At 43.6% G+C, this 72,089-nt stretch overlaps 2 gene segments (V, D, J or C); both read left to right on the plus strand.

Annotated features, from left to right (window-relative positions):
- The first annotated feature begins 2,108 nt into the window (after positions 1 to 2,108).
- LOC113249917 (immunoglobulin heavy variable 3-23-like) lies at positions 2,109 to 32,928 on the plus strand. The segment is given in 3 exon segments: positions 2,109 to 2,216; positions 2,320 to 2,646; positions 32,882 to 32,928. Coding segments are annotated over 3 exon segments (420 nt in total).
- A 2,301-nt stretch (positions 32,929 to 35,229) lies between these two features.
- LOC113250275 (immunoglobulin heavy variable 3-23-like) lies at positions 35,230 to 55,188 on the plus strand. The segment is given in 4 exon segments: positions 35,230 to 35,338; positions 35,440 to 35,766; positions 49,976 to 50,205; positions 55,111 to 55,188. Coding segments are annotated over 4 exon segments (681 nt in total).
- Positions 55,189 to 72,089: the final 16,901 nt, after the last annotated feature.

Raw genomic sequence — 72,089 nt, forward strand, 5'->3', positions numbered from 1 at the left:
ACAGGAATGTTCCAGATCAAGCATGCAGGAAGGAAGAGTGAGGGAATTATTCCTCCCTCTGCATCTCATTCTCTTCAGAACCTTAATGGATTGGATGATGCCCACTTACACAGAGACCATGGATGCAAATACCAGTCTATTCTGGAAACAGCATTACAGGCACCCACAGAAACAATGTTTAATCTGGGCAGCCATGGCCCAGTCACGCTGACACAGGGTTAACCATCACTCATCAACCTTGGTAAACCTGGGCATCCATATGCATCTGTGTAAATCACACTCATTGTGAATATAAAGAAAAGAACATGGTCACAACTTCACCTTCTATGATACACATCTCCTGCATGTAACCAAGAACACAAAATCCCTTTACCACAGTAAAGAAAAACATTGATAATCATATATTACTAGCAGGGGACTTCAACACTTCACTCCCAGCAATGGACAGATATCTACGAAGATCAAAAAAGAAACAAGAGGTTTGGATAACACATCGGACCAGATGGACCTCACACACATATACACAGCATTCCATCCTAACACAGCAGAATACTCATTGTTCGTGAGTGCTCACGGACATTATTCCAGAATAGATCACATCCTGGGTCACAAATCAGGTCTCAACAGATACCAAGAGATTCCGATCATTACCTGCATATTTTCAGACCACGAGGCTTTGAAAGTGGAAATCACTGTGAAATCATTCACAAGAGGAAATTTGGAAGTGAAAGAGCACCCTACTAAATAATGAATGAGTGAACAAGGACATTAAAGAAGAATTTATAAAATCGTGGAAACTAAGGAAAAGGAAGCGCACCTGTTCAAGACCTATAGGAAACAACAAAGGTGGTCCTCAGGAAGAAGTACACTGCAATACAAACCTCTCTCAAAAATTTAGAAAAACCTCAAATCCACAAGCAAACTTTACACGTAATGGAGCTGGACAAAAAACAGCAAATGAAGTCTAAACCAAGGAGAACAACAGAAATAATAAAGATTAGAGCAGAAATCAATAAGTAGAAACCAGAAGCACAGTAAAGCAGATCACTGAAACTGCTACATTCTCTAAGTTCCATATCTACATCTGCAGTGAGAAGCAAATTTATTATAATATCAGACAATGGAAAAAATTCTTACCCCAACCAACCACTTAAAAAATAAAATTCTGCTATTTCACTCTAAGGAAAGCTGCCAAACACTAAAATACATGATTCTTGCTACAGACAGCAACATGGCTGAATTCTCAAGGATTTATGCAGAGAAAAAAGTCCTACAAATGAAATTACATACACTATAATTGCACATTTATAAACTCCTCAAAATTAAAACTAGTTTAAGTAATAGGAGATATAGCCAAGGTATGTAGGGACAGGGTGAGAAAGGGAAGGAGGAGGAGGAATTCCAGGGACAATACAGGAAAATTTAGTGAGAAGTGGTTTGCTGACTCTGGATAATGCTGATTGTGACTCCAGTGTTTATCACATGACACATTCTGCATGTGTGCAGTGCATCCTGTGTCCAGTACACTCATCAAAGTAATAAACACAGAGATGACCCAGGAGGAACATATAGATATTGACATGTTAGAAAATCCACCTACATGAACCCTGATTCTCTCCTTACTTTAAGTAACTCTAGAGCAGGTAAAATCATCCTGCCCCCACTACTCGAGGGGTTCAACATGTCTCACAAGGTTGCCCTCTCTGTCCTCGGTGTTCAGGGGCAGGAGTTCGTCCTTGGATGCTGGGGCTCATTTTAACCCTGCATGTGTTCCTGGACACCTCACAAACCCTCTAAAATTCTCAGTGTAGGTTTATGATTCATTACGGGACAACATGACACCTATCCTGCAGGATTTGTGTGAGTATGTACAAATGAAGTCGCACAAGGAGGCTACGTACATACGTGAAAAGTTATATAATGAAGAGTCATATTTTTTTTCAAAAGTGGTCAATACCGCCAAAACAAAGAAAATCACATCTGCTCTGGTTATTGACTGCTATGTCAGCATAGATCCCAAGCTGAATATATAGTCAGAGGTCATGCAAATAGGGCCCTCCCTCTGCTGATTAAAACAGCCCAACCCTGACTCTGTAGCTGGGAGAGGAGCTCCAGCTCCAGGGTTCCAGGTGTTCCAATCAGTATCAGGACAGAACACAGAGAGCTCACCATGGAGTTGGTACTCGGCTGGGTTTTCCTTGTTGCTCTTTTAAAAGGTAACTCATGCTGAACAAGAGACATGGAGTGTGTGAGTGGATCTGAGGGAGACAAACAGTGGGTGTGTGACAGTTTCCTGACCAGGATGTCTTGTGTCTGCAGGTGTCCAGTGTGAGGTGCAACTGGTGGAGTCTGGGGGAGACCTGGTGAAGCCTGGGGGGTCCCTGAGACTCTCCTGTGCAGCCTCTGGATTCACCTTCAGTAGCTATGGCATGAGCTGGGTCCGCCAGGCTCCAGGGAAGGGGCTGCAGTGGGTCGCAGGTATTGATGATGATGGAAGTAGCACAAGCTACGCAGACTCCGTGAAGGGCCGATTCACCATCTCCAGAGACAACGGCAAGAACACGCTGTATCTGCAGATGAACAGCCTGAGAGCCGACGACACGGCCGTGTATTACTGTGCCAAGGACACAGTGAGGGGATATCAGTGTGAGCCCAGACACAAACTTCACTGTAGAAGGGGATCTGGACCAGCAGGGGGTGCACACTAGTCACCAGTTCTGTCCTTAAGCCCCAGGAGCAGCTGCAGATGGAGGTTGTGGGCAGGTTTCCTGTCAGGTTCTGGGGCTTCCTCTCCACAGAGCAGTTTCCCCCAGGGACCCCCTCTGCACACATGATCCTGTGCTCAACTCTTCACTCTCTGACTTAGAAAATTTTTCTAATGGCAAAACTGCTATAGTAGAAACCACAAAATACAGACTCACTCACATTGTTTATTCCTGTCCCTAAATACCAATGAATTACAAATATCCTGATGCTCATCAGCTGAACCTTTACAGGAATCCCAGCTGCACTCACTGTGCATCACAGGAGCACCCAGCTCAACGTGCAAACATCCTAGAAGCAGCATTAAGTGCGTGCTGGACATGAGGCTACAGAGGCATCGCCAATGCAAAGCAAGTGCAGAATGTGTCTTGGTGGGGGTCACCGTCATAAACCAAATCACAGCATCAGTGTTAGTGAGAACGTGGGAAAGCAGTAGACACCTTCCTGGTGTTGTGTGGATGTGGGGTCTTCAATCCTCACACACACACACGCACACACACACACAAACACATTCACGCATGAGTATAAAACCTTTATGACATTACCCTAATTTCTCTGCAGCAAAGTTGGTCCTAAGACAGAAATACAAGCATACAGGAAGACTTCAAGAAGCAGGAAAAATGTGAAATAAACAACCTAACATTACACCTGAAGGAGCTGGAGAAAATACAATGACTGGTGCCTAATATCATGAAGAAATGAAATAGTAATAATGATTACAGCAGATAGACGATATAAAAACTAAGAACAGAACAGATAAAAAAACCAAGATCTGGTTCTTTGAGGAAAAAAAAAAACAATAAAATTGAGAAATCTCTGCCTAATTGTATAAAAAAAAAATAGAAAAGACCCACATAAATCATATCAGAAATCAATCTGTTTCTCCAGGAAACAAACAGGGTTTCAGAGGGGAGGGGTTGGGGAAACGGGGTACCCGTGTGATGTGTATCAAGGAGGGCACGTGTTGTGATGAGTACTGGGTATTATACACAACTAGTGAATCATTGAGAACTACATCAGAAACTAATGATGTACTCTAGGTAGCTAACTGAACACTAGTTTTTAAAAAGGAATCACAAGAGATAACGTTGTGGGGCGCCTGAGTGGCGCCGTCGTTAAGCGTCTGCCTTCCGTTCAGGGCGTGATCCCGGCGTTCTGGGATCAAGTCCCACATCAGGCTCCTCCGCTGGGAGCCTGCTTCTTCCTCTCCCACTCCCCCTGCTTGTGTTCCCTCTCTCGCTGGCTGTCTCTCTCTGTCAAATAAATAAATAAAATCTTAAAAAAAAAAAGAGAGAGATAACGTTGTGAGAGAGAAAAAAAAAAAAGCTAGAATTATAGAGGAGCATTCCCCCATCCAAATCCTGAAATTATACTCAAAACTCAGTGTTCCAACTGGGGGTGACTGGAGGGGAGGAAGAGCGGATGGGGTAACTGGATGATGGGCATTAAGGAGGCACTTGATGGAATGAGCACTGGGTGTATATGCAACTGATAAATCGCTAATTCTACGTCTGAAACTAATAATACACTATGTAAACTAAATTGAATTTAAATAAAAATTTCTAAAACCTAAAAAAATAAAATAAAATAAATCCATCTGATAGACTCAAACACTTGGAAATTAAGAACCATCCTGATTGAGAATGTTTGGGTCAACAAGGAAATTCCAGAAGAACCTGAGTAATTTATGGAAACCGATGAGAATGAAAACACATCGGACCAAAACCTATGGGACACTGCAAGGCGGTCCTGACGGGAAAATACAGAGCCATCCAAGCCTCACTTGAGAGAAGGCAAGGATGATGCCCTGCCCTGGAAGGCGGCTGCAGGTCCCCATCAGGAGAGCCAGGATTCCCTTTCCAGCTTTCTCAGAATGGACTTCTCAGAACCAAAACTAGGGTTAGGGTTAGGGCCTATGACCAAGGGAGATCTGATCTGCCGGCTGTGTAGACACAATCCTGGATGCCTGCTTGAGGGCATGGTTTGGGAGGAGTGTCAGGCTCAGGGTTTTCGGCAAGTGGTGTGGTGAAGGGGGGGGGTTGATGGGATTGGCTCACGTGGGCATTTAGATATCTCGTGCTCTGAAATCATTCTGCAGGACCCAAATGGCACACTTTCCTTCTGTGTGGCATGCTGATTCCTCAGGTATGGCTCAGGTTTCCCCATTTCCTGGGCCTTTGGAGATAGGCCACTGGAAAGACCTCTGAGAATACAAGTAGCGTTAGGATTAGGACCTAGGAGCATGGGAGGTCCGATCTACTGGCTTTGTACTTATCATCCTGGGGGCCCGATTTGAGTAGGTGGGTTGTGGTGAATGTCAGGCCCATGGTTTTTGTCCAAGGGTCCCCTGAATGCGGGAGTTCACTGAGATTGACTCAGCGGGACATGGAGATTTCTCCTGCCCTGAATAGCTTCTGGAGTCCCGAAGACACGCTTTCTTTCTGTGTGGCATGCTGAGGCCTCATTTATGCCTCATGTTTCCCCAATTCCTATGTCTTTGGAGCCAGGCTTCTGGGAGTGGACTGCTCAGAACCCAACCTATGATTAGGGTAGGGCCTAGAGGGTGGAAAGTGTGATCGACCGGTGCTGTGGCCCTCCCAGGGGCTGAGTGGAGAGTGGTTCGGGGTGAGTTTCAGTCTGAGTGTTTGGGGTCAGAGGTTCGCTGAAAGTGGGGTCCGCTGGGATTGGCTCAGGTGGGCATTCAGATTTCTCCTGCTCTGACTCCTTTCTGGAGTCCCACGTTGAAAGATTCCTTCTGTGTGGCAGGGTGAGTCCTCTGGTACTGTTTAGGCTTCTGGAAATCGTTGGGGCTTTAGAGCCATGCATGTCAGAATGGACGTCTCAGAACAGAAATTAGGGTTGAGGTAGGGCCTAGGAGCATGGGATTTCCAATCTGCTGGCTGTGTGGTGAATTTACCGGGGGAGGGGGGCATAATTGATGGCAAGGGTTGGAGCGAGTGTCAAGCACTGGGTTTGTGGCTTGGGGGCCAGTGTATGTGGGGAATTGTGGGATTGACTCAAGTAGACATTCAGATTTCTCCTCCTCTGCATCTGTTCTGGAGTCCCATGTGGCATGGTTTCCTTCTCCGTGTCAGCCTGAGTCCTATGGTATTGCTAACTGATGCCCAGTCTCTGGGTTTTAGGGCCAGGACTCTGGGAATAGACATCTCAGAACCCATCTTAGGGGAAAGGTTAGGGCCTAGCACCATGCCTTTGGACTCCAGAAGCTATTCAGAGAGGGAGATATCAACATGTCAAACTGAGTCAATCCCAGCAAACTCCCGCATTCAGGGGATCCTTCGACCAAAACCCTGAGCCTGACATTCACCACAATGCACCAACTCAAATAGGCCCTGGGATCATAAGGACAAAGCTAGTAGATCAGACACCCATGCTCCTAGGCCCTAACCCTAATGCGAGTTGGGTTCTCAGAGGTCGTTCCCAGGAGCCAATTTCCAAACCCCCAAGGTTTGGGGAAAACTGAGCCATATCTGGGGAATCAGCCTGCCACATAGAAGGAAACCATGCCATTTGGGACCTGCAGAAAGAATTTAGAGCAAGAGAAATCTGAATGCCCACCTTAGCCAATCCCAGTGGACCCCCCACCCCGCTTTAGGCAGACCCCTGACCAAAACCACACTCTCCACTCAGCACCCAGGAGGGCAAGAGAGCCAGTCAATCACACTTTCCACCCTCTAGGCCCTAACACTAACCATAGATTGGGCTCTGAGCGGTCTACTCCCAGAAGCCTGGCTCCAAAGACATAGGGATTGGGGAAACCTGAGCCATACCTGAGGCCTCAGCATGCCACACAGAAGAGAGAGTGTCATCTGGGACTCCAGAAACTATTTGGAGCAAGAGTAATCTGATTATCCCACTGAGTCAATCTCAGCGAACTTCCATATTCAGGGGACTCTAGGCCAAAACACTGGGCCTGACATTCTCCACAACCCACCAACTCAAATCAGGCCCCCGGGATGATCACCACAAAGCCTGTAGATTGAAGCTCCCATGATCCTAGGCCCTAACCCAAATGCTAGGTTGGGTTCTCAGAGGTCATTCCCAGTGGCCTGTCTCCAAAAACACAGGGAACGGGGAAACCTGAGCCATACCTGAGGAATCAGCATGCCACACAGAAGGAAACCATGCCATTTGGGATCTACAGAAAGAATTCAGAAAAAGAGAAATCTCAATGCCCACCTGAGCCAATCCCAGAGAGCCCCCCCACTCTCACAGGCACCCTGCCCGCAACTCCTGTGTCTGACATTCAACTGAAACAACATCCTCAACTTAGCCCCCTAGTAGGTCAACATGGCTGGCAGATCACAACACCCATGCCCCTAGGGCGAGCGCTAACACTAGGTTGTGATCTGAGAGGTCCATTCCCAGATGTCTGGCTCCAAAGGCCAGGGAACAGGGACTGCTGAGCAATGCCAAGACACTTAGCCTGCAGCACAGAAGAAACCTGTGCCATTTGGGACTCCAAAAAGGATGTAGAGAAGGAGAAAACTCAGTGACCGTGTGAGCCAATCCCAATGAACCCCCACTTTCAGCAGACTCCTGCCCCAAACCCAGAGACTGACACTCACCCCAACCAACTCTCTCCACTCAGCCCCAGAGAGGGACACAGAGCCAATCGATCACACTTTCCATCCTCCTAGGCCCTGACACTAACCACAGGTGCGTTCTGAGAGGTCCACTCCCAGAGGCCTGGTTCCAAAGACAGGGATTGGGGAAACCTGAGCAATATCTGAGGCCTCAGCATGCCACACAGAAAGAAAGCACACCTCTGGGGCTCCAGAAGCTACTCAGGGACACCTGAGCCAATCCCATCGACCCCCCACTTTCACTGCACCACTTGCCAAAAACCCTGAGCCTGACACTCACCTCAAACCATGCCCTCAATTCAGGCATCCAGGATTGTGTCTATACAACCAGGAGATCAGACCTCCCATGGTCCTCAGCCTGACCCTTACCCCAAGTTTCAGTTCTGAGAAGTCCATTCCCAGAGTCCTGGACCTAAAACCCAGAGACTGGGCATCAGTTAGTAATACCAAAGGACTCAGGTGGACACAGAGAAGGAGACCATAACATATGGGACTCCAGAAAGGATGTCGAGGAGAAATCTGAATGTCTACCTGAGTCAATCCCCACAAACCCCCACATTCACTGGCCCCCAGGCCACATACCCAGTGATTGACATTCACCCTAACCCATGCCATCAACACCCCCACACAGAAAATTCACCACACAGCCAGTGGATAAGAACTCCCATGCTCCTAGGCTCTACCCCTAACCCTACTTTTGCTTCTGAGAGGTCCATTCTGAGAAGGCTGGAAAGGGAATCATGTCTCTCCTGATGGAGACCTGCAGCCTCCCTCCAGGACAGGGCACATCCTTGGCTCACAGGGGATCCATGGAAGATTTCCATCAGGCGATTGACAGGGCTGCCTCTCGAGAAGGCTACCCAGGCATCAGGTTGCTCAAGACAGAGTAGGTGGGTGAGATGGAGGGAAGGCAATACATCGGAGGCCATGGGGCAAGAGTAGAGGCTCAAGACCATGAAGATGACGAAAAGGAGGAGGCAGCAGCATAGGAGCAAGCACGAAAGTGCCATGGGAACAGTGCCCACAGCTACACTGACTGGTTGCCTTCTGTGCCAGGTGTGGCTGACTTCAGTGGGCTCCAGACTAGTCCTAACCACAATCCTAGGAAGTGTGCACCACCACCGCCCTCCTCTCTCCATGTAGCTGCTAAGAAACATGGTCAGAGGCCCCGGGCAGTTTTCATGGGAAACAAGCAGTGGCTCCCCTGCACGTTGTCCCTCTGGTGGATGTCCAGTGCGACCCTCGTGCCTGGCCAGATATTGATGTCTACCTGTATCCACACAACTCAATAGACAGGAGGGTGTCCCTGAATTCCACAGCACCTGATGGGACAGATCCACAGGCACCAACACCCAGTTGGTCACTCAGGACCTCGCCTATGGTCATGAAGCTCACCATGCCCCATTTCTGTTACTTCCAGCAGAAAGCCTCGTTCTGATCCCCCACAATACCATACATCCTGGCTCCTGACCTGGGGTCATGCCATGAACTCACATGGCACCTTTCTTTTAGAGAAAGCTACCCCAGCACCTCCTAGAAAATATTTCTAATGAAGTACGAGACAATCAGGACTATGGTGTGAACAGTGGTACACAGCCTGAATGGTAGTACTTGGTAATTCTAACAAGGGTTGACTCCCCCATCTCACAAAACTTTCCTCTGTCCCCAGGGAACTCATGGTCTGCCCTCAGAAAACCCCCCAGGAAACAAATCTTTAATCTGAATGCTCCCTTCACCTTCCGTTCAAATCTTGTCCAACCACAATGATATGAAACTAGAAATCAGGCTCAAGAAGAAAGTCCTTAAATTTGTATGGAACCAGAAAAGGCCCTGAATTGCCAAGGAACTGTTGAAAAGGAAAAACAAAGCTGGGGCATCACAATGCTGGATTTCAAGCTGTACTACAAAACCATGATCACAAAGACAGCATGATACTGGCACCAAAACAGACACATAGACCAATGGAACAGAATAGAGAACCCAGAAATGGACCCTCGGCTCTTTGGGCAACTAATCTTTGATAAAGCAGAAAAAAATATCCAGTGGAAAAAAGACAGTCTCCTCAATACATGGTGCTGGGAAAATTGGACAGCTACATGCAAAAGAATGAAACTTGACCACTCTCTCACACCATACACAAAGATAAACTCCAAATGGATGAAAGACCTTGATGTGAGACAGGAATCCATCAAAATCCTAGAGGAGAACATAGGCAGCAACCTCTATGACATCGGCCAAACCAATTTTTTCATGACACACCTCCAAAGGCAAGAGAAACAAAAGATAAAATGAACATGTGGGACTTCATCAAGATAAAACCTTCTGCACAGCCAAGGAAACAGTCAGAAAAACTAAGAGGCAGCCCACGGAATGGGAGAATATATTTGCAAATGATGTGACAGATAAAAGACTGGTACCCAAGATCTACAAAGAACTTCTCAAACTCAATACGTGAGAAACAAATAAACAAATCATTAAATCGGCAGAAGATATGAACAGACATTTTTCCAATGAGGACATACAAATGGCGAACAGACACATGAAAAAATGTTCAAAATCATTAGCCATCAGGGAACTTCAAATCAAAACCACACTGAGATACCACCTTACACCAGTTAGAATGGCAAAAATTGACAAGGGAAGAAACAACAATTGCTAGAGAGGATGTGGAGAAAGGGGATCCCTCCTACATTGTTGGTGGGAATGCAGGTTGGTGTAGCCACTCTGGAAACAGTGTGGAGGTCCCTTAAAACGTCAAAAATTGAGCTACCCTCTGACCCAGCCATTGCACTACTGGGTATTTACCCCAAAGATACAGACGTAGTGAAGAGAAGGGCCATATGCACCCCAATGTCCATAGCAGCATTATCCGCAATAGCTAAATCATGGAAGGAATCGAGATGCCCTTCAACAGATGACTGGATTAAGAAGTTGTGGTCCATATATACAATGGAATATTACCCAGCTGTCAGAAAGAACGAGTTCTCAACATTTGATGCAACATGGACGGCACTGGAAGAGATAATGCTAAGTGAAATAAGTCAAGCAGAGAAAGACAATTACCATATGATTTCTCTCATCTATGGAACATAAGAACTAGGAAGATCGGTAGGGGAAGAAAGGGATAAAGAAAGGGGGGGGTAATCAGAAGGGGGAATGAAGCATGAGAGACTATGGACTCTGAGAAACAAACTGAGGGCTTCAGAGGGGAGGGGGTGGGGGAATGGGATAGACTGGTGATGGGTAGTAAGGAGGGCATGTATTGCATGGTGCACTGGGTGTTATATGCAACTAATGAATCATCGAACTTTACATCAGAAACCAGGGATGTAGTGTATGGTGACTAACATAATATAATAAAAAAACATAGGGGGCAGTTAAGATGGCGGAGGAGTAGGGGACCCCTTTTTCAGCCGGTCCCCTGAGTCGAGCTGGATAGGTAACAGACCAGCCTAAATAACCACGGAATCAGCCTGAGATGCAGGAAGATACATCTGGATCTCTACAAATGAACATCTCCAGCGCTGAGTATTGAGGTACCAAGAGGGGAGCCGTAAAACCGTGCAAAGATATCGGAAGATAAACGGAAGGGGGAGGGAGCCGCCGGGTTTGGGCGCCGGGAAGCAGCAGCCACCTGCACGGGGGAGCGGGCGGACTCAGGGAGGGCACCCGCGAGAGAGCGGACTGAGACTGGAGAGCCGTGAACGCGTGCCACCAGGCATCTCCTGGAACACCGGAAACCCCGGTGTGCTGACAGGATCCAGACTGAGACCAGGAGCTCCCGGAGTGCACGTGGGGTGGCTGGCGGCTGGTGGGCCACCTGCACGGGGGAGCGGGCGGACTCGTGGTAGGCACCCGCGAAACAGCAGGCTGAGACCCTGAACCGGGTGCGCACGCCACCAGGCTTCTCACGAAACTCCGGAATCGTGGTGTGCTCACCGGGCATAGACTGAGACCGGGAGACCTGGGAGCGCGCGGGGTGGCCGGTGGCTGGCGGCATTAGAAACACAAAGGACGGAGACGCGCAGGCCCTGGAAGTGAGGGCAGGGACGCCGGGTGGGGCACACATCCCGGGACGCTGCAGGGTTGAGCAGCACCAACAGTAACAGAGTTAAAGTGGCCAGAACATTAGTGGAGAACGGGCCGCAATCCCTCTGTTCTGTGACAGAGGCTGAAATTCGGCCGCTGCTGCTCTGACTCTCAGAAGAGGCACAACAGACCGCCAGGGAAAGACGCCAGAGAACAAAAGCCTGGAAATACCGGCTCAGAGAGTGCCCCTCCCCATCCCCCCTCGCAGGGGACGCGGAGACTTTACCCAAACAGGGTTGCCTGAGTATCTGTGCGGCAGGCCCCTCCCCAGAACACAGAAGGCAGGCTGAAAAATCAAGAAGCCCACAACCTGGGGCGCCTGGGTGGCGCAGTCATTGAGCGCCTGTCTCCGGCTTAGGGCGTGATCCCAGCGTTCCGGAAAGGAGTCCCTCATTGGGCTCGTCCGCTGGGAGCCTGCTTCTTCCTCTCTCACTCCCCTGCTTCTGTTCCCGTTCTTGCTGTCTGTCTCCCTCTCTCAGATAAATAAATAAATAAAATCTTTAAAGAAGAAGCCCACATCTCTAAGATCCCTATAAAACAAGGGGCACGGCCTAGGACCCAGTGAATAATTTGGGCTCTGGACAACCCCGCAACCTCTCCTCATTAGAATGACAAGAAGGAGAAGCCCCCCCACCCCCAGCAAAGAAAAGACAGTGAGTCTGTGGCCTCTGCCACAGAAATAACGGATAGGGATGTAACCAAATTATCAGAAATGGAATTCAGAGTAACAATGGTCAAGATGACGAGTAGACTTGAAAAAAGTATTAAGGAAAATGTTACTGAGAATATAGAATCCCTAAGGGCGGAAATGAGGGCGAATTTGACAGAAATTAAAAATTCTATGAGCCAAATGCAGGCAAAACTAGAGGCTCTGACGGCCAGGGTCACCGAAGCAGAGGAAAGGGTTAGTGAATTGGAGGATGGGTTAATAGAGGAAAAAATGAAAATAGAAGATGCTTTTAAAAAAATCCACGCCCACGCATGTTGGCTACGGGAGATTACTGACTCAACGAAACAATCCAATGTTAGAATCATCGGCATCCCCGAGGGGGTGGAGAAAAACAGAGGTCTAGAAGAGATATTTGAACAAATTGTAGCTGAAAACTTCCCTAATCTAGCAAGGGAAACAAACATTCATGTCCAAGAGGCAGAGAGGACCCCTCCCAAGCTCAACCACGACAAACCTACGCCACGTCACGTCATAGTGCATTTCGCAAATATTAGATCCAAGGGTACAGTACTGAAAGCGGCCAGGGCAAAGAAATTTCTCACGTACCAAGGCAAAGACATCAGAATTACGTCAGAACTGTCGACACAGACCTGGAATGAGAGAAAGGGTTGGGGGAGCATTTTTAAGCTCTTTCAGAGAAAAACATGCAGCCAAGGATCCTTTATCCAGCAATGCTGTCATTCAGAATTGATGGAGAGATAAAGACCTTCCAGAAACGCCAGTCACTAACCAATTTCGTAACCACGAAACCAGCCCTACAGGAGGTATTACGGGGGGTTCTATAAAAGCAAAAAGGCCCCAAGAGTGATACAGAACAGAAAGTCACAGCCAATACAAAGACTTTACTGGCAACATGGCATCATTAAAAGCATATCTCTCAGTACTCAGTCTTAATATTAATGGCTTAAATTCTTGCTTAATCGCCACAGGGTTGCAGATTGGATAAAAAGAAATGACCCATCCATTTGCTGTCTACAAGAGACTCATTTCGAACCCAAAGATGCATTCAGACTGAGCGTAAGGGGATGGAGTACCATCTTTCACGCAAATGGACCTCAAAAGAAAGGTGGGGTAGCAATTCTCATATCAGATAAACTGGATTTTAAACTACAGACTATTAGTTAGAGACGCAGAAGGGCACTATATTATTCTTAAAGGAAGTATTCAACAAGTGGATATGACAATTATAAATATATATGCCCCCAACAGGGGAGCAGCAAGATACACACGCCAACTCTTAACCAGAATAAAGAGACATATAAATAAAAATACATTAATAGTAGGGGACCTCAACACTCCACTCTCAGAAATAGACAGAACACCCTGGCAAAAACTAAGCAAAGAATCAAAGGCTTTGAATCATACTCGACGAGTTGGACCTCTTAGATATATATAGAACACTACACCCCAGAACCAAAGAATACGCATTCTATTCTAATGCCCATGGAACATTTTCAAGAATAGACCATGTTCTGGGACACAAAACAGGTCTCAGCCGATACCAAAAGATTGAAATTATCCCCTGCATATTCTCAGACCACAACGCTCTGAAATTGGAACTCAACCACAAGAAAAAATTTGGAAGAAACTCAAACACTTGGAGACTAAGAAGCATCCTGCTCAGGAATGACTTGATAAACCAGGAAATCAAAAATCAAATTAAACAATTTATGGAGACCAATGAGAATGAAAATACAACAGTCCAAAACCTATGGGATACTGCAAAGGTGGTCCTAAGGGGGAAATACATAGCCATCCAAGCCTCACTCAAAAGAATAGAAAAATCTAAAATGCAGTTTTTATATTCTCACCTCAAGAAGCTGGAACAGCAACAGAGGGACAGGCCTAATCCAAGCACGAGGAAGCAGTTGACCAAAATTAGAGCTGAAATCAATCAAGCAGAAACCAGGAGTACAGTAGAGCAGATCAACAGGACTAGAAGCTGGTTCTTGGAGAGAATCAATAAAATTGACAGACCACTGGCAACACTTATCCAAAAGAAAAGAGAAAGGACCCAGATTATTAAAATTATGAATGAAAAAGGAGAGGTCACGACGAACACCATTGAAATTCGAAGGATTATTAGAAATTTTTATCAACAGCTATATGCCAATATACTAAGAAATCTGGAAGAGATGGAATCCTTCCTGGAAACCTATAAACTACTAAGATTGAAACAGGAAGAAATTGATTTCTTAAACAGGCCAATTAATTATGAAGAAATTGAGTCAGTGATAAACAACCTTCCAAAAAACAAAACTCCAGGCCCGGACGGTTTTCCTGGAGAATTTTACCAAACATTCAAAGAAGAAATAATACCTATTCTCCTAAAGCTATTTCAAAAAATAGAAACAGAAGGAAAGCTACCAAACTCATTCTATGAGGCCAAGATTACCTTGATCTCCAAACCAGGCAAAGACCCCCTCAAAAAGGAGAATTACAGACCGATTTCCCTAATGAATATGGACGCCAAAATCCTCAACAAGATACCTGCTAATAGAATCCAACAGTTCATTAAAAGGATTATACACCACGATCAAGTGGGATTCATACCTGGGATGCAAGCGTGGTTCAATATTCACAAATCAATCAGCATGATACATCATATCAACAAGAAAAGACTCAGGAACCATATGATCCTCTCAATCGATGCCGAAAAAGCATTTGACAAAATACAGCATCCTTTCCTGATTAAAACCCTTCAGAGTGTAGGAATAGAGGGTACATTTCTCAATCTCATAAAAGCCATCTATGAAAAGCCTACTGCAAATATTATTCTCAATGGGGAAAAGCTGGAAGCCTTTCCCTTAAGATCAGGGACACGACAAGGATGCCCACTCTCGCCACTATTATTCAACATAGTACTAGAAGTCCTTGCAACAGCAATCAGACGACAAAAAGGGATCAAAGGTATTCAAATCGGCAAAGAAGAAGTCAAAATGTCTCTCTTCGCAGATGACATGATACTCTATATGGAAAACCCAAAAGAAGCCACTCCCAAACTATTAGAAGTTATAGAGCAAAGATATGAACAGACACTTTTCCAATGAGGACATACAAATGGCTAACAGACCCATGAAAAAATGTTCAAAATCATTAGCCATCAGGGAAATTCAAATCAAAACCACATTGAGATACCACCTTACGCCAGTTAGAATGGCAAAAATAGACAAGGCAAGAAACAACAATTGTTGGAGAGGATGTGGAGAAAGGGGATCCCTCCTACATTGTTGGTGGGAATGCAAGTTGGTACAGCCACTCTGGAAAACAGTGTGGAGGTCCCTTAAAAAGTTAGAAATTGAGCTACCCTATGATCCAGCCATTGCACTACTGGGTGTTTACCCCAAAGATACAGATGTAGTAAAGAGAAGGGCCATATGCACCCCAATGTTCATAGCAGCAATGTCCACAATAGCTAAATCGTGGAAGGAGCCGAGATGCCCTTCAACAGATGACTGGATTAAGAAGTTGTGGTCCATATATACAATGGAATATTACTCAGCTATCAGAAAGAACGAGTTCTCAACATTTGCTACAACATGGACGGCACTGGAGGAGATAATGCTAAGTGAAATAAGTCAAGCAGAGAAAGACAACTATCATATGATTTCTCTCATCTATGGAACATAAGAACTAGAATGATCAGTAGGGGAAGAAAGGGATAAAGAAAGGGGGGGTAATCAGAAGGGGGAATGAAACATGAGAGACTATGGACTATGAGAAACAAACTGAGGGCTAGAGGGGAGGGGGGTGGGGGAATGGGATAGACCGGTGATGGGTAGTAAGGAGGGCACGTATTGCATGGTGCACTGGGTGTTATACGCAACTAATGAATCATCGGGCCTTACATCGGAAACGGGGATGTACTGTATGGTGACTAACATAATATAATAAAAAATCATTATTAAAAAAAAACATAAAAAAAATAAATTTGTCTGTTTCTCCAGAAAACAAACAGGTTTTCAGAGGGGAGGGGTTGGGGAAATGGGGGTAACAGGATGATGTGTATCAAGGAGGGCACATGTTGTGATGAACACTGGGTATTATACACAATTAATGAATCATTGAGCACTATATCAATAACTAATGCTGTACTACAGGTGGCTAACTGAACATTGTTTTTAGAAAAGGATTTGTAGGAGGTAAAGTTGTAAAAAAAAAATAAAGCTAGAATTCTAGAAGGACCTTTCCCCCATTCAAATAATGAAATTATACTACAAATTGTGTGTTCAACACAAAGTTGGTGGGTGGTGTGATGAAAGGGGCGATGGGGTAACAGGGTGACGGGCATTAAGGAGGCACGTGATGGCATGAGCACTGGGTGTTATATGCGACTGATGAATCACTAAGCTCTACCTCTGAAACTAATAGGACACTATGTGGAAACTAAATTGAATTTATTTTTTATAATAATATTTTTTATTATATTATGTTATCAAAATTGAATTTAAATAAAAATTTTGGTGATGGGTACTGAGGAGGACACATATTGCATGGTACACTGGGTGTTATACACAAATAATGAATCATGGGACATTACATGAAAAACTAAGGATATACTGTGTGGTGACTAACATAAAAAACTAAAACTTATTATAAAAATAAAAATAAAATAAATAAATAAAAATTTTAAGACCTAAAAAAAAAAGGAATTAATCTGGTCCAGTGTGTAACTCAAACTCCTCGTTTTGAGAGAAGGGGGACAAGACGGTCACAGAATAGGGGATCTCATTTCAGCTGGTCCCTTGAATATGACTCGGTATCTATCCAACCATTCTGAACACACACGAATTCAACCTGAGATGTGAGAAGATTTTTCTCGAACTCTACAAACAGAAAAACGACTACTTCTTGCAATGTAGGAGGTGAGGAACTTTGAATCTTCAAGAAAGATATCCGAAGATAAAGGGAGGAGGAAGCCACCATAATCCAGCCACCGGAAAGCGATGTAACACCAGTGCAAAAAATTGGGAACTTGGAAATCTGCTCCAGTGAGAGACATCCTTGCTGAAAAGGGCACAGGGAATGAACAGGGCAGAATTTTAGATGAATCACTGGGGTCTCTTTTCCAGGAGACTCAGAAAGAATGGGGGAGACTGAACCTATACAGAGCTCAAGCAGTGGAGAGGGGAGACTGGTTATGGTCAGCGACCCTGGAAGGGACTCTCAGCTCTGGTCCCCATAAACAGTGAGCAAGGCCAGTTGGGAGACCACTGTTGGCCTGACCACCCTGAAAAGGACTAGACGTTGTTGGCTGTTTAACATTCCAGGGGAGATATAATATCAAAGGGCTTGAGCCAATGACAGGAAAACATCTCTCAGTGCAATGTGACCCATGAAAGAACACTGGGGCAGCACCCAGCCATGACCTGGCAGCCATGGAAAAGGGTGCACAAGTAAGCCCACAGCTGCCCCCAATGGCAAAGTCACAAAGCACAGAGATGCTCCTGGGTCTCTGGAACTCCCTCAGGAGAGGTGCAAGACAGGGGAGATGCAGGATTCACTGGTGTAGCACACAAAGTGGCACAGCCCACAATGGGCAACAGCACTCAAGGTGGTGTGATCCCTTTAGGGACACTGGGGCAGCACCAGCCATGATCTAGCAGCTGTGGAAGAGAGTGCACTGTCGAGCCCACAGCCAGTAGCAATTGTAAGGTCACAAAGCACAGAGTAGATCATGGCTCCCCAAGACCATTGTAGTGGGCATGAATAGCACAGTCTGGAGTTTGGTACCCACAGAAGTGGAGATGGTTTGACTTGGAGGGTTTGTTGAACAAAGGGGCCAGATATTGAGGTTCTGGGTCAGAGATTCCCTCAAGGCCATATTTGCTTGGACCTTCTACAGAGAAGCAGTAAGCTGCCAAGGGGAAAAAAAACCCACACAGAAGGCCAGCTCACATTAAGCCCGTCCTCCTGACAAGGGGTGGGGCAACTCCACCCAGGCAAAGACACCTGAGAAGCCAAGCAGCAGGCCCCTCCCCCAGAAGACAGACTAGAAGAACAGGTGAATGACAAGCTTATTTCCCACAGGACTGTAAAACTCCAGCACCAGGGGAAAATAATACATGGAGCTTCAGGTGCTCCCTCACAACTCACTTACACTTCAGGTAAAATTTTACATTTCTCTTTGTTTCTTTCTTTTACTTTTATTTTACCCTGTGCCCATTTCAAATACATTCTTATTTCCCAATGTAGGGTTTCAAGTCACTTTTTGACTTTTTTCCCACATTTACATTTTATAAATTTATGCCCCATACTAGCCCGTTTTTTACTCTATTCAATTTTATCTTGATATATATAAGTTCTGATTTCTTTAGAATTTGGGGATATATTGTCTTCTTTTTTTAATAATATTTTTTATTATATTATGTTAGTCACCATACAGTACCTCCCAAGTTTTTGATGTAAAGATCCATGGGATATACCGTCTTCTAACATACAGACCAAAAATCACTCAGGAACAGGCAGATTGAGGCAAGATGTCGGAGGTATAGGGGAACCCATTTAAACAGGTCCCCTGAATTTAGTTGAATATCTATCAAACCATTTGGAACATCCATGAAATCAACCTGAGATGTAAGAATATATATGTGGATCTCAACAAGCCAAAATGTGACCGTGTTTCGCAAGGTGTCTATTATACCAGCTCATATTTTCTAGGTGCTTTTTAACGTGTATTTTTACACACCTACATTTTTTATGGATATATGTTTATTTTAGTTTTGCACTCTATTCAGTTTTACCCTTGTATATGTGCAAGTTTTACTTTCCTGGTGGTTTTGGGATACAGTGTCCTCTAAAACACAGAAAAAATATCCACCAATTCACCCAGGAACAACTGAAACATGCTCTTTTGTCCTCAGTGAGAGATTATAGCCATTCTTTACCTCCCTCTATATTTTATTTTCTATTCTACTTTATACAATATTTTTAATTTTTTTCCAGTTTTTTAAATTTTATTCTTGTGATTCATTTTGGCTTTTTTTTTTCCAGTCGTGGCATCTGACCACTCCGGATTCTGCTAGGGTGCATCTACCTTGGATCATGGTTGATATTTTCAACTCAGTCCACTTGTTCAACCATCCACCGACAGAATGAAAAGGAGGAGGAAATCCCAATAGGGAAAAGAACCAGAAACAAGATCTTCTACCACAGAACTAACAGATTTCAATATAAGCAAATGTCAGACATGGACATCAAGATAGCGATCATGAAGTCAATAGCTAGGCATTAAAAAAGAATTACTGACAATATAGAATCTCTAAGGGCAGAAAGGAGATATGATCAGGCTGAACTCAAAATGCTATAAATGAAATGCTGTCTAAACTGGATACTCTAACAGCCATGGCAAATGAAGCAGAAGAACAAATTAGTGACTGGGAGGATGAGCTGATAGTAAGGAAGGAAACTGAAGAAGATAGGGATAGGCAGCTACTGGCACATGAGATTACCTAGAGAGATCAATGATGCAATGAGAGTCTCCAAAGTCAGAAAAATTGGGATTCTGGAGGGAGTAGAGAGAGAGAGGACTAGAAGGTATATTTGAGCAAATCATAGCTGAGAACGTCCCTAATCTGGAGAAGGAAATATGCATTCGAGTACAAGAAGCAGAGGAGCCCTCCCCAAATCAATAAAAATAGATCAACACTCTGACATGCAATTGAGAGGCTTGCAAACCTTAGACCAAGGAAGCTATCCTTATAGCAGGTAGGGGGATGAGATTTCTTACGTACAGAGGGAGGAACATCAGAATAACATCAGACCTCTCCACAGAGACCTGACAAGACAGAAAGTGCTCGCAGAACATATTCATGGTATGAAATGAGGAGAACATGCAGCCAAGAATACTTTACCCAGCAAGACTGTCATTCAGAATCGATGAAGAAATAAAGAGATTTCAGGATGGACGGAAACTGAAAACATATGTGACCAAAGCCAAGCCCCGCAAGAAATATTAAAGGGGATTCTGAAAACGAAAAGAAACCCCAAGAGTCACATAGACCAGAAAGAAACAGAAAACGTACAGAAACAGGGACTTTCAGGAATACAATGGCAGTAAATTCATATCTTTCAAAAGTTACTCTCAACATGGAATGGGCTGAATAGTCCCATCAAGATGCAGAGGGTATCAGATTGAGTAAAAAAGCAAGACCATATGCTGTCTACAAGAGACTCACCTTGAGCCTAAACATACCTCCAGACTGAAGGTAAGGGGATGGAGAACCATTTGCCACACCTACCAAAATCAAAAGAAACTGGGGTAGCAATTCTTCTATCAGACAAATTAGATTTTAAACCGAAGACTGTACAAAGAGATATAGAAGGACACTGTATCATACTTAAAGGGTCTATCCAATTACAGAACTCTTAAGAAAGAAATTGAGGATAGACTGGTGATGGGTAGTAAGGAAGGCACGGATTGCATGGTGTGCTGGGTGTTATATGCAACTAATGAATCATTGAACTTTACATCAGAAACCAGGGATGTACTGTATGGTGACTAACATAATATAATAAAAAAAAACATTAAAATAAAAAATGAAAAAAATTTAAAAAACCAACATAAAAAAAAAGAAATTGAGGAAGACTCAGTAATGGAAAATATTCCATGCTCATAGATTGGAATAATAAACATCGTCAAACTCTCTATGCTGCCCAGAGCAATTTACACTTTCAAAGCAATCCGTATCAAAATACCATCACATTTTTCAACGAGCTGGAACAAACAAACCTAAATTTTGTACAGATCATGAAAAGAACCCCAAATCGCCAAGGGAGTATTGAAAAAGAAAACCAAAGCTGGGGGCATCACAATGCCTCACTTCAATCTACATGACAAAGCTGTGATCCTCATGACACCGTGGAATTGGGAAAAAACAGACACACAGACCCCTGGAAAAGAATAGAGATCCCAGAAATGAAACCTCAACTCTATGGTCAAGTAATCATTGACAAAGCAGGAAAGGACATCCAATTAAAAAGGATAGAGTCTTCTATAAATGCTGCTTGGAATGCTGGACAACCACAGGCAGAAGGATGCAACTGGACCATTCAGTACACCATACACAAAGATAAACTCAAAATGGATGAAAACCTAAATGTGAAACAGGAATCCATTAACATCCGGGAGGAGAACAGAGTCAGTAACCTGTTAGACATTGGTCATAGCAACTTCTTTCAAAACATGTCTATAAAGTTATAGAAAACAAAACTGAAAATGAACTATTGGGACTTTGTCAACATAAAAAGCTTTTGCACAGCAAAGGAAATACCCAACAAAACTAAGAGACAATCCACGGAATGGGAGAAGATATTTGCATATAACACTTCAGATAAAGGGCTGATACCCAAGACCTAAATCTTATGAAACTCAACACCCCACCCAAAAAAATAACGCAGTCAAGAAATGGGCAGAAGACATGAACAGAAACTTCTCTGAAGAAGACATATAAATGGATAACGGACACAAGAAAAAAACGCTCCACATCACTAGCCATCAGGGAATTACAAAACAAAACCACAATAAGATATCACCTTACACCAGTCAGAATGGCCAAAATTAACAAGACAAGAAACAACAAATGTTGGCGAGGCTGTGAAGAAAGGGGAACCCTCTTACACTGTTGCTGGGGATGCAAGCTGGTACAGCCACAGTGGAAAACGGTATGGAGGTTCCTCAAGATGTAAAGAATAGAGCTACTCTATGGCCCAGCAATTGCCCTACTGGGTATTTATCCCAAAGATACAGATGTACTGAAAAGAAGGGGCACATGAACTCCAATGTTCATAGCAGCAATGTCCAAAATAGCCAAAATGTGGAAGGAGCCCAGAAGTCCTGCAACACATGAACGGATAATGAAGATGTGGTTCATTTATACAATGGAATGTTACTCAGCCATCAGAAAGGTTTAATACTTACCATCCACATCGATGTGGATAGAAATGGAGGGTGTTACACTAAGTGAATAAGTCAGTCGGAGAAAGACAATGACCATATGGTTTCACTCATATGCTGAATATAAGAACCAGGTCAGAGGATCATAAGAGATAGGAGAGAAAAGTGAAGGGGAAGAAATCAGAGAGGGAGACAATCCATAAGAGACTCTTAACTCTGGGACACCAACTGAGGTTTAGAGAAGGGAGGGTTTGGGAGGATGGGGAAACCGGGTGGTGGGTATTAGGGAGAGCACGTGTTGTGATGAGCACTGGGTGTTATACGCAACTAATGACTCGTTGAACACTGCATCAAAAACTAATGATGTATCATAAGCTGGCTAATTGAACATATTAATAAAAAAGTCCGTGTTTCTTTGTTGATCTTCTGGTTAGATGATCTGTCCATTGCTGTGAATGGGGTGCTAAACACACCTACTATTTTTCTACTATTATCCATGTGTTTCTATATATTGTTATTAATTGGTTTATATACTTGACTGATCCCATGTTAGGGGCATAAATATCTACAATTGATAGAACTTCTTGTAGGATAGACACATTTACTATGATAGAGTGCCCCCCTTCATCTCTTATTACTTTCTTTGGATTAAAATTATTTGTCTGATATAAGAAGGGCTACCACAATTTTCTTTTGACGTCCACTGGCAGGATCAATGATTCTGCTTCCCCTCACATTCAATGTGAAGGTGGCTTTGGTTCTGAAATTAGTCTCTTGTAAGCAGGAAATGATGGGGCTTGTCCCCTAAGATCTGGAATATGACGGGGATGTCCACACTCACCAACTGTTCTTCAATATAGTACTGGAAGTCTAGCCACAGCAATGACACAATGAAAGAAATAAAAGGCATCCAAAATGGGAAAGAAGAAGTCAAACTTTCATAGAAGACTTAATAGTCTATATAGAAATGCCAAAAATCTCTGGCAAAAAAAATGCTACAACTGACATTGCAATTCAGCAAAGTGGCAGGATATAAAATCATCGAACAGAAGTCAACTGCATTTCTATACACTAACAATGAAGCAGAAGAAGGGAAAGTCAAGCAATTGATCTACTTAGAAATTGCATGAAAAAGTAAAATACCTAGGAATAAACCTAAACAGAGAGTAAAGGATCTGTACTCTAGAAACAACAGAATCCTAGAGAAATAAATTTAAAAAGACACAAAGAAATTTGAAAAACATTCCACTTTTTTCCATCTTGGGAAAAGCAGAAAAGAATATCCTATTGAAATTAGACAGTCTCTTCAATAAATGGTGTTGGGAAAGTTCAATAGCAACATGCAGAAGAATGAAACTGGAACATTCTCTTACACCATACAAAAAATAAACTCTTAAGGGATGAAAAAACCTTAATGAGAGGCAAGAATTTATCAAAATCCTAGAGAATACCATGGGCAGCAAGCTCTTTGACCTCAGCCACAGCAACTTCTTGGTAGACAGGTCTCCAAAGGCAAGAGAAACAAAAGCAAAAATGAACTATTGGGACTTCATCAAGATAAAAACCTTATGTGCAAATGAAATGGTCAACACAGCTAAAAGGCAACCTACAGAGTGGGAGAAGCTCTTTGCAAATGTCTTATCAGATAAAGGATTAGTATCAAATGCATAAGGAACTTATCAAACTCAACACCCTAAAAAAAGCCCAATTAATCCAGTCAAGAAATGAGCAGAAGACATGAGTAGACATTTCTCCAAAGAAGATACACAAATGGCTAACAGACATATGAAAACCTGCTCAACATAACTTGGCATCAGGGAAATACAAATCAAAACGACACTGAGATACCACCTCACATCATTCAGAATGGCTAGAGTTATCAAGTCAAGAAAGAACATTTGTTGGCAAGGATGCAGAGAAAGGGTACACCTCTTGCACTGTTGATGCTAATGAACGCTGGTACAGCCACTCTGGAAAACAGTGTGAAGTTTCCACCAGATGTTAAGAATGGAGCTACCCTACAACCCAGCAATTGCACTACTAGGTATTTACCTCAAAGATAGAGATGTAGTGAAAAGAAAGGACACATGCACCCCAATGTTCATAGCAGCAATGTCCACAATAGCCAAACTGTGGAAGGAGCCCAGATGTCCATTGACAGATGAATGGATAAAGAAGACATGCTTCATATATACAATGGAATATTACTCAGCCATCAGGAAGAATGAATACCTACCATTTATATCGACGTGGATGGAACTGGAGGAGATAATGTTAAGTGACATAAGTCAAGCAGAGAAACACAATTATCAAACGGTTTCACTCATAAGTACAATATAGGGAATAGTGCAGAAGAAAATAGGGGAAGGGAAGAGAAAGTGAATGGGAAGAAATCAGGGATGGAGACAAACCATGAGAGGCTCTGGACTCCAGGCAACAAATTATGGGTTGCAGAAGGGAGTGGGATGGGGGGATGGAGTAACTGGGTGATGAGCATTAAGGAGGGTACATGATCTAATGAGCACTGGGCATTATACGCAACTGATGAATCATTGAGCGCTACGTCAGAACTAATGATGTACTATATGTCAGCTAATTGAACTTAATTTGAAAAGGACTAATATCGAAATCTACAAAGAACTTATTGAACTCAACACCCAAAAATCAATTAATTCAATCAAGAACTGGTAAGAACACATGAACAAACATTTCTCCAGAGAAGACATACAAATAGCCAAAACACATGAAAAAGTGCTCCACATCATTCAGCCTCAGGGAAATACAAATCAAAACCACAATGTGCTATGACTTCACACACGTCAGAATGGTTAAAATGGACAAGTTAGGAAACAACAAATGTTGGCGAGGATGCGGAGAAGGGGGAACCCTCTTGCACTGCTCGTGGGAATGCAAACTGGTGCGGGCACTCTGAAACAAATGTCTATGCACATCCCAGAGCTAAGGAAACCTGGGAAGTGAGATACTCAGGCCACCAGGTAGTGTGAGCAGCAAGCCCTGGAGGACAGGAGGAAACTGGTTACTTGGTGCCCTCAGGACCCTCTGGCCACAGGTCCCACCCCCAGATGCAGGTGCAGAGAGAGCCTGGGAAGTGAGGGGTTTCCTGTAGGGCTCTGCAGTTTGTTCCTGTGAACAAATCCATGCTTGTGGGCCCTCTGTTTTCCTACTCTGAGTCTCACTTTCCCCTATAACCTCACACTCTGGGGAAATGGTTCAGGCACCCCTGAGCCTAAATCATTTCAATACTTGCAAGATGCAAAATATCACTAATGATCTTATTTTAGCTCCTCTCCATTCAAAGATGTGATCCTGTCTAGGTAATGGTTTCGGTTTCAAGGTATATTCCATGAGCTATCATAAGGGGAGATCTGCTCCACAGGCTTAGACAAAACTACAGAACCATCAATATCTACAAGGAGACAAATCCTACCCTCTGTGGAAGCTGTAGTTATTCAAAAACCTAACACAGAAACCCTTACTTGCCATATGTCAGTGTTGACACCAAAATATTCCTTCACTATGGAAATATGGTTTTGAAAATATTGGCAATTATGGATATTTCATCCTATGGGTTCCTAATGATACGATTCCTTTCTGGTGTCTTTTTTAGGAAATGTAAAATTATCTAAGTATCCATCCATCATCTCTCCATTCTCTAGTCATCTGATCTCTATTAAAAATCTATTCATTTAATTCAGCATTTATCCTATTGACACAAGCCTTTCAGGGCAATAGACATAAACTCTGCAATCTCTTCTTACACCTCTAATGGTTAGATCCTAATTTTCTCCAGGTCATTCATTGCATTTCCTTCAAGCTGATATTTGAGTGTCATTAACTCCATGCCTGAGTTAGTGATGATCTCTGTGTGGTGTCAAAGAAAAGTTACCCTCTTTTCTCTAAACCTAGTTCCTCCTCCCAGAGTTACAGGCCCCTGTGTGAGGTGGATTTCTCAGAAGGGAGTCACCCTCCAAGCACTGTACCTGCAGATCACAGAGTGGGGGCCTTGTGTTGGTATCCTTGGTGCACTTGAGGACATAGATGCCACTTCCAGGCTTTGCAGATGTCCTGGCAGACAAAGCCCATCTGCAGTGACCATCAGGATCAAAGGTCTCCAGATGTGATTCTGCTGTGCAGGTAGTTGTTCATATGGGGTCAAGTAGCTCAGGAAAAACTAAAAGATATATGATCTTGGGACCCAGTACCCTTTACTCATCATTGTATTTACACCAGAGTGGGCATCAATACATAATTTTGTATACAATTATATCTGGGACGACTGTTGATATTGAGTGTATGTAAGGACTAGATTTGGAAAGCTGTAGCTGCAAAATGCGGATTCAATTAAATATCTTTTGGAAAAATAGTTTAAATAAATTGTAACCCACTCATTTGTTCAAAATTGAATCTTATGTTCAGGGAGGTAATGCCATCTATTGGTCTACTTCCAACGCAGCTCATAGACCAAGTGCTCTCCCAACACAGACCAACATGTCTTGTGAGTTCAACAAAGAGATGCCCACAGGTAGCCCTGGAAGGTCCAGTGGAGCCCGACTCTGTTCCTGTCCACTTATAAGGACAGGTTCCATTCCACACATGCAAATCGCTCCTCAACATCCAGGGTAACAAGCAGGAAGAGCTCACACCTCTCTCTTCAGACAGGGTGAGGTGTCTGGGAAAGGCGGAGCTGTGGTCTGGAGGAATTTGACTTTCTAGGGCCTTCTGTGTGTCTGGTGACAGTTCCCCAATGTGATGGTCTGAGCCATCACAAATGGGAATGTAGCAATGGTTGTGAATGTCATGATTGATAGGGCCGGAGTCTATTGTCCCCCAGTGTCCTGTCCCAGGTGTTGCTGCAGGGATCAGACCCAGGACTGGTGAGGGGCTCGCAGACAATGCACCACACCAGCACCATCTATGGATTCTCCATCTCATACAGAAATTTCTGGTGGAGTTGAATCCACCAACCCCAGGTGCCTGGCTGCAATGAATTGGTTCATAAATCATACATACAGCACATATGAGAGCCCATCCAAGAAAAGCCAATGTCCATGTCCAGAGTCACATCCAAGAACGAGTTCCTCAGCTGACCAATCTCAGGGCTACCAAGGTCCTGGCCGTGTATTACAGTATAGAGACATGGTGAGGGAATGTCAGTCTGAGCACAGACCCAAACCTCTCTGCAGGGACACAGGAGGGGTTGGTCTGCAGGGGCTCTCAGGTCACCAGGGGGCACTCAGGACACCAGGGGGCGCTCAGGCCCGCCAAATACAGGGTAGGCCTGGTTACAGGTAGACTCTCTCTCTTTGCCTATGACATGATACTTTATGTGAGAATACCAAAAGACTACACCTCCCAGTTATAATAACTCACAGCAAATCAGCAATGTGGCAGGATACAAAATCAATCCTCAGAACTCACTTGAATTTCTATACACTAAGAATGAGACTGAAAAAAAAAGAGAAATTAAGGACACTATCCTATTGACACTTGCATCAAAAACTATTAGATACAGAAGAATGAACCTACCAAAGAGGGAAAGGTTCTATACTCTAGAAACTACAAAACACATATGGAAGAAACAGAGGAACACTAAAAATGGGGAAACATTCCACACTCATGGATGGGGGGGGGGAACACTGTCAAAACGTCTATGCTGCCCAGAACAATCTACATTTTCAATGCCATCCTTATCAAAATAACAGTGACATTCTTCACAGTGCTGGAACAAACCTAAAATTTTTATGGAACCAGAAAGACTTCAAATTGCAAAGGGAATGTTGAAAAAGAAGAACAAAGCTGGGGGCATCACATTGCCTGGCTTCAAGCTACAACACAAAGCTGTGCTCATTAAGAGGGCCATACTATTGTCACAAAAACGGAAGCATAGTTCAATGGAACAGAAGAAAGACTCAGAAATGGACCCTCAACTCTATGGTCAAATGAACTTCAACAAAGCAGGAAAGAACATCCAATGGGAAAGAAAAAGTCTCCTCAATAAATGCTGCTGGGAAAACTGGACAGCCACATGCAGAAGAATGAACCTAGACCATTCTCTTACATGACACCCAAAGATAAACTCAACATGGATGAAAACATAAATGTGAGAGAGGAGTCCATCAAAATCCTAGAGGAAAGTATACACAGTAAACCACTGACATTGGCCGCAGCAACTTGTCTGAAGGGAAACAAAAGCAAAAAGGAACTTTTGGGACTTCATCAAAATAAAAAGCTTCTACACAGCAAAGGAAACAGGCAACAACATGAAGAGGTAGCCCAGGGAATGGGAGAAAATATTTGCAAGTGACATTTTGGAAAAGGGCTGATATCCAAAATCTACAAAGAACTTATCAAACTCAACACCGAAAAAACAAGTAATCTGGTCAAGAAATGGGCAGAAGACATGAACAGACACTTCTCCAAGGAAGACGTACACATGGCTAACAGACACAGGAAAAAATGTTCAACATCACTAGCCGTCGGAGAAATACAAATCAAAACCTCAATGAGATACCACCTTACACCAGTTAGAATGGCCAAAATTAACAAGACAGGAAACAACAAGTGTTGGCGAGTTCCTGGAGAAAGTGGAACTCTCTTACACTGTTGGTGGGAAAGCAAGTGGGTGTAGACACTCTGGAAAATGGTATGGAGGTTTCAAACTATTAAAAGAGAACTACCCACAACCCAGTGATTAAACTACCAGGTATTTACCCTAAAGAACAGAGGTAGTAAAAAGAGGGGCACATGCACCCCAATGTTCATAGCAGCAATGTCCACAATAGCCAAACTGTGGAAGGAGCCAAGATGTCCTTCCCAACAGATGAATGGATAAAGAAGATGTGGTTCATACATACAATGGAATTTTACTCATCCATCGGAAATGATGAATACCCACCATTTGCGTCAACAATGGATGGACCAGGAGGGGATTATGCAAAGTGAAATAAGTCAAGCAGAGAAAGATGGTTATCATATGGTTTCACTCATATGTGGTACATAAGAAATAGCACAGAGGACCATATGGGAAAGGAGGATAATCTGAATGGGAAGACATCAGAGAGAGAGACAAACCATGAGAGACTCTGGAGTTTGGGAAACAAACTGAGGTTTACAGAAGGGAGGTAGGGTGGGAGGGTGGAGTGACTGGGTGATGTAAATTAAGGAGGGCACGCGTTGGGATGGGCACTGAGTGTTATATGCAACTAATGAATCACTGAACTCTACAGCAAAATCTTATGGTGTACTATATGCTGTGAAACCGAACAAAATGAAAAATCACAAAAAATAAAAAAAAATAATAAAGTGTATGTTGGATATCGGGTACAGGGACGTCATGAAACCAGAGCTAGAGAAGAGTGGCCCCAATGTTGGGTGTTACTGTGTGGACCCCATGCTCACAGCATCTATTTTACTTGACTCCATCCAGAGGCAGAGGGACCCCCACCAAGCTTGGTACAGTTGGTGAATCAGATGATATGACACACACATAGTAAGGGAATAAAAAATGTGGATCACCTACATAATTGAGGTGTCTGTTGATCTCAGTGAATGCCACACAGCATATCAGAAATGCTTTAATAAACCCAGGAAAGGACATGAAATCAGGGATTTTCTTGTGGGTCAGTGCTGGAAAATCCTGAGGGATCAGGAATATCAAAGGCACAGAAACTAGGATTTCTTATGAGATTTCCTATGTGTGGTGCAGGAGAAGACAGAGGAAGGGGGCTTCTGGTGTCAGTAATGAATTGTCAGAAGATAAAGTCGTACGCCTAGTTCCATGCAAGTATTAAAATAAGTGCAAAGGAAGATAACTGATCAAATACGTGAAGACAACCTGAGTCCCTAGAAATTGAGAATGATAATATATAAGCAGATAATAATAATAATGATGATGATGAAGCTATTAGAAGTGGACTGAGGTCTCACCCGGGATCTACAGTGGAAGCTGTCCACTCCCCAAGGGCACCAGCTGGTTCTGAAGTTTCTGTGTTCACCATGTGCACAGAGAGACCAGAGCGTCTACTGGATCCATGAGAAAACTCACTTTGAGGAGCTAGAGGGGAGGGGCTTTTCATCTGCAGGGAATCACTCATTGATCCTTCAGTTGTTGACTTCAGCTCAATATGTGTGACCTCAAGCATCCTCATAAAGAAACCTAACGACAGTGAGATGGGATGAGGAGTTGGGCCTTATGGAGGCACTTAGGTCAGGAGGGTGTAGCCTCATGATGGGATGAGTGCCCTTACACACCACGACTGAGAAAGCTCCCTGCCCCCTGACCACATGTGAGGTGACAGGGAAAAGACAGACTAGGTTGTGGGTGGCCTTCACACACCAGATCTGCCTGCACCTGACCTGGGGCTTCCCAGACTCCAGTACTGTGAGAAATGAGTGCCTGTTGTTGAAAACCACCCAGTCTGTGTACAGTGTTACACAGCTGGAACAGACTAAGACATTAGTGACACATGAAATGCCAGGCATTTCCTCTGGCATTTCCAGAAGATGTGGCTGTGATGACCAAGAGGATTTGAGGCTTACCATCTCCTTACAGACTTGTTATACTGACTGCCGTGAGATGTGCAGCTCAGTCACTGGATATAATGTTGGTAACACTGAGTCTTCAACCTGAAACCCACCTGCATTTATGACTCTCCTTCTGGTCATGAGGATAGGTTCACCTTGCCAGTTTCATTACTGGAAAACCTCAAGGCACCTACATTACTTGTTTACCCTCCATCTTCTTATATCTATGCAATCCTTCACTAATGGGTTTTGCACAAAATATGCAACAATGGTGATGATAAACTCTAACAGCTCTGCCATCATAATACACAGTTTACACATGTACACACCTGGTAGTGAGCAAAGAGTAAAATGGAGAGAATGGGACAAGAAACAGACACATAACTACAGAAAACATACTGATGGTTATTAGAGGGATCAAAGGTAGGGGATGAAAAACACATCAGATGGGGATGAAAGAGGGCAATTGCTGAGATGAGCACCAGGTGTTGCATGGAAGTACTGAATCACTAGATACGATATGTAATATCACACTTTGTGGTAACTAACTGGCATTAAAATCAACATTTTTAAACAAGGGCTTAGAACACCAAGTCCCTTTCTTGCCTCAGCTCAGGAGACAGCTGCCAAGGCTATTCTCATCCCAGTCAATGTTGACATTTACTCTCTGGGGAGGTCTCTGAACTGTAGGATACCAGGCACATATCCCCAGCCCTAGTCCTTAGACCCTAACCCTAACCGCTATATCTAACCATAACCTAACACTAACAGTAACCTTAATGATTACATTATGAGGGACTGAGTAAATAAATGAATAAATAAACATGAATTCCCATGTGTGAAATTGAGTTCCAAGAATATTTACATTAAAAGAAAACCCCCCGAGGTGGATAAACGCCCACATCGATGCAAAGGTACTCCCCACACCTACTTCAGGTTAGTTGTTGCTGAGGAGACCATATAAATAATACTGAACTTCACACCTTCAAGTCCAGGCTAGGAAGCAACATGATTGAAATACCAGAAGCTGGATATGATCCCAATCCTAAACAACTGCTTAAAAAGTAAAATTCTCCTGAGTTCATTGTCTGCAATGCTGCGAATAATTAAATTGGTGATTTTTGCTACAGCAACATGGATGTGTTCTCAAGAATTGATGTGGAGCAAAATAAGCCTTAAAAATGATAGCACATATGATACCACTAACATTTATACATTCTAGAAAAGTAAACATAGTCTACGGTAACTTGAGAAAAATCAGAAGTTATGTGGGAACAGGGTGGAAAAGAGAAGACAGGAAGGAGGAATTCTAGGAGATACAGGAAGATGTAAGAGGAATCTATTTTCTCACGTGATAATGTTGAGTCTAACATCAGTGATGACCATATCACGCACTCTGCACGTGTGCAGTGCATCCTGTGTCAAGTACACACATCACAGCCGTTGCAGATTCTCACACAGATGACTCAGGAGCCATGCAGACATAGTGACATGTTAGAGACTTGAAAGTACACCTGCACAAACCGTGATTCTCTCTGCACTTCAGGTAAAGTCCGGAAACAATCATCCTGTCCCCATCACAGGACGAGTTCCACATTCGTCATCAGCCTGCCCACTCTGTCCTGCAGGTGGATCAGGGAGGCAGCAGGTCCTGTGGGTGGAGCACAGGTCCACGTCCTGGGGCTCATTCTCACCCCAGAGCTGCTCTTGGACACCTCACAATCCCTCTGCACTTCTGGGAATAGGTTCATATCTCTTTATGCAGTAACACGACATCTAGGCCCCAAGATTTGTGTGAATATGTAAAAACTAAGCAGCACACCGAGCCCAAGTGTGTATTCTGCAAAGTCATATACTCAAAAATCCGAGTTTCCCAAATGTCACTAGCACCAAATCAAAGGCATTCACATCTGATCTGGTCACTGCCCTTCTCTGTCAACATAGGTCCCAAGTTCAATATAGAGTCAGAGGACATGCAAATAGGGCCCTCGCTCCTCTGATTAAACCAGCCCAGCCCCGACACCAGCAATGGGAGAGAAGCTCCAGCCCCAGCATCCCCAGGTGTTCCCATTCAGTGATCAGGAGAGAACACAGAAAACTCACCATTGACTTTGTGCTTGGCTGAGTTTTCCTGGACACTATTTAAAAAGGTAATTTATGGTGAACAAGAGACATTGAGCATATGAGTGAATATGAGTGGGAGAAGCAGTGGATGTGAGACAGTTTCCCGACCAGGATTTCTTGTGTTTGCAGCTCTCCAGTGTGACGTGCAGCTGGTGGAGCCGGGGGAGATCTGGTGAAAGCTGGGGGTCCCTAAGACCATCCTATGCAGCCCCTGGATTCACCTTCAGTAGTTCCTGGATAAATTCAGTCTGCAAGGCTCCAGGGAAGGGGCTGCAGTGGGTCTCATGTATTAGCTATGGTGGAAGTAGCACAAGCTGGGGAACCTGGGGACATGAATGTGTAACTGTCTCCAGAGGCAGGAGGACAGGAATGTTCCAGATCAAGCATGCAGGAAGGAAGAGTGAGGGAATTCTTCCTCCCTCTGCATTTCATTCTGTTCAGAACCTTAATGGATCGGATGATGCCCACTTACACAGAGACCATGGATGCAAATACCAGTCTATTCTGGAAACAGCATTACAGGCACCCACAGAAACAATGTTTTATCTGGGCAGCCATGGCCCAGTCACACTGACACAGAGTTAACCATCACTCATCAACCTTGGTAAACCTGGGCATCCATATGCATCTGTGTAAATCACACTCATTCTGAATATAAAGAAAAGAACATGGTCACAACTTCCCCTTCTATGATACACATCTCCTGCATGTAACCAAGAACACAAAATCCCTTTACCAAAGTAAAGAAAAACATTGATAATCATATATTACTAGTAGGGGACTTCAACACTCCACTCCCAGCAATGGACAGATCATCTACGAAGATCAACAAAGAAACAAGAGCTTTGAATAACACATTGCACCAGATGGACCTCACACATATATACACAGCATTCCATCCTAACACAACAGAATACTCATTGTTCGTGAGTGCTCACGGACATTATTCCAGAATAGATCACATCCTGGGTCACAAATCAGGTCTCAACAGATACCAAGAGATGCGGATCATTCCCTGCATATTTTCAGACCACGAGGCTTTGAAAGTGGAAATCACTGTGAAATCATTCACAAGAGGAAATTTGGAAGTGAAAGAGCACCCTACTAAATAATGAAGGGGTGAAAAAGGACATTAAAGAAGAATTTAAAAAATCGTGGAAACTAAGGAAAAGGAAGCACACCTGTTCAAGACCTTTAGGAAACAACAAAGGTGGTCCTCAGGAAGAAGTACACTGCAATACATCCCTCTCTCAAAAATTTAGAAAAACCTCAAATCCACAAGCAAACTTTACACCTAAAGGAGCTGGAAAGGAACAGCAAATAAAGCCAAAACAAAGCAGAAGTAGAGAAATAATAAAGATTCGAGCAGAAATCAATAAATAGAAACCAGAAGAACAGTAAAGTAGATCACTGAAACTGCTACATTCTCTGAGCTCCATATCTACAACTGCAGGGTGAGAAGCAAATTCTGTGTAATATCAGAAACTGGGAAAAATTCTTATCCCGACCAACCACTTAAAAAATAAAATTCTGCTACGTTCACTCTTAGGAAAGCTGCCAAACATTAAAATACATGATTCTTGCTACAGACAGCAACATGGTTGAATTCTCAAGAATTTATGCAGAGAAAAAGAAAGTTCTACAAATGAAATTACATACACTATAATTGCACATTTATAAACTCCTCAAAATTAAAACTAGTTTAAGTAACAGGAGATATAGCCAAGGTATGTGGGGACAGGGTGAGAAAGGGAAGGAGGAGGAGGAATTCCAGGGAAAATACAGGAAATTTCAGTGAGAAGTGGTTTGCTGACTTTGGATAATGCTGATTGTGACTCCAGTGTTTATCACATGACACATTCTGCATGTGTGCAGTGCATCCTGTGTCCAGTACACTCATCAAAGTAATAAACACAGAGATGACCCAGGAGGAACATATAGATATTGACATCTTAGAAAATACACCTGACGAACCCTGATTTTCTCCTTACTTTAAGTAACTCTAGAGCAGGTAAAATCATCCTGTCCCCATTACTCAAGGGGTTCAACATTTCTTACGACACTGCCCACTCTGTCCTCAGTGTTTCAGGGGCAGTAGGTCCTCCTTGGATACTGGGGCTCACTCTAAACCTGTATGTGTTCCTGGACACCTCACAAACCCTCTAAAATTCTGGGTGTGGGTTTACAATTCATTATGGGACAACATGACACCTATCCTGCAGGATTTGTGTGAGTATGTAAAAACGAAGTCCCACAAGGAAGTTACGTACATGCATATGAAACTTATAAAATGAAAAGTCGTATTAAAGAAAAAGTGGTCAATACCACCAAAACAAAGGCAGTCACATTTGCTCTGGTTACTGGTCTCCATGTCATCATAGATCCCAAGCTGAATATATAGTCAGAGGACATGCAAATAGGGCCCTCCCGCTGCTGATTAAAACAGCCCAACCCTGACTCTGCAGCTGGGAGAGGAGCCCCAGACCCAGGGTTTCCAGGTGTTCTAACCAGTAATCAGGACAGAACACAGAGAGCTCACCATGGAGTCTGTGCTCAGCTGGGTTTTCCTTGTTGCTCTTTTAAAAGGTAACTCATGCTGAACAAGAGACTTGGAGTGTGTGAGTGGATCTGAGGGATACAAACGGGGTGTGTGACAGTTTCCTGACCAGGATGTCTTGTGTCTGCAGGTGTCCAGTGTGAGGTGCAGCTGGTGGAGTCTGGGGGAGACCTGGTGAAGCCTGGGGGGTCCCTGAGACTCTCCTGTGCAGCCTCTGGATTCACCTTCAGTAGCTATGGCATGAGCTGGGTCCGCCAGGCTCCAGGGAAGGGGCTGCAGTCTGTCGCAGGTATTAGCAGTAGTGGTGGTAGCACATACTACGCAGACTCCATGAAGGGTCGATTCACCATCTCCAGAGAAAACGGCAAGAACACGCTGTATCTGCAGATGAACAGCCTGAGAGCCGACGACACGGCCGTGTATTACTGTGCCAAGGACACAGTGAGGGGACATCAGTGTGAGCCCAGACACAAGCCTCACTGTAGGAGGGGATCTGAACCAGCAGGGGGTGCACACTAGTCACCAATTCTGTCCTTAAGCCCCAGGAGCAGCTGCAGATGGAGGTTGTGGGCAGGCTTCCTGTCAGGGTCTGGGGCTTCCTCTCCATAGAGCAGATTCCCCCAGGGACCCTCTCTGCACATATGATCCTGTGCTTACCTCTTCACTCTCTGACTTGGGAAATTTTTCAACTAGTAAAGCAGATATAGTAAAAACCACAAAATACAGAGTAATTTACATTGTTTATTCTTGTCCCTAAATACAAATGTATTGGTATTGGTTATTTTGGACAATTCTGCTATGAACATTGGGGTGCATATGGCCCTTCTCTTCACTAAGTCTGTGTCTTTGGGATAAATACCCAGTAGTGCAATTTCAGGCTCATAGGGTAGCTCAATTTTTAACTTTTTAAGGGACCTCCACACTGTTTCCCAAAGTGGCTGTACCAACTTCCTTTCCTACCAACAATGTATTAAAAAATATATAAATAATTAAATTAATTAAAAAATAAAAGAAACTATAAAAAAATACTGACGTACTATAATTGGCTAACTGAACAGAAGTTTAAAAAATTTGCAGGAGGGAGGACTAGGGGACCCCTTTTTCAGCCGGTCCCCTGAGTCGAGCTGGATAGGTACCAGACCAGCTTAAACAACCATGGAAGCAGCCTGAGACACAGGAAGATACATCTGGATCTCTACAAATGAACATCTCCAGCGCTGAGTATTGAGGTACGAAGCGGGGAGCCATGAAACCACGCACAGATATCGGAAGATAAACAGAAGGGGGAGGGAGCCGCCGCATTCAGGTGCCGGGAAGCGGTGGCCACCTGCACGGGGGTAGCGAGTGGACTCACGGACAGCACCCGTGAGAGAACAGACTTAGAATGGTGAGCTGGGAGCGCGCACCACCAGGCATTTCGCGGAACTCCGGAGTCCCGGTGTGCTCATTGGATCCAGACTGAGAACGGGAGCTCCCAGAGTGCGCGCAGGGTGGCTGGTGGGCCACCTACACGGGGGAGCAGGCAGACTCGCGGAGGGCACCCGCAAAACAGCAGACTAAGACCCTGAGCCGGGAGCGCACGCCACCAGGCTTCTCACGGAACTCTGGAATCCCGGTGTGCTCACCGGAAATAGAGTGAGACCCGGAGATCTGGGAGTGCATGGGGGCGGCTGGCGGCGTTAGAAACACAAAGGACAGAGACGTGCAGACCCTGGAAGTGAGGGCTGGGACGCCAGGTGTGGGGCGCACATCCCGGGACGCTGCCGGGTTGAGCAGCACCAACAGTAACGGAGTTAAAGTGGCCAGAACATCAGTGGAGAATGGGCCACAATCCCCCTGTACTGTGACAGAGGCTGAAATTCGGCCGCTGTTGCTCTGACTCTCAGAAGAGTCACAGCAGACCACCAGGGAAAACCACCAGAGAACAAAAGCCTGGAAGTACCAGCTCACAGCATGCCCATCCCCATCCCCATCCCCCCTCACAGAAGACATGGAGACTTTACCCAAACAGGGTTGCCTGAGTATTGACACGGCAGGCCCCTCCCCCAGAACACAGAAGGCAGGCTGAAAAATCAAGAAGCCCACAACCCGGGGCGCCTGGGTGGCGCAGTTATTGAGCACCTGTCTTCGGCTTAGGGCGTGATCCTGGCATTCCTGAAAGGAGACTCTCTTCGGGCTCCTCCGCTGGGAGCCTGCTCCTTCCTCTCCCACTCCCCTGCTTGTGTTCCCTCTTTCGCTGGTTGGCTGCCACATAAATAAATAAATAAAATCTTTAAAGAAGAAGCCCACATCCCTAAGATCCCTATAAAACAAGGGGCACGGCCTGGGACCCAGTCAATAATTTGGGCTCTGGACAACCCCGCAACCTCTCCTCATCAGAATGACAAGAAGGAGAAGCCCTCCCCAGCAAAGAAAAGACAGTGAGTCTGTGGCCTCTGCCACAGAAATAATGGATATGGATGTAACCAAAGTATCAGAAATGGAATTCAGAGTAACGATGGTCAAAATGATGAGTAGAATTGAAAAAACTAATAACGAAAAGGTTACTGAGAATATAGAATCCCTAAGGACGGAAATGAGAGCGAATCTGACAGAAATTAAAAATTCTAGGAGCCAAATGCAGGCAAAACTAGAGGCTCTGACGGGTAGGGTCACAGAAGCAGAGGAACGGGTTAGTGAACTGGAGGATGGGTTAATAGAGGAAAAAACGAAATAGAAGCTGGTCTTAAAAAAATCCACGCCCACGAATGTAGGTTACGGGAGATTACTGACTCAACGAAACGATCCAATGTTAGAATCATCGGCATCCCCGAGGGGGTGGAGAAAAACAGAGGTCTAGAAGAGATATTTGAACAAATTGTAGCTGAAAACTTCCCTAATCTAGCGAGGGAAACAAACATTCGTGTCCAAGAGGCAGAGAGGACCCCTCCCAAGCTCAACCACGACAAACCTACGCCACGTCACGTCATAGTGCATTTCGCAAATATTAGATCCAAGGGTACAGTACTGAAAGCGGCCAGGGCAAAGATTTTTCTCACGTACCAAGGCAAAGGCATCAGAATTACGTCAGACCTGTCTACACAGACCTGGAATGAGAGAAAGGGGTGGGGGGGGCATTTTTAAAGCTCTTTCAGAGAAAAACATGCAGCCAAGGATCCTTTATCCAGCAAGGCTGTCATTCAGAATTGATGGAGAATAAAAGATATTTCAGAATCGCCAGTCACTAACCAATTTCGTAACCATGAAACCAGCCCTACAGGAGATATTAACGGGGGTTCTATAAAAGTAAAAAGGCCCCAAGAATGATACAGAACAGAAAGACACAACCAATACAAACAAAGACTTTACTGGCAACATGGCATCATTAAAATTCTATCTCTCAGTTCTTAGTGCCAATGTAAATGGTTTAAATGCTCCCATAAAGCACCACTGGGTTGCAGATTGGATAAAAAGAAATGACCCATCCATTTGCTGTCTACAAGAGACTCATTTCAAACCCAAAGATGCATTCAGACTGAGAGTAAGGGGATGGAGTACCATCTTTCACGCAAATGGACCTCAAAAGAAAGCTGGGGTAGCAATTCTCATATCAGATAAATTGGATTTTAAACTACAGACTATAGTTAGAGATGCAGAAGGGCACTATATTATTCTTAAAGGGAGTATTCAACAAGTGGATATGACAATTATAAATATATATGCCCCCAACAGGGGAGCAGCAAGATACACAAGCCAACTCTTAACCAGAATAAAGAGACATATAAATAAAAATACATTAATAGTAGGGGACCTCAACACTCCACTATCAGAAATAGACAGAAGATCCTGGCAAAAACTAAGCAAAGAATCAAAGGCTTTGAATGCCATACTCGACGAGTTGGACCTCATAGATATATATAGAACACTACACCCCAGAACCAAAGAATACTCATTCTATTCTAATGCCCATGGAACATTCTCAAGAATAGACCATGTTCTGGGACACAAAACAGGTCTCAACCGATACCAAAAGATTGAAATTATCCCCTGCATATTCTCAGACCACAATGCTCTGAAATTGGAACTCAACCAGAAGGAAAAATTTGGAAGACACTCAAACACTTGGAGACTAAGAACCATCCTGTTTAGGAATGACTCGATAAACCAGGAAATCAAAAATCAAATTAAACAATTTATGGAGACCAATGAGAATGAAAATACAACAGTCCAAAACCTATGGGATACTGCAAAGGCAGTCCTAAGGGGGAAATACATAGCCATCCAAGCCTCACTCAAAAGAATAGAAAAATCTAAAATGCAGTTTTTACATTCTCACCTCAAGAAGCTGGAACAGCAACAGAGGGACAGGCCTAATCCACACACGAGGAAGCAGTTGACCAAAATTAAAGCTGAAATCAATCAAGCAGAAACCAGAAGTACAGTAGAGCAGATCAACAGGACTAGAAGCTGGTTCTTTGAGAGAATCAATAAAATTGACAGACCACTGTCAACACTTATCCAAAAAAAAAAAAAAAAAGAGAAAGGACCCAGATTATTAAAATTATGAATGAAAAAGGAGAGGTCACGACAAACACCATTGAAATTGGAAGGATTATTAGAAATTTTTATCAACAGCTATATGCCAATAAACTAAGCAATCTGGAAGTGATGGAATCCTTCCTGGAAACCTATAAACTACCAAGATTGAAACCGGAAGAAATTGATTTCTTAAACAGGCCAATTAATTATGAAGAAATTGAGTCAGTGATAAACAACCTTCCAAATAACAAAACTCCAGACCCGGACGGTTTTCCTGGGGAATTCTACCAAACATTCAAAGAAGAAATAATACCTATTCTCCTAAAGCTATTGCAAAAAATAGAAACAGAAGGAAAGCTACCAAACTCAGTCTATGAGACCAATATTACCTTGATCCCCACACCAGGCAAAGACCCCCTCAAAAAGGAAAATTACAGACCGATTTCCCTAATGAATATGGATGCCAAAATACTCAACAAGATACTTGGTAATAGAATCCAACAGTACATTAAAAGGATTATCCATCACGATCAAGTGGGATTCATACCTGGGATGCAAGCGTGGTTCAATATTCACAAATCAATCAGTGTGATACACCATAGCAACAAGAAAAGACTCAGGAACCATATGATCCTCTCAATCGACGCCGAAAAAGCATTTGACAAAATACAGCATCCTTTCCTGATTAAAACCCTTCAGAGTGTAGGAATAGAGGGTACATTTCTCAATCTCATAAAACCAACTATGAAAAGCCTACTGCAAATATTATTCTCAAAGGGGAAAAGCTGGAAGCCTTTCCCTTAAGATCAGGAACTCAACAAGGATGCCCACTCTCGCCACTATTATTCTACATAGTACCAGAAGTCCTTGCAACAGCAATCAGACGACAAAAAGGGATCAAAGGTATTCAAATCGGCAAAGAAGAAGTCAAAATGTCTCTCTTCGCAGATGACAAGATACTCTATATGGAAAACCCAAAAGAAGCCACTCCCAAACTATTAAAAGTTATAGACCAATTCAGTGACGTGGCGGGATACAAAATCAATGCTCAGAAATCAGTTGCATTTCTATACACGAATAACGAGACCGAAGAAAGAGAAATTAGGGAATCCATCCCATTTACAATAGCACCAAAAATCATACGTTACATTGGAATTAACTTAACCAGAGACGTAAAGGACCTATATTCTAGAAACTATAAATCACTCTTGAAAGACATTGAGGAAGACATAAAAAGATGGAAAGAAATTCCATACTCATGGATCGGAAGAATTAACATAGTTAAAATGTCCATGCTACCCAGAGCAATCTACACTATCAATGCTATCCCGATCAAAATACCAAGGACATTTTTCAAAGAACTGAAACAAATAATCCTTAAATTTGTATGGAAACAGAAAAGGCCCCGAATCTCCAAGGAACTGTTGAAAAGGAAAAACAAAGCTGGGGGCATCACAATGCCGGATTTCAAGCTGTACTACAAAGCTGTGATCACAAAGACAGCATGGTACTGGCACAAAAACAGACACATAGACCAATGGAACAGAATAGAGAACCCAGAAATGGACCCTCAGCTCTTTGGGCAACTACTCTTTGACAAAGCAGGAAAAAACATCCAGTGGAAAAAAGACAGTCTCTTCAATAAATGGTGCTGGGAAAATTGGACAGCTACATGCAAAAGAATGAAACTTGACCACTATCTCACACCATACGCAAAAATAAACTCCAAATGGATGAAAGACCTCTATGTGAGACAGGAATCCATCAAAATTCTAGAGGAGAACATAGGCAGCAACCTCTACGACATCGGCCAAAGCAAACTTTTTCATGATACATCCCCAAAGGCAAGAGAAACAAAAGATAAAATGAATTTATGGGACTTCATCAAGATTAAAAGTTTCTGCACAGCCAAGGAAACAGTCAAAAAAACTAAGAGGCAGCCCACGGAATGGGAAAATATATTTGCAATTGACAGTACAGTTAAAGGACTGGTATCCAAGATCTACAAAGAACTTCTCAAACTCAATACATGAGAAACAAATAAACAAATCAAAAAATGGGCAGAAGATATGAACAGACACTTTTCCAATGAAGACATACAAATGGCTAACAGACCCATGAAAAAATGTTCAAAATCATTAGCCATCAAGGAAATTCAAATCAAAACCACACTGAGATACCACCGTACACTAGTTAGAATGGCAAAAATAGACAAGGCAAGAAACAACAATTGTTGGAGAGGATGTGGAGAAAGGAGATCCCTCCTACATTGTTGGTGGGAATGCAAGTTGGTACAGCCACTCTGGAAAACAGTGTGGAGGTCCCTTAAAAAGTTAAAAATGGAGCTACCCTATGATCCAGCCATTGCACTGCTGGGTGATTACCCCAAAGATACAGACGTAGTGAAGAAAAGGGCCATATGCACCCCAATGTTCATAGCAGCAATGTCCACAATAGCTAAATCGTGGAAGGAGCCGAGATGCCCTTCAACAGATGACTGGATTAAGAAGTTGTGGTCCAAATATACAATGGAATATTACTCAGCTATCAGAAAGAACGAGTTCTCAACATTTGCTACAACATGGATGGCACTGGAGGAGATAATGCTAAGTGAAATAAGTCAAGCAGAGAAAGACAACTATCATATCATTTCTCTCATCTATGGAACATAAGAACTAGGATGTTCAGTAGGGGAAGAAAGGGATAAAGAAAGGGGGGGTAATCAGAAGGGGGAATGAAACATGAGAGACTATGGACTATGAGAAACAAACTGAGGGCTACAGAGGGGAGGGGGGTGGGGGAATGGGATAGACCGGTGATGGGTAGTAAGGAGGGCATGTATTGCATGGTGCACTGGGTGTTATACACAACTAATGAATCATCGAGCCTTACTTTGGAAACCGGGGATGTACTGTATGGTGACTAACATAATATAATAAAAAATCATTTAAAAAAATGTCAAAAATTGAGCTATCCTATGACCCAGCCATAGCACTACTAGGTATTTACCCCAAAGATACAGACGTAGTGAAGAGAATTGCCATATGAACCCCAATGTCCATAGCAGCATTGTCCGCAATAGCTAAATCGTGGAAGGATCTGAGATGCCCTTCAACAGATGACTGGATTAAGAAGTTCTGGTCCATATATACAATGGAATATTACTCAGCTATCAGAAAGAATGAGTTCTCAACATTTGCTGCAACATGGACGGCACTGGAGGGGATAATGCTAAGTGAAATAAGTCAAGCAGAGAAAGACAATTATCATATGATTTCTCTCATCTATGGAACATAAGAAGTAGGAAGATCGGTAGGGGAAGAAAGGGATAAAGAAAGGGGGGGTAATCAGAAGGGGGAATGAAACATGAGAGACTATGGACTATGAGAAACAAACTGAGGGCCTCAGAGGGGAGGGGGGTGAGGGAATGGGATAGACCGGTGATGGGTAGTAAGGAGGGCATGTATTGCATGCTGCACTGGGTGTTATATGCAACTAATGAATCATGGAGCCTTACATTGGAAACTCGGGATGTACTGTATGGTGACTAACATAATATAATAAAAAATCATTTAAAAAATGTCAAAAATTGAGCTACTCTATGACCCAGCCTAGGCCCTACTAGGTATTTACCCCAAAGATACAGACGTAGTGAAGAGAATTGCCATATGCACCCCAATATTCATAGCAGCATTGTCCGTAATAGCTAAATTGAGGAAGGATCTGAGATGCCCTTCAACAGATGAATGGATAAAGAAGATGTGGTCCATATAGAGTATTATTTATCCATCAGAAAGGATGAATACCCATCATTTGCAATGACATGAAAGAAACTGGAGGGATTATGCTAAGTGAAATAATTCAAGCAGAGAAAGACAATTATCACTAATATGTGGAATATAAGGAAAAGCATGGAGGACTTTAGGAGAAGGAAGGGAAAAATGAAGGGGGGAAATCAGAGGGTGAGATGAACCTTGAGATAGTATGGACTCGGGAAAACAAACTGAGGGTTTGAGAAGGAAGGGCTGTGGGGGACTGGGCTAGCCTGGTGATGGGTATTAAGGCAGGCACGTATTGCATGGAGCACTGGGTGTTATGCACAAACAATGATTCATGGAACACTACGTCAAAAACTATGATGTACTGTATGGTGACTAACATAATGTAATAAAATAAACAATAAAATAAAACACAACCAAGGGCTGATTCTAAAAAGAAAAGAAAAGAAAAAAGACAATAAAATTGAGCAACTCGGCCTAGACTAATCAAAAAGAAAAGAGAAAGGACCTAAATAAATATCAGAAATCTAGCTGGTGCAGTGTGTCATCCAAAGTTATCGTTTTGGGAGAAGTAGGCAAGATGGGCACAGAGTAGGGGACCTTGTATCACCTGGTGCCTCAAATTTAAATGTATCTATCAAACCATTCTGAACACACACAAATTCCACCTCGGATATAAGAATAATTGTCTGGACCTCCAGAAACAGAAAAATTACTGTTTTTTGCAAGGTAGGAGATGCTGAACTTTGAATCCTCAGGGGAAATATTGGAATATAAATGGACTGGAGATGGAGCCTCCATAAGCTGGCGACTGGAAAGTGATATGCCACCAGCAGAAAAAATCAGGGCCTTTGGAAACCTGCTCTAGTGAGAGACATTCCTTTCTGAAAAGTGCACAGGGGATGAATAGGGCAGGATTGTAAGTGGATCATTAGGTCTCAGGATCCCAGGAGGCTCAGCAAGAATGGGGGAGCCTGATCTGATAGAATGCCCAAGCAGTGTAGAGGGGAGACTTGTTATGGTCAGCAAGCCCAGAAGGAACTCTCAGCTCCGGTCACCATAATCCATTAGGCAGGCTGGTTGGGAGAGTGCCTCGCCTCGTCCTGAAAAGTACTGGAAAGTGGAGGCTGTTTAACATCCCAGTGGAGATAGAAAAGAGCTTGCATCCACAACAGGGCAACAGATCTCAGGGTGGTTCAGTCTGAAAGTACACTGGGGTGGCACCCAGCAGTGACCTGGGAGCTGCAGGAAAGGGTCCACAAGAAAGCCCACACGTGCTCCCATGTGCAAAATCACAAAGCACAGAGACAATCACAGCTCCCTGGAACTCCCCCAGGAGAGATGCAATGGGTAGGAATAGCTCAAGTCTACAGAGGTTGGTATGTAAAGAAGAGGATACTGCTTAACCTCAAGGATTTATTGAAGAAAGGGGATCTGGAACTTAGGCTCTAGGTCAGAGATTCCCACATGGCCATATTTGCTCTGACCCACTAACAAGAAGCAGAAAGCCATCAGGGAACAAGAGGCACACAGACAACCAAGTGAAATTAAGCCGATGGCCCAACAAGGGGTGGGGTAATTCCACCAAGGCAAAGACAGTTGAGAAGCTGAGTGGCAGGCCCCTCCCCCAGAAGGCAGACTGGAAGAACAGGTGAATGACAAGATTATTTCCCACAGGACTGTAAATCTCCAGCACCAGGGGAAAATAATATAGGGAGCTCCAGGTATTCCCTCATGACTCGCCTTATACTTCAGGCTACAATTTTACATTTCCTTCTTAGTTTCTTATTCTTTCTTTTCCCCACTTCAGATTTTTTCTAATGTGCATTTTCCTTGGGTTATGATTGATATTTTGGACTCTGTCCATCCCTCAACCATCCCTCAACAGATGACAAGGAGGAGGAATTCTCAACAAGAAAAGAACTGGAGACAATGTCCTCTCCACAGAACTAATGGATATGAATAGAAACAAGATATCAGAGACAGACATCAAGATAGCAATCATGAAGTCAATAGCCAGGGTTGAAAAAAGCACTAGTGACAATATAGAATCTCTAAGAGTAGAAATGAGATCTACTCAGGGTGAACTTACAAGTGCTATGAATGAGATGCAGTCTAAACTGGATACTCTAACACCAAGGGTAAATAAGGCACAAGAACGAGTCAGTGATCCAGAAAATAAGCTTATAGAAAGGAAGGAAGCTAAGGAAAATAGGTATAGGCAGCTAGTAGCACATGAAAATTGACTTAGAGAGATCAAAGACACCATGAAGCATTCCAATGTCAGAATAATTGGGATCCCTGAGGTGGTGGAGAGAGAGAAAGGACTAGATTATATGTTTGAGAAAATCATAGCTGAGAACTTCCCTCATCAGGGGAAGGAAACAAGCATTCAAGTCCAGGAGACAGAGAGGACCCCTCCCAAAATAAATAAGAATAGGTCAATACCTGACATATAATAGTGAAACTTGCAAATCCTAGAGCGAAGGAAGCTGTCCTGATACCAGCTATGGGGAAGAGATTTCTTATGAAACGTGGGAGGAACATCAGAAAACATCAGAACTATCCACAGAGACTTGGCAAGACAGAAAGGGCTGGCAAGACATAATCGGATGTTAAATGAGAAAAACATGCAGCCGACAATACTTTATCCAGCAAGACTGTCATTCAGGATGGTCAGAGAGATAAAGAGATTCCAGGATCAGCAGAAACTGAAAGAATATGTGACCGCAAAGCCACCCCTGCAAAAAATATTAAGGGGGCTTCTGTAAGCCAAGAGAGAACCAAAGGGTCACATAGACGAGAAAGAAAAAGACAATCCACAGAAACAGGGACAATACAGGTAATACAATGGCACTAAATTCATATCTTTCAATAGTAACTCTGAATATAAATGGGCTAAAGGCTCCAATAAGAAGACACGGGGTATCAGATTAGATTTTAAAAAATGCAAGACCCATCCATATAGTGTCAACAGAAGTCCCATTTTAGACCTAACACACTCCCAAACCGAAAGTGAGGAGGTGAAGAACAATTTATTATGCTAATGGACATCAGAAGAAAGGTGGGATAACAATCCTCATATCAGATAACTTACATTTTTAAAAATTACATTTTTTAAATTATATTATGTTAGTCACCATACAGTACATCCCTGGTTTTTGATGTAAAGTTCAATGATTCATTAGTTGCATGTAACACCCAGTGCACCATGCACTACATGTCCTCCTTACTACCCATCACCAGTCTATCCCATTCCCCCACCCCCTCCCCTCTGAAGCCCTCAGTTTGTTTCTCAGAGAACCAAAGACTGTAGGGGCGTCTGAGTAGCACAGTCATTAACCGTCTGCCTTTGGCTCAGGGCGTGATTCCGGCTCCTGGGATCGAGTCCCACATTGGGCTCCTCCGCTGGGAGCCTGCTTCTTACTCTCCCACTCCCCTGCTGTGTTCCCTCTCTCACTGGCTGTCTGTCACATAAATAAAAAAATCTTAAAAAAATAAATAAACCAAAGACTGTAATAAGAGATGTAAACAGACATGATATCATACTTAATGAGTCTGCACAACAGGAAGACCTAACAATTATAAATATTTATGCTCCTAATTTGGGAACAGCCAATTATATCAACCAATTAAAAACCAAAGTAAAGAAAAACATTGATCGTATTAGATTAATAGTAGGGGACTTCAACACCCCACTCACAGCAATGGACACATCACCTAGGCAGAAGATCAACAAAAATTCAAGGGCTTTGAATGACCCACTGGGCCCAATGGACTCTGAAGGCATATACAGAGCAGTCCATCCTAACACAACAGAATATTCATTCTTCCCAGGTGCACATGGAACTTTCTCCAGAATAGATCAAATACTGAGTCATAAATCAGGTCTCAACTGATACCAAGAGGTTGGGATCATTCCCTGAATATTCTCAGAGAGCATAGCTTTGAAACTGGAACTCAGTCACAAGAGGAAATTTGGAAGGAACTCAAACACTTGGACCTTAAAGACCATACTACTAAATAATGAATGGGTCAATGAGGAAATTAAAGAAGAATTTAAAAATTCACAAAAAGTAAGGAAAGGGAAACACAGCTGTTCAAAACCTTTGGGATACAGCAAAGGTGATCCTAAGTAGGAAATACATGGCAATACAAGAATCTTGCAAAAATGTAGAAAAATGTCAAATATGCAAGCTAACATTACACCTAATGGAGCTACGGAGATAACAGAAAATAAAGCATTAACCAAGCAGGAGGAGAGAAATAATAATGATCAGAGCAGAAAGCAGTGAAATAGAAACCAGAAGAGCAGCAAAACAGATCAAAGAACCTAGAATCTGGTGCTTTGTAACAACTGTTAATTTGTATGATATCCAAAGCAGACTTATCCAAAGGAAAAGAGAAGGACCCAAATTAACAAAATCATGAATGAAAGGGTACAGATAACAACCACCAGCAAGGAAATACAATTTTAAGACCATAATATCAGCAACTATTTACCAATAAATCAGGACAATCTGGAAGAAATGGAGACATTCCTGGAAACGTATAAACTACCAAAACTGAAAAAGAAGGAAATAGAAAATCTGAACAGACCCATATCCAGCAAGGATATTGAAGCAGAAATAAAGACCTCTCAAAAAAAGACTCCAGGACCAGATGGCTTCCCAGGGGAATTCCTGGTTCTAATTGTACTTTAATTATATTCTCAAGTTTGAAGTGGAGTTTTCGAAGACATCTACATAATTTATGAACACAAGAGGGCATAGAAGCTCCTCCATTGACTGTTCATCGTCATCCTCTCCAGCTTAGTTGTTGTGGAAAGCACATTAATAACACATTCTCTGAGCTCCATATCTACATCTGCAGGGTGACAAGCACGTTTATTATAATATCTAAAACAGGATAGGCTGGTGATGGGTAGTAAGGAGGGCATGTATTGCACGGTGCACTGGGTGCTACACACAACTAATGAATCATTGAACTTTACATCAAAAACTAGGGATGAACTGTATGGGGACTAACATAATTTTAAAAATATTATTATAAAAAATATAAAAATAAAACTGGAAACAATCCCTATCCACAAGAACCACTTAAAAAATAAAATTTTCCCATGTTCACTCGTAGGAAAGCTGCCAAACATTAACAGAAGTGCAGCAGAGAGAAATCTGGTTGAATTTTCAAGGATTTATGCAGAGCAAAAAAAAAGTAAATTCCTACAAATGAAATTACAAACACTATAATTGCACATCTATAATTTCTTCAAAATTAAAACTAGTCTAAGTAACATGAGAAATACCCAAGATATGTCAGGACAAGGAGAGAAAGGGAAGAGAGAGAAGGAATTCCCAGGAAAATATAGGAAATTTTAGGGAGAATTGATATGCTCACTCTGGATAATGTTGATTGTGACACCTGTGTATATCATATCACGCACTCTGCATATGTGCAGTTCATCCCGTTTGAAACACACACATCACAGTTCTTACAAAGAGAGATGACTCAGGAGGAACACACAAATACTGAAATGTTAAAAAATACACCTGCATGAACCCTTATTCTCTATATATTTCAGGTAAACTCTAGAGCAGGTAAAATCATCCTGTCCCCACTACAGAGAGTTCCACATTCCTCAGGAGACTGGCCACTCTGTCCTCCAGGTGGTTCATGGAGCAGCAGGTCCTGTGTGAAGAGCACAGGGCCAGACTGGGATTAACTCTCACCCTGTATATGCTCTTGGACACCTCACAAACCCTCTAACATTCCGGGTGTAGGTTTAGAGTTCTTTATGGGATAACATGACACCTGTCCCACAAGATTTGTGTGAATATCTAAAACTGAAGACACACATGAAGGCCAAGTATATAATCTGGAAAGTTATATCATGAAATATAATTTTTTTCAAAAGTGGTCAACACCACCAAAACAAAGGCAGTCACATCTGCTCTGTTTACTGGCCTCTATGACAGCATAGATCCCAAGCTGAATATATAGTCAGAGGACATGCAAATAGGGCCCTCCCTCTGCTGATTAAAACAGCCCAACCCTGACTCTGCAGCTGGGAGAGGAGCCCCAGACCCAGGGTTTCCAGGTGTTCCAATCAGTAATCAGGACAGAACACAGAGAGCTCACCATGGAGTTGGTGCTCGGCTGGGTTTTCCTTGTTGCTCTTTTAAAAGGTAACTCATGCTGAACAAGAGACATGGAGTGTGTGAGTGGATCTGAGGGAGACAAACAGTGGGTGTGTGACAGTTTCCTGACCAGGATGTCTTGTGTCTGCAGGTGTCCAGTGTGAGGTGCAGCTGGTGGAGTCTGGGGGAGACCTGGTGAAGCCTGGGGGGTCCCTGAGACTCTCCTGTGCAGCCTCTGGATTCAGCTTCAGTAGCTATGGCATGAGCTGGGTCCGCCAGGCTCCAGGGAAGGGGCTGCAGTGGGTCGCAGTTATTAGCTATGATGGAAGTAGCACAAGCTATGCAGACTCCGTGAAGGGCCGATTCACCATCTCCAGAGACAACGGCAAGAACACGCTGTATCTGCAGATGAACAGCCTGAGAGCCGACGACACGGCCGTGTATTACTGTGCGAGTGACACAGTGAGGGGACATGAGTGTGAGCCCAGACACAAACCTCACTGTAGAAGGGATCTGGACCAGCAGGGGGTGCACATTAGTCACCAGTTCTGTCCTTAAGCCCCAGGAGCAGCTGCAGATGGAGGTTATGGGCAGGTTTCCTGTCAGGGTCTGGGGCTTCCTCTCCACAGAGCAGTTGCCCATAGGGACCCTCTCTGGACACATGATTCTGTGCTCACCTCTTCACTCTCTGGCTTGGAAAATTTTTCTAATGTGAAAGCAGATATAATAAAAACCACAAAAAAACAGAGTCACTCACAATGGTTATTCCTGTTCCTAAATACCAATGAATTACAAATATCCTGGTGCTCACATCTGAACCTTCACAGGAATCCCAGCTATACTCACTGTGCATCACAGGGCCACCCAGCTCAACGTGCAAACATCCTAGAAGCAGCATTAAGTGCGTGCAGGACATGAGGCTCCGGAGGCATCGACAATGCAAAGCAAGTGCAGAATGTGTTTTGGTGGGGGTCACTGTCATAAACCAAATCACAGCATCAATGTTAGTGACAATGTGGGAAAGCAGTGGACACCTTCCTGGTGTTGTGTGGATGTGCAATCTGAAGATCTCTCTCTCTCTCTCTCTCTCTCTCTCTCTCTCGCTCTCTCTCTCACAAACACACACGCACACACGCACACACACTGACTACACAAGGGTATAAAACCTTTAACACGTTCACCTGATTTCTCTAGGAAATGTGGTCCTACAACAGAAATACACAGATACAGGAAGAACTCAAGAAGCAAGAATAATCTGAGATAAGCAACTTAAATTTACACCTAAAGGACCTAGAGAAAGTACAACTGAAGCCTAATACAGCTGAAGGAAGGAAATAAAGGTTGGAGAAGAAATAAATATAAATAAATATTATAAAAACTAAAAAAACAACACAACAGATCAGAAAAAGTGTTATACACAAGTAACGCATCATGCAACACTACATCAAAAACTAAGAATATAGTGTATGGTGACTAACATAATAAAAAAAATATTATAAAAAGAAGGAAACCAAGGTTAAACACTATAAAAATGTCTATCCTGAACAGAGGAACTTACACTCTCAATGCCAGCTCTAATAAAATACCATCGGCATATTTCAAAGAGCTGGAACAAACAATCCTGAAATTTGTATGGAACCAGAAAAGACCCGAAAATGACTAGGGAATGATGGAAAAGAAAGCCAAAGCTGGCAGCATCACGTTGCCTGACTGCGAGCTATATTCCAAAGCTGTGATCACCAAGACAGCACGGTACTGGCACAAACACACACACACATCAGTGCATCAGAAAAGAGACTCCAGAAACAGACCCTCAAATCTATGATCAACTACTCTTGGACAAATCAAGAAAACAATATCCAATCGAAAAAAGTTAGTCTCCACATTAAGTGTTGCTGGAAAAACTGGACAGCTACATAGAGAAGAATGAACGTGGACCATTCCGTTACACCTTACACAAAGACAAACTCAAAATGGATGAAAGACATCAATGTGAGCCAGGAATCCATCAAAATCTTTGAGGAGAATATAGGCAGGAACCTCTTTGACATCAGCCACAGTAACTTCTTTCAGGACACATCTCCAAAGGCAAGGGAAACAAGCAAAAGTGAAAATTTGGGACTTCATCAAGATAAAAAGCTTCTGCACAGGGGCACATGAGTGGCTCAGTTGTTAAGTATCTGCCTTCGGCTCAGGGAGGGATCCCGGCGTCCTGGGATTGAGCCTCACATTGGGCTCCCTGCTCTGCTGGAAGTCTGCTTCTTCCTCTCCCACTCCCCCTGCTGTGTTCCCTCTCTCACCGGCTGTCTCTCTGTCAAATAAATAAATAAAATGTTTTTGAAAAAGCTTCTGAACAACAAAGGAAGCAGCCAACAAAACTAAAGGGCAGCCCAGAGAATAGGAGAAGATATTTGCAGATGACATTTCAGATAAATGGCTGATATCCAAGATCTCTAGGACTTTTCAAACTCAACACCAAAAAAACAAAAAAAAACCCAGTCAATAAATGGTAGGAGACATGAGCAGACACTTCTCCAAAGAAGACAAACAAATGACTAACAGACACATGACACAATGTTCAACATCATTAGCCATCAGAGAAATTAAAATCAAAACCACCTTGAGATACCATATTACACCAGTTAGAATGGCAAATATTGGCAAGGCAAGAAAAAAAATGGTGCAGAGGATGTGGAGAAAGGGAAACCCTCCTAAACTGTGGGTGGGAATGCAAGTTGTTCCAGCCACATTGGAAAACAATATGGAGGTTCCTTAAAAAGGTAAAACTGGACCTACCCTATGACTCAGCAATTGCACTAGTAGGTATTTTCAACAAACAGAGACACAGTAGGGAAAAGAAGGGTCATACGCACCCCAATGTTCCTAGCAGCAATGTCCACAATAGCCAAACTGTGGAAGGAGCTGAGATGCCCTTCAACAGAAGAATGGATAAAGAAGATGTGGTCCGCACACACAATGGAGTATTACGCAGCCATCAGAAAGGATCAACCATTGCATCAACATGAATGAAACCGGAGGGGTTATGCTAAGTGAGCTAAGTCAGCAGAGAAAGACAATTATCACTTGGTTTCCTTACAAGTGGAATATAAGGAATAGCATGGAGGACATTAGGAGAAAGAAGAGGGAAAAGAAGGGGGGAATTAGAAGGGGAGATGAACCATGAGAGACAATGGACTCCAAGAAACAAACTGAGGGTTTTACAAGGGAGGCGGGTGGGGGCATGGGCAGGCCTGGTGACGTTTATTAAGGAGGGCACATATTGGGAGGAGTTAAGATGGCAGAGGAATAGGGGTCCCCCTTTTCAGCTGGTCCCCTGAGTCACGCTGGATATGCACCAGACCATAATGAAAACCCACGGAATCAGCCCGAGATGCAGGAAGATACATCTGAATCTCCAGAAATGAACATCTCCAGCACTGAGTATTGAGGTACGAAGAGGGGAGCCTTGACTCCGCGCACAGATATCGGAAGATAAACTAAAGGGAGAGGGGGGCAACGCAGTCGGGAGCCAGGAAGCAGTAGCCACCTGCACTGGGGAGCAGGCCAGACTTGCGGACCCGCACCCACGAGTGCGCAGACTCAGACCGTGAGCCTGGGCACGCCCCTCTGACCAGACTGAAAATGGGCTCTCCAGAGTACGCGGGAATCACTGAAAGAGGGAGCTCAGGAGCGCGCACGGGAACTGGGGGCAGCTGGCGGTTTTAGACACACAAAGAACAGAGACATGCTGGCCCTGGAAGTGAGGGCTGGGACACCGGCTGTGGCGCGCACAACACAGGACGCTGCAGAGTGTTCAGCAGCACCGACAGAAACAGAGTTAAAGAGGCCAGAAGAGCCCAGTGGAGAGCAGACTGAGATCTCTCTGTTCTGAGACAGAGGCTAGGATTCGGCTACTGCTGCTCTGACGATCAGAAGAGGCACAGCAAACCACCAGGGAAAGCCGCCAGAGAAGAAAAGCCTGGAAATACCGGCTCACAGTGTGCCCATCCCCATTCCCCCTCGCAGGGGACAGGGAGACTCTACCCAAACAGGGTTCCCTGAGTATCAGCGCGACAGGCCTCTCCCCCAGAGGTCAGGCTGAAAAATCAAGAAGCCCACATCCCCAAGGTCCCTATAAAACAAGTGCGCACTGCCTTGGTCCTGAGCAATAATTTGGGCTCTGGGCAACCCCGCAACCTCTCCTCATCAGAATGAGGAAAAGGAAAATCTCCACCCAGCAAAAAAAAAAAAAAAAAAAGAGTCTGTGGCCTCTGCCACAGAACTGATGAATATGGATATAACAAAATTATCAGACATGGAATTCAGAGTAACAATGGTCAAGATGATGTGTAGACTTGAAAAAAATATTAAAAAAATATTAATGAGAATATAAAATCTCTAAGGGCAGAAATGAAGGCAAATCTGGCAGAAATTAAAAATGCTGTGGTGGGGAGGGCAGGTATTGCATGGTGCACTAGGTGTTATACGCATCTAATGAATCATCGAACTTTACAGCAAAAACCAGGGATGTACTCTATGGGGACTAACATAATATAATAAAAAATATTTTAAAAAATAAAAATGCTATGAATCAAATGCAGTCAAAACTAGATGCTCTGACGGCCACGGTACATGAGGCAGAAGGACGAATTAGTGAACTGGAGGATGGGATGGTAGAAAGAAAGTTGAGACAGAAACTTGGCTCAAAAAATCCAATCTCAGGAATGTAGGTTCCGGGAGACTCAATGAACCATTCCAATGTCAGAATCATCGGCATCCCTGAGGGGGTGGAGAAAGAGAGAGTTCTAGAAGAGATATTTGAACAAATTGTAGCTGAAAACTTCCCTCATCTAGCAAAGGAAACAAGCATTTGTAGGAAGATTGGTAGGAGAAGAAAGGGATAAAGAAAGGGGGGGTAATCAGAAGGGGGAATGAAGCATGAGACACTATGGAATCCGGGAAACAAACTGAGGGCTTCAGCGGAGAGGGGGGTAGGGGAATGGGATAGGCTGGTGATGGGTAGTAAGGAGGGCACATATTGCATGGTGCACTGGGTGTTATACACAACTAATGAGTCATGGAACATTACATCAAAGAGCAGGGACGTACTGTATGGTTACTAACATAATATAATAAAAAAGAAGATTATAAAAAGAAAAGACCTGTGTCTTGATGCCCCGCAGTGTTGATCCCCTCTGCGAACCTGATGTGCTGGCCCTACATGGGGAGGGGCAGTATATATTCTAATGGTAAACCCCTGTGACTCAGTTGGACTGGGTGTGAGACGGGACCTTCATGAGCTGTTCCAGAGATTACCTCATTCCTTAAGCACAGGACACCGCATGAGAAAGCTCTTCCCTGTTGCAGGTGCAGAGTGGGGTGCGGGACTGGCAGCATCATGGCTTCCAGGATCTGCTGGAACATGAGGTCCAAGATCACATCTGAGGATCTGTGCTCTACCAGTGGGGACTAGGACACCCCATCAGTCGTGCCAGCTGGAATCTGTGGGTGTTCAGAGACTCAGGAATTTGACCTCCTTCCTTTGGCTCATCCCATCACCTCAGGGCAAACTGTAAACGAGGAGCTTGACATTGGTAATTCCGTAAAGTACTTGCTCATACTAGGGAACAAAGGATGCCCAGAGAAGGAACAATGAAGACAGAAATGATGAAATAAACAAGAAAAGCAGTATATCACTATGAATTGTATCAGGAGTTCTCAGTGGAATCGAAGAAAGCAAACAACGTGAACCGGCTAATTTGTAACCTTACAAGAATCTTTCCCCTACTACCATGTGTGTTGAAATCTCCTGTGTGTGAGACGGAAGCTAAGGAGGAGAGGAAAAGAGAGAGAACATGCAACAGAGAAAATGACTTTTCCATTACAGATTCATAAATCATAAAGTCTTTATAATACATGCAGGAACCTGTCCATGAGGACCTCAAAGGACAGAGAAATCAAGGTAAAGAAGCTCCATATTCCAGACGCTGTGTGAACGTTCACGTCCAGCTTCCCCTTCATCCTCCTCTTTCCCATGAGGATTTGGGGTCTGGATGGAGATGGGGGCACATCCTGGGGCTTGGACCCCTTTAGATGCCTGTGTAGTAGGGTCGGCATGTCTCACGTTCTGTGGGAAGGGAACACCTCTCTACCGACTCAGTTAAATGTGTTCCTCCCTAGAACCATCTGTCTCAGGGTGAGTACAGGACCATATGACTTGGATTTTAGGTGTTATTTTTTATTTAAATTCATTTAGCCAACATATAGTACATTAAACTCAGCTGTAGTGTTCAACAATTTATCACTTGCATATAAACATTTCTGTTCCATGGATGTAACTAGAGGGTATCGTTCTGAGTGAAATAAGTCAATCAGAGAAAGACAAATATCACATGGCTTCACTCATATGTGGAATATAAGAAAAAGTGCAGAGGGGGGTGCCTGGGTGGCACAGCGGTTAAGCGTCTGCCTTCGGCTCAGGGCGCGATCCCGGCTTTACGGGATCGAGCCCCACATCAGGCTCATCTGCTGGGAGCCTGCTTCTTCCTCTCCCACTCCCCCTGCTTGTGTTCCCTCTCTCGCTGGCGGTCTCTATCTCTGTCAAATAAATAAATAAAATCTTTAAAAAAAAGTGCAGAGGATTATAGGGGAAGGGAAGGAAAACTGAATGGGATGTCATCAGACAGGAAGACAAACCAGGAGAAACTCCTAACTATAGGAAACAAACTGAGGGTTAGGGAAGGGAGGTGGGTGGAGGCATGGGCTGACCGGGTGATGGGCATTAAGGAGGGCACTTGATGTGATGAGCACTGGGTACTGTACGCAAGTGATAAACTATTGAAGACTACATCGGAAACTAATGATGTACTATGCGCCTGCTAGTTGAATTTAAATAAAATTTAAAAGAAGAGGAAAAGAAGAAACGCATACCCACTTAACCCCCAATCTCTCTGCCTTGCGATCCACATGGATGAGCTTGTTTCCTTATGTAAATACTTGCGTATAGTTCCTAACACCCCCTTTTGTAGATGGAGACATAGGCCATCTTCCAGGACCCCATACCTGATTAGAAGGAGAGAATGACCCTAAGAACGCAAGCAATCACGGTCTGGACCCTGGACTACTGCCTCATTCTCCAGGTATGTGAACAGGTGAATCTGAAGGTTAAAATTGCAGCCCACAGTCAAACAGCCCGACAAGAGAACACAAGAGAACCTTTGTGAGGTTTCCAAATCATCAACTCCAGCACAAACCCACTCAAGTAACTGGGGCTGGAGAACAGTTCAGGCAGAACTCAGCCTAGATCACTAGGAACAGGCTCAGTGGGTCTTCACAGCACCCACCATGGGGACACCAAGAACTAGTGACTGTCACCAGGGCTCAGGATCTTTTAATGCTTCCCCGTCTCTGCGGGGACCCACATGCAAATCACCTGGGTGCTCCCAGAAGAAATCGGCATCACAGGCAGAGGCCAGCGTGCTGGGTCTCCATCCTGCAGACAGCCATGCAGATGCTGTGGTCCCTCCTCTGCCTTCTGGCAGCTCCCCTGGGTAAGGGTCTGGACGCTCTGGGATAGACGGGGGGCTTTCTGTGGGATGGGACCGACTCACCATGACTCTCTTTGTCCCTAGGTGTCCTGTCTCAACTTACACTTCAGGAGTGAGGCCCAGGACTGGTGAAGCCCTCACAGACCCTCTCTCTCAACTGTGTTGTCTCTGGGGGCTCTGTCACCAGCAGTTACTATTGGAACTGGATCCGCCAGCGCCCTGGGAGAGCATTGGAGTGGATGGGGTACTGGACAGGTAGCACAAGCTACAACCCGACTTTCCAGGGCCGCACCTCCATCACTGCTGACACGTCCAAAAACCAGGTCTCCGTGCAGCTGAGCTCTGTGACCACCAAGGACATGGCTGTGCATTACTGTGCAAGAGGCACACAGAGACATCAGTGTGAGCCCAGACACAAACCTTCCTGCAGGGACACAGTAGGAGTGGACAGCAGGGGCCATCAGAAACCACCAGGGAGAGCTCAGGACACCAGGGGGCTCTCAGGACACCTGGGGGAGCTCAGGTCACCAGGGGGATCTCAGGTCACCAGGGGGATCTCAGGTCACCTCTGGGAGCTCAGGTCACCAGGTGGTGCTCCAGAGTCAGGAGCACTCAGGAGACAAGGGTACACTCAGATCAGCGTGTGGCACTCAAGACCCACAAATACACTTTCCACACCAGCAGCAGGTGCAGGTGGAGAGTAAACGCTCGTCTCCTGTCACCGTGTGGGGCATCCTCTCCATAAAACAGTTTCCCCAGGGGCCTCTCTCGAATAATGTTTTCGTCTTACTCTTACATCTGTGAATACAAAGGTTGGTTGTAACAGGAGAAAACTATACTTCCATGCACAAAAGCAGAACGTCACTTACACGGCTTCACCTTTTCCCTAAATGACAATTATATACAGACATTCTGATGTCAGTCTGCCAAGTCTGTAAAAGTTTCAGCAGGACTCAACAACACAGCACCACACAAACCAGTGTACGAACGACGAGCCAGTAAAATACAGTTCATGCTGGACATCAGGCACAGAAGCATCATGAAGCCAAAGCCAGAGGAGAAGGGCCCTAGTGCTGGGGGTGTTGTGTGACACCATGCTCACAGCATCTAGGTAGCTGACATCATCCAGAAGCAGAGGGACCCCCACCAAGCTTGATACAGTTGGTGAATCAGATGATACGACACACACATGGGAGAATACACAATGCTTATCGATCTCAGGGAATGTCACACAGCGTGTCAGAAATGCTTTAATAAAACCAGGAAAGGACATGACATCAGGGATTTTCTCGTGGCTCAGTGCTGGAAAATCCCAAGGGATCTAGAACATCAAAGGCACAGAATCTCGGCTTTCCTATCCGATGTCCCATGTGTGGTGCAGGAGAAGACAGAGCAAGGGGGCTTCTGGTGTAGTAATGAATCATCAGAAGATAAAGTCTCATGCCTAATTCCATGCAACTAGAAAAATAAGTGAAAAGGAAGAGAACTGATCAAATACGTGAAGACCACCTGAGTCCCTAGAAATGAGAATGATGACATATAAGCTGACAATACTAATAAGGAAGCTATTAGAAGTGTACTGAGGTCTTGCCGGGTGTCTGCAGTGGAAGCTGTCCACTCCCCAAGGTCACCCGCTGGTTCTGAAGGTTCTGTGTTCACCGTGTGCCCGCAGAGACCAGAAGCTTCTACTGGATCCATGAGAATCCTCACTTTGAGGAGCTAGAGGGGAGGGGCTTTTCATCTGCAGGGAATCACTCATTGATCCTCAGTTGTTGACTTCAGCTCAATGTGTGTGACCTCCACCATCCTCACAAAGAAACCTAACGACAATGTGATGGGACGAGGAGTTGGGCCTTAGGGAGGCACTTAGGTCAGGAGGGTGCAGCCTCATGATGGGAGTAGTGCCCTTACACACCAGGACTGAGAAAGCTCCCTGCCCCCTGACCCCATGTGCGCTGACAGGGAAAAGACGGCCTAGGATGTGGGTGCCCTTCAGACACCAGATCTGCCTGCACCTTAACGTGGGGCTTCCCAGACTCCAGGACTGTGAGAAATGAGTGTCTGTAGTTTAAATCCACACAGTCCATGTGCATTGTTACAGCAGCTGGAACAGACTAAGACACTAGTGACACAGGAACCCAGGCATTTCCTCTGGCATTTCCAGAAGATGTGGCTGTGATGACCAATAGGATTTGAGGCTTACCATCTCCTTACAGATTTGTGTTATACTGACTGCTGTGAGATGTGCAGCCCAGTCACTGGATATTGTTAGTACCATGTGTCCCCAACCTGAAACCCATCTGGTATCTGTGACTCTCCCTTTGATCATGAGGATAGATTCTCCCTGGCGTGTTCATTATTGGAAACCCTCAAGGCACCTACATTACTTGTTTACTCTTCATCTTCTTATATCTATACAAACCTTTTCTAATGGGTTTTTCATGAACTACGTAACAATAAGTGACAATAAAATCTAACAGCTCTGCCATCGTGTTACACAGTTTACACATGAACATACCTGATCATGAGCAAACGGGAAAAAAGGAGAGAGAGGCAAACCAAGAAACAGACACATAACTACAGAAAACACACTGATGGTTACCAGAGGGATTGAAGAAAGGGGATGAATAACACATCGGATGGGGATGAAAGAGAGCACTTGCTGTGATGAGCACCACGTGTTGCATGGAAGTACTGAATCACTATACAGGACACGTAATATCACACTGCATGGTAACCAACTGGAATTAAAATCAACATTTCTGTTTTAAGATTTTATTTATTTATTTGACAGAGAAACAGACAGCCAGTGAGAGAGGGAACATAGGCAGGGGGAGTGGGAGAGGAAGAATCAGGGGCTTGATCCCAGGACCCTGGGATCACTCCCTGAGCCAAAGGCAGACGCTTAATGACTGGGCCACCCAGGCTCCCCCAAAATCAGCATTTCTAAAAACAAGTATTTACAGCCCCAAATCCCCTTCTTGACTCAGCTCAGGTGATGGCTGCCAAGGCTATTCTCATCCCAGTCAATGCTGACATTTACTCTCTGGGGAGGTCTCTGAACTACAGGATACCAGGCACATGCCCTAAGCCCTAGACCTTAGACCCTAAACCCTAAACCCTAAATCTAACACTAACCTAACAATAACAGTAACCGTAAACATTACATTATGAGGGAATTGAGCAAATAAATGAATAAACACATATGAATTCCCATGAATGAATTTGAGTTCTAAGAATATTGATACATATTTTAAAAAGTGTAGATTTCTCTGGGTAGCACAAACATTTTATTTTTTTAATATTTTTTGTTATATTAGTCACCATACAGTACATCCCCAGTTTTTCATGCAATGTTCCATGATTCTTTATTTTCATATAACACCCAATGCACCATGCAATACATGCCCTCCTTAATACCCATCACCAGCCTGTCCCATACCCCATCCCCCTCCCCTCTGAAGCCCTCAGTTTGTTTCCCATAGTCCATACTCTCTCATGGTTCATACCCTCTTCTGTTTACCCCACCTTTCTGCTTCCCCTTCTTCTCCTACCGATCTTCCCACTTCTTATGTTCCGTAAATGAGTGAAACCAAATGATAATTGTCTTTCTCTGCTTGACTTATTTCACTTAGCATTACCTCCTCCAGTCCCATCCATGTTGCAGCAAATGTTGAGAAATTGGTCTTTTTAATGGCTGCATAATATTCCATTATGTCTATGGACCATATCTTCTTAGTCCAATCATCTGTTGAAGGGCATCTCGGCTCCTTCCATGGTTTAGCTATTGTGGAAAATGCTGATATGAACATTGGGTGCATATGTCCATTCTCTTCACTACGTCTGTATCTTTGGGGTAAATACCTAGTAGTACAATTGCTGGATCATAGGGTAGGTCAATTTTTCACTTTTTAAGGGACCTCCACCCTGTTTTCCAAAGTGGCTGTACCAACTTGCATTCCCACCAACAATATAAAGGGATCCCCTTTCTCTGCATCCTCTCCAACATTTCTTGTTTCAAGCCTTGTCAATTTTTGCCATTATAACTGGTGTAAGGTGGGGCGCCTGGGTGGCACAGCGGTTAAGCGTCTGCCTTCGGCTCAGGGTGTGATCCCGGCGTTATGGGATCAAGCCCCACATCAGGCTCCTCTGCTATGAGCCTGCTTCTTCCTCTCCCGCTCCCCCTGCTTGTGTTCCCTCTCTCACTGGCTGTCTCTATCTCTGTCAAATAAATAAATAAAATCTTTAAAAAAAATAACTGGTGTAAGGTGGTATCTCAGTGTGGTATTCATTTGAATTTCCCTGAGGGCTATTGATTTTGAACATTTTTTCATGTGTCTATTAGCCATTTGTATGTCTTCATTGGAAAAGTGTCTGTTCATATCTTCTGCCCATTTTTTTGGTTTAATTGTTTCACATCTATTGAGTTTGAGAAGTTCTTTGTATATCTTGGATACCAGTCTTTATTCTGTAGTGTCCTTTGCAAATATCGTCTCCCATTCTGTGGGCTGCCTCTTTGTTTTTTTCACTGTTTCCTTCACTGTGCAGAAGCTTTTTATCTTCATAAAATCCCACAAGTTCATTTTTTCTTTTGTTTCTCTTCCCTTTGGAGAAGTGTCATTAAAAGCTGTTGTGGCTCATATCAAAGAGGTTGCAGCTTATGTTCTCCTCTAGGATTTTGACGGATTCCTGTTTCACATCGAGGTCTTTCATCCATTTGGAGTTTATCTTTGTGTATGGTGTGGGAGAGTGGTCAAGTTTCATTCTTTTGCATGTAGCTGTCCAATTTTCCCAGCACCATTTATTGAAGAGGCTGTCTTTTTTGCACTGGATGGTTTTTCCTGCTTTGCCAAAGATTAGTTGCCCAAAGAGCCAAGGGGCCATTTCTGGGTTCTCTATTCTGTTCCATTGGTCTGTGTGTCTTTTTGTGCCAGTACCATGCTGTCTTGGTGATCACAGCTTTGTCGTATAGCTTGAAATCCGCCAATGTGATGCCCCCAGCTTGTTTTTCCTTTTCAACAGTTCCTTGGCAATTTGGGGCCTTTTCTGGTTCCACACAAATTTAAGGGCTGATTGTTCCAGTTCATTGAAAAATGTCCTCGGTATTTTGATTGGGATAGCATTGAAAGTGCAGATTGCTCTGGGTAGCATGGACATTTTAACTATGTTAATTCTTCCAATACATGAGCATGGAATATTTTTCCATCTTTTTGTGTCTTCTTCAATGTCTTTCAAGAGTGATTTATAGTTTCTAGAATATAGGTCCTCTACATCTCTGGTTAAGTTAATTCCAAGGTAACGTATGGTTTTTGGTGCTATTGTAAATGGGATGGATGCCCTAATTTCTCTTTCTTCAGTCTCATTGTTCATGTATAGAAATGCAACTGATTTCTGAGCATTGATTTTGTATCCCACCACATTACTCAATTACTCTATAACTTCTAATAGTTTGGGAGTGAATTCTTTTGGTTTTTCCATATATAGTATGACTAGAGGGTATCGTTCTGAGTGAAATAAGTCAATCAGAGAAAGACAAATATCATATGGCTTCACTCATATGTGGAACATAACAAAAAGTGCAGAGGGGGGCGCCTGGGTGGCACAGCGGTTAAGCGTCCGCCTTCGGCTCAGGGCGTGATCCCGGTGTTACGGGATCGAGCCCCACATCAGGCTCCTCTGCTGGGAGCCTGCTTCTTCCTCTCCCACTCCCCCTGCTTGTGTTCCCTCTCTCACTGGCGGTCTCTATCTCTGTCAAATAAATAAATAAAATCTTTAAAAAAAAGTGCAGAGGATTATAGGGGAAGGGAAGGAAAACTGAATGGGATGTCATCAGACAGGAAGACAAACCAGGAGAAACTCCTAACTATAGGAAACAAACTGAGGGTTAGGGAAGGGAGGTGGGTGGAGGCATGGGCTGACCGGGTGATGGGCATTAAGGAGGGCACTTGATGTGATGAGCACTGGGTGCTGTACACAACTGATAAACTATTGAACACTACATCCGAAACTAATGCTGTACTATGTGCTGGCTAGTTGAAATTAAATAAAATTTAAAACAAGAGGAACGGGAGGAGTTAAGATGGCGGAGGAGTAGGAGACACCGTTTTCAGCCGGTCCCTCGAGTCGAGCTGGATAGGTACCAGACCAGCCTAAACAACCACGGAACCAGCCTGAGATGCAGGAAGATGCATCTGGATCTCTACAAATGAACATCTCCAGCGCTGAGTATTAAGGTACGAAGCGGGGATCCATGAAACCGTGCACAGATACCGGAAGATAAACGGAAGGGGAAGGGAGCCACCGCGTTTGGGTGCCAGGAAGCGGTAGCCACTTGCACGGGGGAGCAGGCGGGCTCGCGGACAGCACCCGCAAAACAGTAGACTGAGACCATGAGACGGGTGCGTGCACCACCAGGCATCTGGCGGAACACCGGAATCCCGGTGCGCTCACCGGATCCAGACTGAGACCGGGAGCTTCCAGAGCGCACGCGGGGCGGCTGGTGGCTGGCGGCATTAGAAACACAAAGGACAGAGACGCGCCGGCCCTGGAAGTGAGGGCTGGGACACCGGGTGTGGGGCGCACATCCCGGGACACTGCAGGGTTGAGCAGCACCAACAGTAACAGAGTTAAATTGGCCAGAACATTATTAGAGAATGGGCCGCAATCCCTCTGTTCTGTGACAGAGGCTGAAATTCGGCCACTGCTGCTCTGACTCTCAGAAGAGGCAGAGCAAACCACCAGGGAAAGCCACTAGAGAACAAAAGCCTGGAAATACCCGCTCAGAGAGTGCCCATCCCCATCCCCCCTCGCAGGGGACACGGAGACTCTACCCAAACAGGGTTGCCTGAGTATCAGCGCGGCAGGCCCCTCCCCCAGAACACAGAAGGCAGGCTGAAAAATCAAGAAGCCCACAACCCGGGCGCCTGGGTGGCGCAGTCATTGAGTGCCTGTCTTCGGCTTAGGGCGTGATCCCGGCGTTCTGGAAAGGAGTCCCTCCTCAAGTTCCTCTGCTGGGAGCCTGCTTCTTCCTCTCCCACTCCCCTGCTTCTGTTCCCTCTCTCGCTGGTTGGCTGCCACATAAATAAATAAATAAAATCTTTAAAGGAGAAGCCCACATCCCCAAGATCCCTATAAAACAAGGGGCACGGCCTGGGACCCAGTCAATAATTTGGGCTCTGGACAACCCCGCAACCTCTCCTCATCAGAATGACTAGAAGGAGAAGCGCCCCCCAGCAAAGAAAAGACAGTGAGTCTGTGGCCTCTGCCACAGAAATAATGGATATGGATGTAACCAAAGTATCAGAAATGGAATTCAGAGTAACGATGGTCAAAATGATGAGTGGAATTGAAAAAACTATTAACGAAAAGGTTACTGAGAATATAGAATCCCTAAGGACAGAAATGAGAGCGAATCTGACAGAAATTAAAAATTCTAGGAGCCAAATGCAGGCAAAACTAGAGGCTCTGACGGCGAGGGTCGCAGAAGCATAGGAACGGGTTAGTGAATTGGAGGATGGGTTAATAGAGGAAAAAATGAAAATAGAAGATGGTCTTAAAAAATCCACGCCCACGCATGTTGGCTACGGGAGATTACTGACTCAACGAAACGATCCAATGTTAGAATCATCGGCATCCCCGAGGGGGTGGAGAAAAACAGAGGTCTAGAAGAGATATTTGAACAAATTGTAGCTGAAAACTTCCCTAATCTAGCGAGGGAAACAGACATTCGTGTCCAAGAGGCAGAGAGGACCCCTCCCAAGCTCAACAATGACAAACCTACGCCACGTCACGTCATAGTGCATTTCGCAAATATTAGATCCAAGGATACAGTATTGAAAGCGGCCAGGGCAAAGAAATTTCTCACGTACCAAGGCAAAGGCATCAGAATTACGTCAGACCTGTCTACACAGACCTGGAATGAGAGAAAGGGTTGGGGGAGCATATTTAAAGCTCTTTCAGAGAAAAACATGCAGCCAAGGATCCTTTATCCAGCAAGGCTGTCATTCAGAATTGATGGAGAAATAAAGACATTTCAGAATCGCCAGTCACTAGCCAATTTCATAACCACGAAACCAGCCCTACAGGAGATATTAAGGGGGGTTCTATAAAAGTAAAAAAGCCCCAAGAGTGATACAGAACAGAAAGTCACAGCCAATACAAACGAAGACTTTACTGGCAACATGGCATCATTAAAATCATATCTCTCAGTGATCAGTCTTAAGGTAAATGGTTTGAACCATCCCGTAAGACGCCACAGGGTTGCAGATTGGATAAAAAGAAATGACCCATCCATTTGCTGTCTACAAGAGACTCATTTCGAACCCAAAGATGCATTCAGACTGAGAGTAAGGGGATGGATTCCCATCTTTCACGCAAATGGACCTCAAAAGAAAGCTGGGGTAGCAATTCTCATATCAGATAAATTGGATTTTAAGCTACAGACTATAGTTAGAGACGCAGAAGGGCACTATATTAATCTTAAGGGAAGTATTCAACAAGTGGATATGACAATTATAAATATATATGCCCCCAACAGGGGAGCAGCAAGATACACAAGCCAACTCTTAATCACAATAAAGAGACATATAGATAAAAATACATTAATAGTAGGGGACCTCAACACTCCACTATCAGAAATAGAACACCCTGGCAAAAACTAAGCAAAGAATCAAAGGCTTTGAATGCCATACTCGACGAGTTGGACCTCTTAGATATATATAGAACACTACACCCCAGAACCAAAGAATACTCATTCTATTCTAATGCCCATGGAACATTCTCAAGAACAGACCATGTTCTGGGACACAAAACAGTCTCAACCGATACCAAAAGATTGAAATTATCCCCTGCTTATTCTCAGACCACAACACTCTGAAATTGGAACTCAACCACAAGGAAAAATTTGGAAGACACTCAAACACTTGGAGACTAAGAACCATCCTGCTCAGGAATGACTCGATAAACCAGGAAATCAAAAATCAAATTAAACAATTTATGAAGACCAACGAGAATGAAAACAAAACGGTCCAAAACCTATGGGATACGGCAAAGGCAGTCCTAAGGGGGAAATACATAGCCATCCAAGCCTCACTCAAAAGAATAGAAAAATCTAAAATGCAGTTTTTATATTCTCACCTCAAGAAGCTGGAACAGTAACAGAGGGACAGACCTAATCCACGCACAAGGAAGCAGTTGACCAAAATTAGAGCTGAAATCAATCAAGCAGATACCAGAAGTACAGTAGAGCAGATCAACAGGACTAGAAGCTGGTTCTTTGAAAGGGGGGGTAATCAGAAGGGGGAATGAAACATGAGAGACTATGGACTATGAGAAACAAACTGAGGACTTCAGAGGGGAGGGGGGTGGGGGAATGGGATAGACCGGTGATGGGTAGTAAGGAGGGCACGTATTGCATGGTGCACTGGGTGTTATACACAACTAATGAATCCTCGAGCCTACATCGGAAACCGGGGATGTACTGTATGGTGACTAACATAATATAATAAAAAATCATTAAAATAAATTTAAAAAAAAAGAAGCTGGTTCTTTGAGAGAATCAATAAAATTGACAGACCACTGGCAAGACTTATCCAAAAGAATAGAGAAAGGACCCAAATTATTAAAATTATGAATGAAAAAGGAGAGGTCACTCCCAACACCATTGAAATTGGAAGGATTATTAGAAATTTTTATCAACAGCTATATGCCAATAAACTAAGCAATCTGGAAGAGATGGAATCCTTCCTGGAAACCTATAAACTACCAAGATTGAAACCGGAAGAAATTGATTTCTTAAACACGCCAATTAATTACGAAGAAATTGAGTCAGTGATAAACAACCTTCCAAATAACAAAACTCCAGGCCCGACAGTTTTCCTGGGGAATTCTACCAAACATTCAAAGAAGAAATAATACCTACTCTCCTAAAGCTATTTCAAAAAATAGAAACAGAAGGAAAGCTACCAAACTCATTCTATGAGGCCAATATTACCTTGATCCCCACACCAGGCAAAGACCCCCTCAAAAAGGAGAATTACAGACCGATTTCCCTAATGAATATGGATGCCAAAATCCTCAACAAGATACTTGCTAATAGAATCCAACAGTACATTAAAAGGATTATCCATCATGATCAAGTGGGATTCATACCTGGAATGCAAGCGTGGTTCAATACTCGCAAATCAATCAGCGTGATACATCATATCAACAAGAAAAGACTCAGGAACCATATGATCCTCTCAATTGATGCCAAAAAAGCATTTGACAAAATACAGCATCCTTTCCTGATTAAAACCCTTCAGAATGTAGGGATAGAGGGCTCATTCCCCAATCTCATAAAAACTATCTATGAAAATCCTACAGCAAATATCATGCTCAATGGGGAAAAGCTGGAAGCCTTTCCCTTAAGATCGGGAACACGACAAGAATGCCCAACTCACCACTATTATTCAACGTAGTACTAGAAGTCCTTGCAACAGCAATCAGACAACAAAAAGGGATAAAAGGTATTCAAATCGTCAAAGAATAAGTCAAACTGTCTCCCTTTGCATATGACATGATACTCTATATGGAAAACCCAAAAGAATCCACGCCCAAACTATTAGAAGTTATAGAGCAATTCAGAAATGTGGCGGGATACAAAATCAGTGCTCAGAAATCAGTTGCATTTCTATACACGAATAATGAGACCGAAGAAAGAGAAATTAGGGAATCCATCCCATTTACAATAGCACCAAAAACCATACGTTACCTTGGAATTAACTTAACCAGAGACGTAAAGGACCTATATTCTAGAAACTATAAATCACTCTTGAAAGACATTGAGGAAGACATAAAAAGATGGAAAAATATTCCATGCTCATGGATCGGAAGAATTAACATATTTAAAATGTCCATGCTACCCAGAGCAATTTACACTTTCAATGCTATCCCGATCAAAATACCGACGACATTTTTCAAAGAACTAGAACAAATAATCCTTAAATTTGTATGGAACCAGAAAAGGCCCTAAATCACCAAGGAACTGTTGAAAAGGAAAAACAAAGCTGGGGGCATCACAATGCCGGATTTCGTGCTGCACTACAAAGCTGTGATCACAAAGACAGCATGGTACTGGCACAAAAACAGACACATAGACCAATGGAACAGAATAGAGAACCCAGAAATAGACCCTCGGCTCTTTGGGCAACTAATATTTGATAAAGCAGGAAAAAACATCCAGTGCAAAAAAGACAGTCTCTTCAATAAATGGTGCTGGGAAAATTGGACAGCTACATGCAAGAGAATGAAACTTGACCACTCTCCCACACCATACACAAAGATAAACTCCAAATGGATGAAGGACCTCGATGTGAGACAGAAATCCATCAAAATCCTAGAGGAGAACATAGGCTGCAACCTCCAAGTCATTGGCCAAAGCAACCTTTTTCATGACACATCTCCAAAGGCAAGAGAAACAAAAGATAAAATGAACATGTGGGACTTCATCAAGATAAAAAGCTTCTGTACAGCCAAGAAAACAGTCAAAAAAACTAAGAGGCAGCCCACAGAATGGGAGAATATATTTGCAAATGATGCTACAGACAAAAGACTGGTATCCAAGATCTACAAAGAACTTCTCAAACTCAATACACGAGAAACAAATAAATCATAAAATGGGCAGAAGATATGAACAGACACTTTTCCAATGAAGACATACAAATGGCTAACAGACACATGAAAAAATGTTCAAAATCACTAGCCATCAAGGAAATTCAAATCAAAACCACACTGAGATACCACCTTACGCCAGTTAGCATGGCAAAAATAGACAAGGCAAGAAACAACAATTGTTGGAGAGGATGTGGAGAAAGGGGATCCCTCCTACATTGTTGGTGGGAATGCAAGTTGGTACAGCCACTCTGGAAAACATTGTGGAGGTCCCTTACAAAGTTAAAAATGGAGTTACCCTATGATCCAGCCATTGCACTACTGGGTGTTTACCCCAAAGATACAGACGTAGTGAAGAGAAGGGCCATATGCACCCCAATGTTCATAGCAGCAATGTCCACAATAGCTAAATCGTGGAAGGAGCCGAGATGCCCTTCAACAGATGACTGGATTAAGAAGTTGTGGTCCATATATACAATGGAATATTACTCAGCTATCAGAAAGAAGGAGTTCTCAACATTTGCTACAACATGGACGGTACTGGAGGAGATAATGCTAAGTGAAATAAGTCAAGCAGAGAAAGACAACTATCATATGATTTCTCTCATCTATGGAACATAAGAACTAGGATGATCAGTAGGGGAAGAAAGGGATAAAGAAAGGGTGGGTAATCAGAAGGGGGAATGAAACATGAGAGACTATGGACTCTGAGAAACAAACTGAGGGCTTCAGAGGGGAGGGGGATGGGGGGATAGGATAGGGTGGTGATGGGTACTAAGGAGGGCACATATTGCATGGTGCACTGGGTGTTATACGCAACTAATGAATCATCGAGCCTTACATTGGAAACCGGGGATGTACTGTATGGTGACTAACATAATATAATAAAAAATCATTTAAAAAAAATGTCAAAAATTGAGCTACCTTATGACCCAGCCATGGCACTACAAGGTATTTACCCCAAAGATACAGACGTAGTGAAGAGAATTGCCATATGCACCCCAATGTCCATAGCAGCACTGTCCATAATAGCTAAATTGTGGAAGGATCTGAGATGCCCTTCAACAGATGACTGGATTAAGAAGTTGTCATCCATATATACAGTAGAATATTACTCAGCTATCAGAAAGAATGAGTTCTCAACATTTGCTGCAACATGGATGGCACTAGAGGGGATAATGCTAAGTGAAATAAGTCAAGCAGAGAAAGACAATTATCATATGATTTCTCTCGTCTATGGAACATAAGAACTAGGATCATCAGTAGGGGAAGAAAGGGATAAAAAAAGGGGGGGTAATCAGAAGGGGGAATGAAGCATGAGAGACTATGGACTCTGAGAAACAAACTGAGGGCTTCACAGGGGAGGGGGATGGGGGGATGGGATAGGGTGGTGATGGGTACTAAGGAGGGCATGTATTGCATGGTGCACTGGGTGTTATACGCGACTAATGAATCATCAAACTTTACATCAGAAACCAGGGATGTACTGTATGGTGACTAACATAATATAATAAAATAAAACATAAAAAATAAATTAAAAATAATAATAAAATAAAATAAAATACCATTGGAATTTTTCAAGCATCTGAAACAAACAATCCTGAAATTTATGTGGAACAAGGAAAGACCCCAAATAGACAAGAGAATGACGAAAAAGAAAACCATACCTGGCAGCAGCACGTTCCTTGACTTCAAGCTATATTACAAAGCTGTGATCACCAAGACAGCATGGTACTGGCACAAAAACACACACATTGATCAGTGAAACATAAGAGAGACGCGAGAAATGGACCCTGAACTCTATAGTCAACTAATCTTTGACAAACCAAGAAAAAAAACCCAATGGAAAAAAGACAGCCTCTTCAATAAATGTTGCTGGAAAAACTGGACAGCTACATATAGAAGAATGAAACTGAACCATTTCCTTACACCATTCACAAAGATACACTCAAAATGGATGAAACACATCAATGTGAGACAGGAATCCATCAAAATCTTAGAGGAGAATATAGGCAGTAACCTCTTCAACATCAGCACAGTAACTTCTTTCAAGACATCATTAGCCATCAGGGAAATTCAAATCAAAACCACAAAGATACCATGTTACACCAGTTAGAATGGCAAAATTTGATAAAGCAAGAAACAAAAAATGTTGCAGAGGATGTGGAGAAATGGAAACCCTCTTACACTGTTGGTGGGAATGCGAGTTTTTAGAGCCACTTTGGAAAACAATATGGAGGTTCCTTAAAAAGTTAAAAATAGAGCTACCCTGTGACCAAGCAATTGCACTACTAGGTATTTACCACAAAGATACAGACATAGTCAAGAGAAGGGCCATATGCACCCCATGTTCCTAGCAGCAATGTCCACAATAGCCAAACTGTGGAAGGAGCTGGGATGCCCTTCAAAAGGTGAATGGATAAAGAAGATGTGGTCCATATATACAATAGAGTACTATTTATCCATCAGAAAGGATGAATACCCATCATTTGCAATGACATGAAAGAAACTGGAGGGGATTATGCTAAGTGAAATAAGTCAAGCAGAGAAAGACAATTATCACTTACATGTGGAATATAAGGAATAGCATGCAGGACATTAGGAGAAGGAAGGGAAAAATGAAGGGGGGAAATGAGAGGGTGAGATGAACCTTGAGATACTATGGACTCTGGAAAACAGACTGAGGGTTTTAGAAGGAAGGGGGGTGGGGGACTGGGCTCTCCTGGTGAAAGGTATTAAGGCGGGCATGTATTGCGTGGAGCACTGGGTGTTATGCGCAAAGAATGATTCAAGGAACACCACGTCAAAAACTATGATGTACTGTATGGTGACTAACATAATGTAATAAAATAAACAATAAAATAAAACAAAACCAAGGGCAGAAACAAACTGAGGACTTCAGAGGGGAGGGGGGTGGGGGAATGGGATAGACCGGTGATGGGTAGTAAGGAGGGCACGTATTGCATGGTGCACTGGGTGTTATACACAACTAATGAATCATCGAGCCTTACATCGGAAACCGGGGATGTACTGTATGGTGACTAACATAATATAATAAAAAATCATTAAATAAATAAATAAATAAATAAATAAATAAATAAATAATAAAGTGGGGAAAAATAAAAAAAAAAAACCAAGGGCTGATTCTAA

The sequence above is a fragment of the Ursus arctos genome, unplaced genomic scaffold (genome assembly GCF_023065955.2).
Source record: "Ursus arctos isolate Adak ecotype North America unplaced genomic scaffold, UrsArc2.0 scaffold_25, whole genome shotgun sequence".
In the NCBI taxonomy this organism is placed as follows: Eukaryota; Metazoa; Chordata; class Mammalia; order Carnivora; family Ursidae; genus Ursus; species Ursus arctos.